Source organism: Calliphora vicina, chromosome 4, assembly GCF_958450345.1.
Source record: "Calliphora vicina chromosome 4, idCalVici1.1, whole genome shotgun sequence".
Lineage (NCBI taxonomy): Eukaryota > Metazoa > Arthropoda > Insecta > Diptera > Calliphoridae > Calliphora > Calliphora vicina.
The window spans coordinates 93764726-93833381 of record NC_088783.1 but is presented as its reverse complement, the minus strand read 5'-3'; the positions used below and the strand labels follow the sequence as shown (position 1 = coordinate 93833381).

At 32.5% G+C, this 68656-nt stretch overlaps 1 protein-coding gene across 1 annotated transcript; it reads left to right on the top strand.

Annotated features, from left to right (window-relative positions):
• Window positions 1-24538: 24538 nt before the first annotated feature.
• On the top strand, window positions 24539-50671 carry LOC135958575 (glucose-induced degradation protein 4 homolog). Its single transcript, XM_065509474.1, has 4 exons — window positions 24539-24553; window positions 25462-25638; window positions 25703-25870; window positions 50277-50671. The coding sequence occupies exons 1-4, from the start codon at window positions 24539-24541 to the stop codon at window positions 50571-50573; spliced, it is 657 nt and encodes a 218-aa protein (XP_065365546.1). The 3' UTR covers window positions 50574-50671.
• Window positions 50672-68656: the final 17985 nt, after the last annotated feature.

Below are 68656 nucleotides of genomic sequence, written 5' to 3'. Positions count from 1 at the left end.
AGGCATTCCTTCAGTTAAAGGAATTGTTGTGTACAGCCCCAATTTTGGCATATCCCATCCCAGGGGCGAAGTTTGTGCTAGACAGCGATGCGAGTGTATACGGAATAGGCGGTGTGCTTTCGCAGGTGATCAACGGGACGGAAAAGGTCATAGGCTACTACAGCCGAATACTTTCCAAGCCTGAGAGAAATTACTGCGTAACGCGACGTGAACTCCTGGCAGTATTGGAGTGTGTGAAGCATTTCCACAAGTATTTGTATGGTCAGCACTTCCAACTGAGAACCGATCATTCTGCCCTCAGGTGGTTGTTGCAATTTAAACAACCTGAAGGGCAACTGGCTCGTTGGATTGAGCGGCTTCAGAGCTATGACTTTAGCATCGAGCACCGGAAGGGTTTGAAACACGGCAATGCGGACGCGCTCTCAAGACGGCCTTGCAACGTGGAATGCAAGCATTGCGAAAAAGCCGAGAGAAAGGAATGTGTCATTGACGTTCGACTAATGCATATAGAGTCCAGTGCAGATTGGTCTGTATCGCAGAGAAATGACCCCATACTGTCAAAAATAATATCGGCAAAAGAAGAAGGCAGAAGGCCAGCCCGCAATGAAATATCGGCCGAAAGTCCTCTGATGAAATCATATTGGGCCCTATGGAATAGTCTACAATTGTTAAATGGCTGCTTATACCGCATATGGGAAAGTGCTGACGGTAAAACAGTGACAAATCTAATTGTTGTACCATCCTCTAAAATAAACGAAGTAATGAAAGAGTTTCATGATGGTACCAGTGGTGGTCATCTTGGTGTGACAAAAACCTTAGAGAAGCTAAAACAACGTTTTTAGCTTCAGGTGCGCTATTCGAGCGGATTGCGATGGATGTAGCAGGCCCTTTCCCTGTCAGTGATGCTGGAAACCGTTACGTTCTAGTGGTTATGGATTATTTCAGCAAATGGCCAGAGGTATATGCAATACCCAATCAGGAAGCTAAAACGGTTATAAGCGTATTTGTGAACAACTGGGTGTGTCGCTATGGTGTTCCACTGGAGTTGCACTCGGATCAGGGTAGAAATTTTGAATCCGCCGTATTCAAGGAAATGTGCGACTTATACGGAATAAGAAAAACCAGAACAACGCCACTGCATCCTCAATCTGATGGCATGGTCGAAAGATTCAATCGCACCCTGGAGGAATATTAAGAAAAGTGGTCAGTGCACACCAGAAGGACTGGCATGAACACATACCAAAATTTCTATTGGCATACAGGTCAGCTGTTCATGACTGAGAGGTTCAGTCATGAACACCTGCAAAAATTGTCTTCGGGACAGAACTCAAGTTGCCTGGTGATTTAGAATTCGGTATTAAGCCGTCAAACACTTACCAAGAGCAAGATGACCTTAACGAACTTCACGAATTCGTACGCAGACGAATAAAAATGACCAGCGACAAAATGAAAGCCAGATACGATCAAGCAGCGAATTCTCAGGATTTAATGAAGGCCAACTTGTACTGCTGTATAACCCACAACGCAAGAAAGGACTGTCTCCCAAACTACAAACCCATTGGGATGGACCATACAAGGTGATTAAGAAATTAAACGACGTGGTGTACAGAATACAGAAAGAAAAGAGCCTGAGATCTAAAATGAAGGTCGTACATCTAGAACGACTAGCTGCATATGGGAGAAGTGAATCTATGCCTATTCGGGACGAACAGGCTTAAGCGGGGGGCAGTGTTACGAAATTGTACTTGAATTCAAATATAACGATTTTAACGGCTGATTTCATTATCACTTGTGCACTTGTGGTGTTAAGTTGTGTTTACAAATTTACAAAGTGTTTTTCTTATTTTTATAAAAAACAGTTACATTTGCATTGTTTAAAACAATAACAAATTAATACAAAATTACTAAACGAGCGTGTTGTGATGAAGATGTTACTGCCTACCTAAGGCTGAGCAAAATGAGTAAAACAAATAAACCAACCTCTTCTCAGAGAGTTGGAAATCAAAATTATTATGCTCCCCTACAAACAATTGATGACGATGATGATGATATTGTTATCGATGATGTTGCTAAAGAAAAAATACCACCTCTAACCATATTGAAGTGTAAAATAGAGCAAGTACACGAATTGATGAGAATATTAAAAATAACCGATTATTCGATTCGAAAAATGTCTATTGGCTTGAAAGTTTTCTGCTCAAAGAAAACTGATTATGATATTTTTTGTAAATCTTTGAAACAAAATTGTGATTTTGAATTCTTTACGTATGCTAATAAAAATGAGAAACCGTTCAAAGCTGTACTTTTAGGATTGGATAAATGCGACCCAGCAGTAATTAAAAATGATCTCCTTGCTAAAGGCTTAAAATGTACAGATGTCAAAATTGTCACCAGAGAAAAAGAAAATAGAGGTGAAATTGTAATTTTTATTGTTTATTTTGAGAGGAAATCAATTTCATTGAAAGAATTGAGACAAAATTATTGCTCAATTAATTATATAAAAGTCAGGTGGGAGTACCAGAAACCAAACAGATCTAAAATAACACAATGCTACAATTGCCAGATGTTTGGCCTCGGTTCTAGCAGGTGCAACGTCAAAACCTACTGTGCAAATTGTGCCGGTAACCACAGGACTACGGAATGCAAATCAAATGTCATTCAATGCGCAAACTGTAAAGGTTCCCATAAGGCTATGTCACCAGAATGTCCAAACAGAGCAACATATATTGGAGTTAAGCAGCGCTCTCCGCCAAGAAGGGTTTCCAGACCTGTAAGTAATTATTTAAATAATAGTAGCACAGAATATACTACTAATTTCCCAAATACATTAAATCAGAATGTAACGACCAACCCAAATCCCTGGGGAAATACGTTACCATCAACCCAGAATAATAATGAAAATCTTTTTTCTCTGGAGGAATTAAAAACATTAACTGTTGAGCTCATTAACAATTTGAGCAAATGTAAGTCTCGAGCTGACCAATTTGAGGTAATAACTAGTCTCGCATTCAAATTTTTCTCACGATGAACAACAATGTATTGAAAATGGCTCTATGGAATGCTCGTGGTGTTCGTTTAAAAAAGGATGAACTTTTTCAGTTCATAAACAAAAACAATATTGATATCTGTCTTCTTTGTGAAACTTGGCTAAATGATAAAATATCTATTAGACACAACAACTTTAACTGCTACAGATATGACCGTAAACAAGGTAGAGGAGGCGGAGTAGCTTTGCTGATAAAGAAAAATATACCACATGAGTTATTACCACTTAAAAACACAAAACTAATTGAGCATATAGGAGTTAAAATCTTATTTGGAAATGAATTCTTACATCTATACTCATGTTATTTCCCTGGTGGTTTAAGGGTAAACTCTAATAGTAAACAAATGTTTATTTCTGACCTGCGTATGTTAACAAATGTAAACAGTAAATATATTATTGGAGGTGATCTAAATTGCAGAAATCGTTTTTGGGGATGTCATAAAAATAATTGTTGGGGTAATATCCTTTATGAAAAAATTCAACCAAATCATCTGGAAATCGTCTATCCCTTTGAAAGTACATATATACCAGCTGATCCAAGAAGGCGACCATCTACGTTAGACTTTTTCATAACAAATAACCCACAAATAATATCCACAATAAAGGTGATAAACGACCTAAGCTCCGACCACCTCCCAGTAGTGGGAAATATAAATTTGAGTCTTAATTTAATTGAAAATACAACATACAATTTTAATAAAGCAAATTGGACTAAATATGCTCGACACATAAATAGAAATCTACCTCTTCAACCAAACTTTACAGAAGTATTAAGTACTTCTGAAATTGTACCAAAAAGCAAAAAATTTATACCTGACAAGAAATTGCCAAACGATATAAAAATTTTAATCCAATACCGAAACATCTATAGAAGAAATTGGAAAAGATATAGGGATATAAATGATCACCAGCAAATGACTCGGCTAAACAAGGTTATCACAAATGAAATTATTAAATATAATAACAAATCATGGAATAGCATGCTTTCTACGTTAGATAAATATTCTGCGCCGTTCTGGAATATATCAAAAATATTAAAAAGAAAACACAAAAATATTCCTTTGCTTAAAGAAAATTCTAGAATATACAGTACACTAGAGGAAAAATGCAATATATTAGCAGACACGTTTTATTTAAACAACAATTTTTCAAACCATCTTAGTGATGACGAAACTATATTTGATGTTAATAATGCCGTAAATAGTATAAGACACACTGAAATAAATAACATATCCCAGAGTTATTATATATCTGCCGAAAATACTTCCAATTTTATTAAAATGTTGAAAAATAAAAAATCACCTGGTATAGATGAAATTAATAACAGATGTTTAAAAAATCTGCCAAAAAAAGGAATCAAATATATTACAAATATATTTAATGCATGCTTAAAGCTATGCTACTTTCCAAAACAATGGAAAAAGTCTAAAACAATAGCAATACCTAAACCAAACAAACCTGCTGAAGCTCCGGGGTCTTACAGACCTATTAGTCTATTACCAACAACCAGCAAAATATTGGAAAAGATAATTAAAGAGAAAATATTGAACTTTGTTGATTCACATAATATTTTTCCTACTAACCAATTTGGTTTTAGAAGACAACACAATACATCCCAACCATTACTTAAAATTAAAAAACTAGTTAAAAATGATTTCGAAAATGGAAAATCAACAGGAATGGTTCTTCTTGACATTAAATCAGCCTTTGACTCTGTATGGCATAATGGCCTTATATACAAGTTAAAATCGTTTAATTTCCCACACGAAATAATCAAAATCATATTAAGTTTTCTAACTGATAGATCTTTTCGTGTTTATATAGGAAAAACAAATTCACGTGAGGTTCATATAAATGCTGGATGCCCCCAAGGTTCCTGTTTATCGCCAGTTTTATATAACATTTACATAGCCGATATACCGTCGTTTCCCTATTGCACAACAACAATTTTTGCAGATGATACTTCTATCCTAAGCTCCGACTTATATGCTGTAAATATAAAACACAACCTGGAACTAGCCTTAGTTGAAATAAATAAATATTTTACAAAATGGAAAATTTTAATAAATCCGGAAAAAACAAAAGCCATATACTTTACGAGGAAACGTAAGCCCTGCTTTACACCCCAAAATCCATTGCAGTTCCAAAACCACAACATCAATTGGGAAGAAAATGTTAAGTATCTAGGTGTTATTCTTGATACAAAATTCAATTTTAAAAACCACATTTCGTATATTGTGGACAAAATTAACAGGGTCACACATATGTTATACCCATTAATAAACAGAAAATCCGATCTTTCAATTGAAAACAAAAAAATTTTAATTAAATCCATTTTCCACCCCATAATGTTTTATTGCACACCTGTCTGGTCTACGTCAGCAAATTGCCACAGGAAAAAGCTCCAAGTGGCACAAAACAAGCTTTTAAAAATGATTTTTAAACTTCCTTGGCACTATTCAACGCGTAGACTCCACACACTCGCTGATTTTCCTACCATCAATGTTAAATTGAATTATTTAACAGAAAACTTTATCAGAAGATGTGAACACTCAGAATTCCAGCACATAAACGAGCTAATCGCTTTATAAATTTTACCCTTTTTTAACCTAGTTTTAGTTCTTAGTATATAGAAATTGATTCAAAAAGGTTTTTTAAATTTTTTCCTCCAAAACAATTAACACATAAACTTATTATCAATATTACAACAAAACAAAATGTTTAAGTAGAAAAGGAATATATTTATTGCTAACCTCTTTAAGTAATAAGATAAAGTGTAAACAAATAAATATTAAAAATAAACACATAATAATAATAATAATAACGGCTGATTTAAAAGTAGAATAATGCTTTCAAGTAACAGTGCTGTAAAACTGTAACATATCTGTGGGCATTGTTAAATAAAAGCTTTCAGTTGATTTGATTGTAAGTTGGCAACGCTGTATTCGAGTTCGAATAATCAGTTAAAGAACATTGTAGAAAGTACACCACAGATGGCGTATGATCTAGAATATTCGAACTTTGACAGTTAAAGAGCTTTCTAGATGGTAATGCAGTGTTATAAATAGTGGCAGAGGTTGCAGTCGTTAGTGAGTTTATCAGAGACGCTTTTTTTTTTTTTTTTTATTTATTTTTTTTTTTTTTTTTTTTTTTTTATTTTTTTTTTTTATTTAATACAATTTATTAACCAAGCCCATTGGGCCAAATATGGCTTACAAACTACTCACTAACAAATGCTACTACATAAATTTGCAATCGCTTAAAATAATTTAGATATTAAACACTAAACTAGATAATAAATTAAACATGAAAATTAAAAAAAAATAATAATAATAAATTAAATAAGATATGATATAAATTACGTTCAAAATAGGAATATTTATAATATTAGTTATCTTCAATTTCATGATCATTAAGATACAAATATTCTACAAGCTTGTTTTTAAAGTTATTATCTGATAAATTAAATCTTCTTAAGGATTTGGGTAGAATGTTCCAAATCCGTGTAGTTCGAACTTGATATGATCTCTCATAAATTGAACTGTTAATTCGAGGATAAATTATTTGTGGATTCCTTAAAGATTTCGAAAATTCAAAAAATCTTACCAAGTACTCAGGGGTATCCGCAACAATAATCTTATAAAACTGCAAAAGTAGTCTAATCTCTATAAATCTACTAAATTTACACCCCAAAAAGTTAATTACATAATCAGAAACATGTGATCTAATTCTAAGATTATAAACAAATCGTATAATTCTATTGAATAGAAGATTATACCTACGCATCAAAACACCACAAAACCCAGTAAAAACTTCAGCACAATACAACATGTTAGACATCAATAATGCATGAGCAACATTCTTTCTAACATATAAAGGTAAGTAAAGATTCAAAGAATATAATCTCCGAAGTTTATAATTTATTCTGTTACATAACCAATCAACATGTTTTTCAAAACTAAGATGACAATCAATATACACACCAAGACATTTGATACACTCCACAAACTCAATACCTACATTGTCAATCATAATAGACAGATTAACATCTATCCTAGGTGACTTAAAAATCATCGCCTTGGTTTTATCAGGATTAACACAAAGTCCACAATTTGACATCCAGTCAGAAATGTAAGATAATACAGTATTAATAACACATTCTAGGACATCCATAAACTGATATTCCCCAGGAAATAATAACTGAATATCATCAGCAAAAACAAACAACTGACAAGAAAATCCCTCAACAACAAGCATAAGATCATTCATATACAATAAAAATAACAACGGACCAATCACAGAACCTTGCGGTACACCACTTGTGACCAAGGAGTTTATAGAACGATGCTCACCACATTGAACAAACTGACTTCTATTTGAAATAAACAGCTTTTCGAATAAACATCATCTAAGTGCCTTAAAGTGTGTTGTGTTTTCAAAGTAAATTCGTGTACATTATAAATTGTGTCTGTAAATTCTGAGAATTTATAAACGTGTATAAAAAACATTGAGTAGCTATTTAATTCTGTTGTTGTTGTACATTTTAAAGAAATAAAGAGTTGTTACAATTTTTAAACTACTAAACGGCTTTTATTTGCAATCAAAAGTATCCGGTTTATTTAAAGGAAATAAACCAGCGTTTTGAAAAGGTTAAAACGTAACAATATGTAGCCATTTGGCCAATAACAAATTATATTACAAGTATTCTTATTATCTATGAGAACTTCCATACATCCTGACGACTCCTACAAATATATGTTCAATTAAAAAAAATGAGATAAGATTTTAATAACCCTAATTATCAGTATAAAGTCAAATATCATTCAAATTAAAAAAAACAATAAGTTTACGCTTAAAAGTAACAACTGCCATTGTAAAAAAGCGCATATTTCTAGGCAATAAATTCCATATACGCGCAGCTTGTACAACAAATGATTGTTCATATATTGAGTTATGTATACAAGATATAATAATTTGGGGATTTCTAAGAGATCTTGAAAATGACAATTGTTGTACAATATGCGACGGTTTTTGAAATTTTAGAATTTTATAAAGATAAATTAACAATCGAAATTTAAGGTAATCATCAAAATTTAGATTCAAATAATTTTTTAGATGTGTGGAAACATGAGCCCTAAACCTAAGTCCATAAACAAATCTTACAATTTTGTGAACAATCAATTTTGTCTTCTTTTTATTCGTCATATTACAACCCAAATAAACCTCAACACCATAATTAACTTGTGACATAAGCAAGGAATATGCAACAGTCCGCTTGACTTGTAAAGGTAGTTACAGATTCAGGTGATATAGCCTACGTAATGTCAGACAGACTCTAGTACAGACGTTATCAATATGTGGTCCAAATGATAACCTGTCATCAATTATAACCCCTAGACAGCGCAACCTAATAACAATCTCAACAGAAGAAGCCACATAAATTCAAAATAAAATCAAATAAATCATTTCTATTCGGTTTAAAAACAAGAGCTTTGGTTTTATTCGGATTAATTTTAAGACAATTTAATACCATCCAGTCATCCAGGTAAGACAAATCATAATTAATAGAAGCCTGTAGAGCATCTGCAAATTGGCTTTCCCCTGACCATAAAATTTGTATGTCATCAGCAAAAGCATAAGGTTTACAATTACTATAACCTAGCGATTCAAATAAATCATTCAGAAATAATGTAAATTACAGAATTAATTAAAAAAAATTACAGAACCCTGTGGAACACCAGACCTTACACATTTTAAGTCAGAAGATAAGCCATTGACAGATACAAATTGCTTACGGTCACATAGATAAGACCAAATTAGTCTACAAGCCGATCTTGAAAAATTATATCTACTACCAAGTTTATTAACCAATAAAGAGTGTCTCACTTGATCAAATGCTTTAGTCAGATCAGCAGATACTAAAACACTGACCTTTCCCTCATTCCAAGATTCCCTAATAGATTCTGTTAATTCTGTCAGGAGAAAGCATGTATTACGACCATGACGAAACCCATATTGACATTCACTAAGTAACTTCCTGTCATCAATCAATTTCGTGATTTGTTCCTTAATTAAATTCTCAACAACCTTAGATAGTGTAGATAAAATACTAATTGGCCTCATGTTCTCAATTGTCAGTTCACCATTATTTTTGGGAATAGGAATGATTTTTGATGTTTTCCAAACATTAGGATATTTTGATGAAGTAAAAATATTGTTAATAAAATATAGAAGATGCTTACTTATGTATGGGAAAATAATTTTCAAAAATTTAATGGACAAAAAATCAGATCCAACTGAAGCTGATTTTATTCTAAAAAAAGCATTATATAAGTCAGTTTCAGTAACATTGGAAAAACTAAAGTCATGAGAATTATTAGTAAACTGTGTAAAATCAGGTTCATTATCAATCACATTCAATTGATTACCAATAAAATGTTCATTGATACTGTTGACATCAAAATCTGAATTCACAGAGCGTTCATTTAACGCACCAGCATTACGCAAAACCTTCCACATCTGCCTGGTATTACTCAAATTAAAAATTCGTTTGCCATAATTTACTTTAAATTTCCTAATTTCTGCCTTAGTCCGATTACGAAGTCTTTTATAAGTTTCCCATCTTAAATCACTCTTGTCATTAAAATAGTTTTTTAAAGCCATATCCCTTAACGATCTTAAGTAATTAATTTCATTAGAAAATTTAAACTATTTGCATCTCATAATATGCGAATTTTTCCTTAAAGGCACATGACTTAATAGATCATTAAGAAGGGAATTAAAGAAATCAAGCTGTTCATTAATATCATTAGTACCATATAACTCGGTAAAATCCACATGAAGTAAATGTTCTTCAATAGAAGCAATGTCAGCGTGCTTATAGTCCCTAAAATAGGTAGTATCAAACATATATATTACAGGAGTGTGAAATGAAGCACATATCAATGAGTGATGAGAAATGAAGGGTAGCTGAAATTGAGCTGAGGTACCAACAGACATATTTTGACTAACAAGAAAGTAATCAATAAGAGAAGTTGATTGATGATAAGAGTCATAATGGGTGGGAATTGAATTATGCCAACATTTAAGACCATATCTTGAGCAAAGTATGTGAATATCTTCAGACTTAGATAAATTAAAAAGATCATTGTTAAAGTCACCTACTAAAATAATGTTATCATGACGACTTTTTACGACTTTCCGACTATTTTCGACTTTTTCATAAACGATCACCAAATGTTGACTTTTTAAGTACCTATTTAAGTTATTCACAATTGGTTACTTTCAGCACAATTAGCACTTAATCATGGGTGAAGTTGTAACTAAATGCCAACTACTAATACATTCAAAAAAACAGCTGATTGATTTCATTTTAATACATCTATACAAAAAGAAAATAATCTAGAGATGTGCTTTATTTTTTTCAACAATATTCTATCGAAAAATTTAATTTGACATGCCCTTATTTTAATTGATTTACATACAAACTATAACTATAAATTTTGTATGTACTTTTTAGAGAACAAAAATATTTTTTAATAGCTTTATAAGACTTTTAATTAATTACAGTATATATCGATCAAAATATTAAGCTAAGCTAGTTATGAATTGTGAATAAGATCTACAACTATCTATGAACTATTTTTTAGTTTCTGTTTTACTAGTTCCGACTTTAGTTATGATTTATGAATATGCGCCATGGTTTCTACATTTATTGATGCGCCTTTTGTAAAGTTTAGCAATAAAAATTAAATTTATCAAGGCGATAATAATAACAATAATGTTGTATGAATTTTGTGTAGAAAAAAGCTTTATTTTATAAACATTTATTTTTTTACATATATTAGCATACACTATAGGGTTCTATAGCTGAAACAAAAAGTCGACCTTTCGACCTTTTCCGTTTTTTAAAAATTCGACTTTTGGTAGTTTATGAAAAGTCGACTTTTCGAACTTTCGACTTTTTAGTTAACAGACTTTTTTCGACTATTTTCGACTTTCCGACTGTTGGTGAACAACTATTTCATTTTATTAAGTTATTTTTATTACTTATTACCAGGGAAACCAAAATATGCAAATGCTTATTTTTTTGGTGAGTCTAATGAGCACATCGATAAGATATTTACACGTTTCAGAACTATTTAAGAATTTTGGCATCGATTTGTTAGTGCATATTTTTGCATATTTTACCCTTAAATTCATTTTTTTTGCATATATTTGTTTTAAGAACATATTTATGTCATATTTTGCGTTTTTAGAGCATATTTTACTGTTTAATAGCATATTTTGACTTTATCAAAAACAAATTTTGTCTTACTTCTCTTTCGCTGTTGTGTTACAGGTTTTTGCTTCGTTTATTTGAATTTAAAATTGTAAAATAGATTGCTTTTTTATACCCTTCAGCTTCGTGAGAAGGGTATATATAAGTTTGTCATTCCGTTTGTAATTTCTACATTTTTCATTTCCGACCCTATAAAGTATATATATTCTGGATCCTTATAGATAGCGGAGTCGATTAAGCCATGTCTGTCTGTCTGTCTGTCTGTCTGTCTGTCTGTCTGTCTGTCTGTCTGTCTGTCTGTCTGTCTGTCTGTCTGTCTGTCTGTCTGTCTGTCTGTCTGTCTGTCTGTCTGTCTGTCTGTCTGTCTGTCCGTCCGTCTGTCTGTTGAAATCAATTTTCTGAAGGCCCCAGATATCTCCGGGATCCAAATCTTCAACAATTCTGTCAGACATACTTTCGAGAATTTTGCTATTTAAAATCAGCAAAATCCGTCCATAAATAACGGAGATATGAGCAAAAATCCGAGACAACCTCTGAAAATTTCATCAAAAAACACAATGTATTGCATGCTTTGACAAAAAAGCAACAAAACGTATGGTTGGATGTGCAGCTTTTCGTATTTTGTTTTTTTTTGTGTTTTGTTTCTTTTGGCGTTGTTGTTGTTTTTTATACAACTAAACTTTTGTTTGGTTGTGTGTTGGTTTTTTTGACAAAAAATCAACAAATCGTATGTTTGAATGTGCATGCTTTGCGTATTTTGTTTTTTTTTGGCGTTGTTGTTGTTTTTTTTTTCAATTAAACGTATGTCTTGCGTATTTTGTTTTTGTTTTTTCTTTCGGTGTTCTGTTTCGTTTGCCGTTGTTGTTGTTTTTTGTGTTCTTGATAAATTTAGGATGCTGTACGCTGAAAGTGGGCAATGTACATACATAACTATATACTAATTATAAAAAATAATGCATCCACAACAAAGGTGAAGGGTATATAAGATTCGGCATAGCCGAATATAGCACTCTTACTTGTTTTAATATAAAATAAGCACTATTTTAATAATAGCGCCATCTAAATATCAAATTTTAGTTCTAATTCAAACTTAACCCTTCTAAGTGTTAACCCATTTCGCTCCGCTGTTCGATTTTTTGAACAGTAAAAATAAAATTTTTCAAAAAATGTTTACAGCCATGGACATTAAATTAGCACAAAATGCCAGTATATTTTGATTGTGATTTTTTTAAATTTGTTTTCCTAATTAGACCAATTGTTTTGGTCTGCACTGTTGCATAACATCATCTAGCTTTTGTTTATTAAAACATTTTACCGTTATCATTCCATATTTTTTGTTTTGATTGCTGATTTGTGTCATTAGCTGAATTCCAGTTGGACAGCAAATTAGCACAAAGTGCATAAAAGTGTTGTATGTAAAGTTTTGATCGCGTAATTTTTTCTTACGTTAAATTCTTTTAATTTTGTGTCATTTAACTTAATTTTTGCAAAAAATGGGACGTGGAAAAGATTGCACACCAGAGGAGAAACGCATTATCGTCAACATGTGGAATGATGGGAAAAAGATGGCTGAAATCGCCGAAATTTTGCATCGCTCGCGAAAAATGGTTTATAACGTAATCATTTCCTTGAAATCAAACGTAAATAATGCAACAGAAAACAAAAAACAAAAGCCACGTGTCAAGAAAACAACCGAAGTCGTGGACCGTGCTATTGTCCGGAAGTCAAAGAAGGACCCTTTCATGTCGTCACGTGATATTGCCAATGAAATTAACCTTCAATTTGGGTTAAATTTATCAGACAGGCTCATACGACGACGTCTTAATGACGCAAAGCTCTTTGGATGCTCAAGCCGGAAGAAGCCACTTCTATCAAAAAAAATATAGCCAAGCGTTTATTGTTTGCTCGCACTCACAAGAATAAAGACCTCTCATTGTGGAAAAAAATACTTTGGAGTGATGAAACAAAGGTGAATAGTATGGGACCGGATGGTAGAGTGTTTGTTCATCGACCAAAACGCCAGGCATTAAATCCACGCTACACTCAGAAGACCATAAAGCATGGGGGAGGAAGCATCATGGTGTGAGGATCATTTTCATGGCACGGTGTGGGCCCAATTGTTAAAATTAATGGAAAAATGGACCGTTATCAGTATTTGGACATTCTAAAGAACAAAATGGAACCATATGCTTTTGAAAACATGCCAGTTTCATTCACATTCATGCACGACAATGACCCCAAACACACGTCGAAGCTAGTAAAGGATTGGTTTTCAAAAGAACGTATTCCCGTTTTAGACTGGCCGGCGCAAAGTCCCGACTTGAACCCAATTGAAAACCTCTGGAACGATGTGAAATGTGCAATTGCTCATCAAAAGTACAAAAACTTGGATGATCTGTGGACTGGAATACGGAATGCTTGGTACTCGATTCCCAAAGAACGTTGCCAGAATTTGATTCAAAGCATGTCCCGTAGATGCTACGCGGTGATTGAAAATAAAGGCTACTCTACTAAATATTGATCATTTAAACGAAAAACATTAATATTTTTACTATTTATTAAAATATACTATTTCTATTCCAGAAATTTTAATTTGTGCTATTTTACTGTCCACCTAAAATCTATCGTATGATATGTTGCAGGCCTTAATGAGCAGACGATTGGCAATTTCGTTTATGTTTTTTTTTTTAAAGAAGAATATTCATTTTAAGTTTTTATGTTAAAATTTTTTCGTTGCTATATCTAAAATACAATAAAAAATATGATTGTTTTTATGACAAAGTTATGTGCTAATTTAATGTCCATGGCTGTATATGTGAAAACGGTGGAATTTCTGAAAAATTTTGGTATGACGGCTGAAATTTTTTTTCGGCTTGAACATAGCCTCCGTTTATGATAAAAGTTCCTTAGTAATTTCATAAAATTTTCAAAATTTCACTTTTTTAAAATTTGATTACTCTAGTCGGCTGACAACCGGCTAGCCGCCGAACTTTTTTGGAGTCAGCCGCCGCAGGTCTCTGCTTGCATAAGTTATATCAAGGCGTATTTAAATACAGGCGAATTCACTTATTTTTTATATATAGAGTTTGACCAAGGTGCATTTAATAAGGTGCCATCGGCAGCACAGCTGATTATAGAAATAGCTCGCACAAATGTCAAACTACATATATAAAAAATATTCGCCCGTACGTCCGTATGTCAAACTCTATATATAAAAAATAAGTGAATTCGCCTGTATTTATTTCAATTCGCCACTGCTGTCACCTTGTTAAATACGCCTTGAGTTTGACATACGGGCGAATATTTTTTATATATGTAGTTTGACATTTGTGCGAGCTATTTCTATAATCAGCTGTGCTGCCGATGGCACCTTATTAAATGCACCTTGGTCGTTCTCATGCACCTTGGTCGCAATTGTTGAGAATGTCGTACTCCAAGGCGTATTTACAAGGTGACAGCGGTGGCGAATTGAAATAAATACAGGCGAATTCCCTTATTTTTATATATAGAGTTTGACATACGGGCGAATATTTTTTATATATGTAGTTTGACATTTGTGCGTGCTATTTCTACAATCAGCTGTGCTGCCGATGGCACCTTATTAAATGCACCTTGGTCGTACTCCACAAAGTAAATTAATAAAGTAGACTCAGTAGAACAGCTGACTATTTTTTTTTACTTTGGTCTGAACTGTCAATTCACTTGTGGTTGTTGGGGCGAAAAATACAACAAGCCCAAAAGCAAAAACAACAACAGGCAACTTTGATAGCTCAGACCTTAAACCAAAAACAAAATTGCTTGTGGTTTTTGTAAATGTTGTATTTGTTGTAGTACTGTCGCTACTTTATTAATTTACTTTGATATGGAGTTGTTGTATTTTTGGGCTTGTTGTATTTTTCGCCACAACAACCACAAGTGAATTGACAGTTCAGACCAAAGGAAAAAAAATAGTCAGCTGTTCTACTGAGTCTACTTTATTAATTTACTTTGCTCCATATATAAAAATTTAATTCGCTCGTATTTGCGTGAATTCGCCACCTGGTATAAATTCGCCTTGAGTTCAAATTTATGCCAGCAGCTCTGTTCGGTGCATATTCTTACCTCATAAAACCTTTTATTGTGCTTTGACCAAAATGACTGGTTCCATTCTTCAACTTCTATTCGTTTTGTTCTTAGCAGCATAGCAAGGCAACTTTCATTTTCTGTAATGCAACGAACGTATGGACGTAAATTTGATTCCTTATCTGGGGGTCCTATGTAATCATATTTAATCAAATGAGGATCGGGCTTGTCATGAAAACTTTCCAATTTTTGTTCTGATTTAGAAGAAAATTGTCTTATATACTGAAACACAAAATATGTTATTATAATTTATGTACTAAAAAGTACCATAACTTACATTAAAGCAGTTAATATTCCAGTATTTATTCCTTAACATTTTAATTAATTATATAGTTAGACCAGAGAACTAGAGATGTCAAAGTATTAAGTATTTGGGTACCCAGTACTCAATACTGCATATTTTTTCAGGTACTCAATCATAGCTGGCAGATTTGACGATTTTCGGTTTCAAAAATAGCAAACTAGCGATTTGACGATTTCTTTCTCGAAATTGACGATTTTCTGCATTATGAAAATATGACGCCCGTGAACAAAACAACCTGGAGAAAACAAACCGGAAACAGCTAATTGTTTTTTGTTGCTGTAGATGTTTTTATTTGTTTTGGAGTGGTGAATATAAAAAATAAAATTTGTTATTGTAATACTTTGTTAAAATGTCAAAATGAAGTTTGTTACATATGAACAAACCGCAACATAACCTTAAAATAAACTAATCATAAAAAAATTTTAATAACTTTGATATATACAGAAAAAAAATTTGCCAAATTTATGCAAGACGATGGGCATCATATCGGGAAACAGAAATGATAAGTGGACACTCATAGCAATCGAATGGCATACTAACTTCTTTTAGAAAAACTTAAACGTAGGGGGCAGGCCCATTCAAACTTTGATGCCATGAAAAAATGTTTTAAATTGGAAAAAATATTGCTACAATTATATAAGGCCTTGGGCATCATATCTGGGAACGGGAACGATAAGTGGACACCCATAGGAATCGAATGGCATACTAAGAATGTATGGAAAAACTTGAACGTAGGGAGTACGCCCATTCAAACTTTTATGTCATAACCATTTTTCATGAAAAATTTTAAATTAGGAAAAAAATTGCCACAATTATACAAGGCGTTGGGCATCATATCTGGGAACGGGCACGATAAGTGGACACCCGTAGGAATCTAATGGCATACAGAGAATGTTTGGAAAAACTTGATCTTGGGGGGTAGGTCCATTCAAACATTGATGTCATGAAAAAATTTTTCATGAAAAATTTAAAATTAGAAAATATATTGCCACAATTATACAAGGCATTGGGCATCATATCTGGGAACGGGCACGATAAGTGGACACCCGTAGGAATCTAATGGCATACAGAGAATGTTTGGAAAAACTTGAACTTGGGGGGTAGGTCCATTCAAACTTTGATGTCATAAACATTTTTCATGAAAAATTTAAAATTTGAAAATATATTGCCACAATTATACAAGGCGTTGGGCATCATATCTGGGAACAGGCACGATAAGTGGACACCCGTAGGAATCTAATGGCATACAGAGAATGTTTCGAAAAACTTGAACTTGGGGGGTAGGTCCATTCAAACATTGATGTCATAAACATTTTTCATAAAAAAATTTTAATTAGAAAATAAATTGCCACAATTATACAAGGCATTGGGCATCATATCTGGGAACGGGCACGATAAGTGGACACCCGTAGGAATCTAATGGCATACAGAGAATGTTTGGAAAAACTTGAACGTGGGGGGTAGGTCCATTCAAACTTTGATGTCATAAACAAATTTTTCATGAAAAATTTAAAATTAAAAAAAAAATTGCCACAATTATACAAGGCGTTGGGCATCATATCTGGGAACGGGCACGATAAGTGGACACCCGTAGGAATCTAATGGCATACAGAGAATGTTTGGAAAAACTTGAACTTGGGGGGTAGGTCCATTCAAACATTGATGTCATAAACATTTTTCATAAAAAATTTTAAATTAGAAAATAAATTGCCACAATTATACAAGGCGTTGGGCATCATATCTGGGAACAGGCACGATAAGTGGACACCCGTAGGAATCTAATGGCATACAGAGAATGTTTGGAAAAACTTGAACTTGGGGGGTAGGTCCATTCAAACTTTGATGTCATAAACATTTTTCATAAAAAATTTTAAATTAGAAAATAAATTGCCACAATTATACAAGGCATTGGGCATCATATCTGGGAACGGGCACGATAAGTGGACAACCGTAAGAATCTAATGGCATACAGATAATGCTTGGAAAAACTTGAACTTGGGGGGTAGGTCCATTCAAACATTGATGTCATAAACATTTTTCATAAAAAATTTTAAATTAGAAAATAAATTGCCACAAATATACAAGGCGTTGGGCATCATATCTGGGAACAGGCACGATAAGTGGACACCCGTAGGAATCTAATGGCATACAGAGAATGTTTGGAAAAACTTGAACTTGGGGGGTAGGTCCATTCAAACTTTGATGTCATAAACATTTTTCATAAAAAATTTTAAATTAGAAAATAAATTGCCACAATTATACAAGGCGTTGGGCATCATATCTGGGAACGGGCACGATAAGTGGACACCCGTAAGAATCTAATGGCATACAGAGAATGCTTGGAAAAACTTGAACTTGGGGGGTAGGTCCATTCAAACATTGATGTCATAAACATTTTTCATAAACAATTTTAAATTAGAAAATAAATTGCCACAATTATACAAGGCATTGGGCATCATATCTGGGAACGGGCACGATAAGTGGACACCCGTAGGAATCTAATGGCATACAGAGAATATTTGGAAAAACTTGAACTTGGGGGGTAGGTCCATTCAAACTTTGATGTCATAAACATTTTTCATAAAAAATTTAAAATTAAAAAAAAAATTGCCACAATTATACAAGGCGTTGGGCATCATATCTGGGAACGGGCACGATAAGTGGACACCCGTGGGAATGTAATGGCATACAGAGAATGTTTGGAAAAACTTGAACTGGGGGGGTAGGTCCATTCAAACATTGATGTCATGAAAAAAATTTTCATGAAAAATTTAAAATTAGAAAACAAATTGCCACAATTATACAAGGCGTTGGGCATCATATCTGGGAACGGGCATGATAAGTGGACACTCATAGGAATACAAAGAATGTTTGGAAAAACTTGAACGTAGGGAGTAGGCCCATTCAAACTTTGATGTCATAAACATTTTTCATAAAAAATTTTATATTACAAAAAAAATTGCCACAATTATACAAGGCGTTGGGCATCACATCTGGGAACGGGCACGATAAGTGGTCACTCATAGGAATCTAATGGCATACAAAGAATGTTTGGAAAAACTTGAACGTATGGAGTAGGCCCATTCAAACTTTGATGTCATAAACATTTTTCATAAAAAATTTTAAATTACAAAAAAAATTTGCCACAATTATACAAGGCGTTGGGCATCATATCTGGGTACGGGCACGATAAGTGGACACTTGTAGGAATCGAATGGCATAATAACTTCTGTTGCATTCATTTATTAATTTGATTAATTCATTTACTAAAATTCAATCTTTTAAGAAAAATGATCAATGTGTGTTTTACAAGACAACCGTGAACAAAACAACCTGGAAAAAACAAACCGGAAACAGCTGATTGTTTTTTGTTGCTGTAGATGTTTTTATTTGTTTTGGTGTGGTGAATATAAAAAATAAAATTTGTTATTGTAATACTTTGTTAAAATGTCAAAATAAAGTTTGTTACATATGATCAAACCGCAACATAACCTTAAAATAAAATAATCATAAAACAAAATTTAATAACTTTGATATATACAGAAAAAAAATTGCCAAATTTATGCAAGACGATGGGCATCATATCGGGAAACAGAAATGATAAGTGGACACTCATAGCAATCGAATGGCATACTAACTTCTTTTAGAAAAACTTAAACGTAGGGGGCAGGCCCATTCAAACTTTAATGCCATGGAAAAATGTTTTAAATTGGAAAAAATATTGCTACAATTATATAAGGCCTTGGGCATCATATCGGGAACGATAAGTGGACACCCATAGGAATCGAATGGCATACTAAGAATGTGTGGAAAAACTTGAACGTAGGGAGTACGCCCATTCAAACTTTTATGTCATAACCATTTTTCATGAAAAATTTTAAATTAGAAAAAAATTGCCACAATTACACAAGGCGTTGGGCATCATATCTGGGAACGGGCACGATAAGTGGACACCCGTAGGAATCTAATGGCATACAGAGAATGTTTGGAAAAACTTGAACTTGGGGGGTAGGTCCATTCAAACATTGATGTCATGAAAAAATTTTCATGAAAAATTTAAAATTAGAAAATATATTGCCTCAATTATACAAGGCGTTGGGCATCATATCTGGGAACGGGCACGATAAGTGGACACCCGTAGGAATCTAATGGCATACAGAGAATGTTTGGAAAAACTTGAACTTGGGGGGTAGGTCCATTCAAACATTGATGTCATGAACAAATTTTTCATGAAAAATTTAAAATTAGAAAATATATTGCCATAATTATACAAAGCATTAGGCATCATATCTGGGAACGGGCACGATAAGCGGACACTCATAGGAATCTAATGGCATACAAAGAATGTTTGGAAAAACTTGAACCTGGGGGGTAGGTCCATTCAAACTTTGATGTCATAAACATTTTTCATAAAAAATTTAAAATTAGAAAAAAAATTGCCACAATTATACAAGGCGTTGGGCATCATATCTGGGAACGGGCACGATAAGCGGACACTCATAGGAATCTAATGGCATATAAGGAATGTTTGTAAAAACTTGAACTTGGGGGTTAGGTCCATTCAAACTTTGATGTCGTAAACATTTTTCATAAAAAATTTTAAATTAGAAAATAAATTGCCACAATTATACAAGGCGTTGGGCATCATATCTGGGAACGGGCACGATAAGTGGACACTTTTAGGAATCGAATGGTATAATAACTTCTATTGCATTCATTTATTAATTTGATTAATTCATGTATTAAAATTCAATATTTTAAGAAAAATTATCAATGTGTGTTTTACAAGAAACATGAAGATAGAGATGTACAATCAAGTAAGTATTCAGATTAATAGTAATCATATGGAAGTACTTGGTACATTATACATATCAAATGCTTTTGGAATAACGTAAACGTAGGGGGATGGCAAAATTGGTACAATTGTACTTTTTTTTTGGTACAATTTGATCTTAATAAGAACAATGACTCATTTGATACAATTTGAAAATAAAATTTTTAAATTATACTTATCAGTTTTTGAAATGAAGAAGAAATAGCGGCATTTGAATAGTCTTGTCACACTCGTAATTTTAAGTGTTTTTCAAACCAAAAAGTATATAAACAAGTTTAAGCCAATATTATTGCCATTTTTCTGCTGTGGCTAAAAAATGTTAGATGGGTGACAAAAATTCGATAATTTTAACTACGATGCTGTATTATCAACAGAATGTCCAAATTTATTAATTGCCACTGTTCATTGTAACATTAAAAAAATCCCGAAATTTCACTGAAATTTCAAAAAAAAAATTCTCTTCACACTCATTCTTTTGGTTCTAGCAACAGATATTCAGTTAATAATACAGCATCGTAGTTAAAATTATCGAATTTTTGTCACCCATCTAACATTTTTTATCCACAGCAGAAAAATGGCAATAATATTGGCTTAAACTTGTTTATATACTTTTTGGTTTGAAAATCACTTAAAATTACGAGTGTGACAAGACTAGTCAAATGCCGCTATTTCTTCTTTATTTCAAAAACTGATAAGTATAATTTTAAAAATTTTATTTTCAAATGAGTCATTGGTGCACTGATGGCTTAAACTTGTTTATATAATTTTTGGTTTGAAAAACACTTAAAATTACGAGTGTGACAAGACTAGTCAAATGCCGCTATTTTTTCTTTATTTCAAAAACTGATAAGTATAATTTTAAAAATTTTATTTCCAAATTGTATCAAATGAGTCATTGGTGCACCATTGTTCTTTTTAAGATCAAATTGTACCAAAAAAAAGTACAATTGTACAAATTTTGCCATCCCCCTACGTTTACGTTTTTCCAAAAGCATTTGATATGTATAATGTACCAAGTACTTACATATGATTACTATTAATCTGAATACTTACTTGATTGTACATCTCTATCTTCATGTTTCTTGTAAAACACACATTGATAATTTTTCTTAAAATATTGAATTTTAATACATGAATTAATCAAATTAATAAATGAATGTAACAGAAGTTTCGATTCCTACAAGTGTACACTTATCGCTTCCGTTCCCAGATGTGATGCCCAACGCCTTGTATAATTGTGGCAATTTTTTTTCTAATTTTAAATTTTTTATGAAAAATGTTTATGACATCAAAGTTTGAATGGACCTACCCCCCAGGTTCAAGTTTTTCCAAACATTTTTTGTATGCCATTAGATTCCTATGAGTGTCCACTTATCGTGCCCGTTCCCAGATATGATGCCCAACGCTTGTATAATTGTGGCAATATATTTTCTAATTTTAAATTTTTTATGAAAAATGTTTATGACATCAATGTTTGAATGGACCTACCCCCCAAGTTCAAGTTTTTCCAAACATTCTCTGTATGCCATTAGATTCCTACGGGTGTCCACTTATCGTGCCCGTTCCCAGATATGATGCCCAACGCCTTGTATAATTGTGGCAATATATTTTCTAATTTTAAATTTTTCATGAAAAATTTTTTCATGACATCAATGTTTGAATGGACCTACCCCCCAAGTTCAAGTTTTTCCAAACATTCTCTGTATGCCATTAGATTCCTACGGGTGTCCACTTATCGTGCCCGTTCCTAGATATGATGCCCAACGCCTTGTATAATTGTGGCAATTTTTTTTCTAATTTAAAATTTTTCATGAAATAAAAGTTTGAATGGGCGTACTCCCTACGTTCAAGTTTTTCCAAACATTCTTAGTATGCCATTCGATTCCACTTATCGTGCCCGTTCCTAGATATGATGCCCAACGCCTTGTATAATTGTGGCAATTTTTTTTCTAATTTAAAATTTTTTATGAAATATGTTTATGACATCTAAGTTTGAATGGACCTACCCCCCACGTTCAAGTTTTTGCAAGCATTATTTGTATGCCATTAGATTCCTATGAGTGTCCGCTTATCGTGCCCGTTCCCAGATATGATGCCCAACGCCTTGTATTGTGGCAATTTTTTTTTTAATTTAAAATTTTTTATGAAAAATGTTTATGACATCAAAGTTTGAATGGACCTACCCCCCAAATTCAAGTTTTTCCAAACATTATCTTGTATAATTGGGGCAATTTATTTTCTAATTTAAAATTTTTTATGAAAAATGTTTATGACATCAATGTTTGAATGGACCTACCCCCAAGTTCAAGTTTTTCCAAACATTCTCTGCATGCCATTAGATTCCTACGGGTGTCCACTTATCGTGCCCGTTCCCAGATATGATGCCCAACGCCTTGTATAATTGTGGCAATTTGTTTTTTAATTTTAAATTTTTCATGAAAAATTTGTTTATGACATCAAAGTTTGAATGGACCTATTAGATTCCTATGAGTGTCCGCTTATCGTACCAGTTCCCAGATATGATGCCCAACGCCTTGTATAATTGTGGCAATATATTTTCTAATTTTAAATTTTTCATGAAAAATTTTTTCATGACATCAATGTTTGAATGGACCTACCCCCCAAGTTCAAGTTTTTCCAAACATTCTCTGTATGCCATTAGATTCCTACGGGTGTCCACTTATCGTGCCCGTTCCTAGATATGATGCCCAACGCCTTGTATAATTGTGGCAATTTTTTTCTAATTTAAAATTTTTCATGAAATAAAAGTTTGAATGGGCGTACTCCCTACGTTCAAGTTTTTCCAAACATTCTTAGTATGCCATTCGATTCCTATGGGTGTTCACTTATCGTTCCCATTCCCAGATATGATGCCCAAGGCCTTATATAATTGTAGCAATATTTTTTCCAATTTAAAACATTTTTTCATGGCATCAAAGTTTGAATGGGCCTGCCCCCTACGTTTAATTTTTTCTAAAAGAAGTTAGTATGCCATTCGATTGCTATGAGTGTCCACTTATCATTTCTGTTTCCCGATATGATGCCCATCGTCTTGCATAAATTTGGCAATTTTTTTTCTGTATATATCAAAGTTATTCAAATTTTTTTTTATGATTATTTTATTTTAAGGTTATGTTGCGGTTTGTTCATTTGTAACAAACCTCATTTTGACATTTTAACAAAGTATTACAATAACAAATTTTATTTTTTATATTCACCACACCAAAACAAATAAAAACATCTACAGCAACAAAATACAATCTGCTGTTTCCAGTTTGTTTTGTTCACGGGCGTAAAAGAACTTAAAAATTCGACTCAGTCGATAAAATAAGCCGCCGATGAGCCGGTAGTATCGGCGGCGGCGCGGCTTGTGAAAATTTACGGCTGCTCATCTAGCCGCCGGTCACGCCGCTACGGCTTGCTACTCTGGCCGCAGTTGGAAGAAAATAGTCCAGCCGCCGCCGAAAATTTTAGGTCGGCTTGTTTCTCTGATTCGCAGTGGTTTTGATTTTGTTAATTAAAGTTTTCCAAAATTTCGTCTCAGAAATCAATAAGACAATTAAGGCAGGATCCCAGTCCTCCTTTTTTGTCAAATTTTAAGCAAGATGGTTTGGCGATACATACTTTATACAACGGGTCCAAGTTTCATGGATTTCAAAAGTCGCAGGGAAATTCTTATGACGTTGAAGTAATTTTACAGGTATTAAGTTTAAATTTTTGTGAATCTAAATATAGTTCATATGTAAATTTGTGTTATTATTTAGCATATTGATTTGGAAAGTTCTTTTTTGTGTGGCTTTTTAAAAATAAGTGGATTAACTTTTGAATTTCCTACGTTAACAACATTCTTCGATGGAGAAATAATATCACAGAAATATCCATTTCTAACAAGAAAATGGGATGCAGACGAAGAAACGGATAAAGCACATTGGGTAACTAATAATTAAAAAAATGTATGTGTGTGAAGTTAGCTCCGTCAGTTAGCTCCGTTTTTTAACATTACCTATGTTAATGTGTAAACTAACATACTTCGTACTCAAAGACTGTTAGGTTAACAGAGCTGCATTAATATCAGCTCATTTAACATTTTATGATATAAAATCAAAATAAAATGGTTTTACCGATCATTCAGTTTAAATATATAATAACAATTTTTTTAAAAATTAGATAAAAAAAAAATTAAATATTTATTTATGAACTATCGTTGATTTCTTTGCTTTTAGCGTATTTTTATACCAGATACATGAGAGACACATGGACATGAAAAAAAATTAAAAAATTCTAAATTTTGGTAAAACTAGTCATAAAGGGTGGAAAGGCTTGATTTCAGAAATGTACAGTTTACATTCAGAATTTTTTTCATATTAATTTAAAAATAGTGAAATTTCACATTTTGTTAAAAGGGCAGATGGAAATTTGGAAAAAATGGTTAAATTTTGGAATTGTGCTCGATCTTGCCCTAATACGGTGGAATGCCATTACTTCAGAGAGTTCAGAACTGTTTAGCATATATTTAGAATTTATTTCAGATCGGAGTAATTACACTTTTAAAATAGTGAAATTTCACAATTTGTTAAAAGGGGCACATTGAAATTTTGAAAAAATTGTTAAATTTTTAAATTGTGCTCGATCTAGTCCTAATGGAGTGGAAAGCCATCACTTCAGAGAATTCAGAACTGTTTAGCTTATATTCAGAATTTATTTCAGATCGGAGATATATAATTTTCCATATAGTGAAATTTCACATTTTGTTAAAAGGGGCACATTGAAATTTTGAAAAAATGGTTAAATTTTGAAATTGTGCTCGATCTTGCCCTAATTTTAGGTCGGCTTGTTTCTCTGATTCGCAGTGGTTTTGATTTTGTTAATTAAAGTTTTCCAAAATTTCGTCTCAGAAATCAATAAGACAATTAAGGCAGGATCCCAGTCCTCCTTTTTTGTCAAATTTTAAGCAAGATGGTTTGGCGATACATACTTTATACAACGGGTCCAAGTTTCATGGATTTCAAAAGTCGCAGGGAAATTCTTATGACGTTGAAGTAATTTTACAGGTATTAAGTTTAAATTTTTGTGAATCTAAATATAGTTCATATGTAAATTTGTGTTATTATTTAGCATATTGATTTGGAAAGTTCTTTTTTGTGTGGCTTTTTAAAAATAAGTGGATTAACTTTTGAATTTCCTACGTTAACAACATTCTTCGATGGAGAAATAATATCACAGAAATATCCATTTCTAACAAGAAAATGGGATGCAGACGAAGAAACGGATAAAGCACATTGGGTAACTAATAATTAAAAAAATGTATGTGTGTGAAGTTAGCTCCGTCAGTTAGCTCCGTTTTTTAACATTACCTATGTTAATGTGTAAACTAACATACTTCGTACTCAAAGACTGTTAGGTTAACAGAGCTGCATTAATATCAGCTCATTTAACATTTTATGATATAAAATCAAAATAAAATGGTTTTACCGATCATTCAGTTTAAATATATAATAACAATTTTTTTAAAAATTAGATAAAAAAAAAATTAAATATTTATTTATGAACTATCGTTGATTTCTTTGCTTTTAGCGTATTTTTATACCAGATACATGAGAGACACATGGACATGAAAAAAAATTAAAAAATTCTAAATTTTGGTAAAACTAGTCATAAAGGGTGGAAAGGCTTGATTTCAGAAATGTACAGTTTACATTCAGAATTTTTTTCATATTAATTTAAAAATAGTGAAATTTCACATTTTGTTAAAAGGGCAGATGGAAATTTGGAAAAAATGGTTAAATTTTGGAATTGTGCTCGATCTTGCCCTAATACGGTGGAATGCCATTACTTCAGAGAGTTCAGAACTGTTTAGCATATATTTAGAATTTATTTCAGATCGGAGTAATTACACTTTTAAAATAGTGAAATTTCACAATTTGTTAAAAGGGGCACATTGAAATTTTGAAAAAATGGTTAAATTTTTAAATTGTGCTCGATCTAGTCCTAATGGAGTGGAAAGCCATCACTTCAGAGAATTCAGAACTGTTTAGCTTATATTCAGAATTTATTTCAGATCGGAGATATATAATTTTCCATATAGTGAAATTTCACATTTTGTTAAAAGGGGCACATTGAAATTTTGAAAAAATGGTTAAATTTTGAAATTGTGCTCGATCTTGCCCTAATGGGTTGGAAAGCCATCACTTCAGAGAGTTCAGAACTGTTTAGTTTATATTCAGAATTTATTTCAGATCGGAGTAATTTGACTTTTCAAATAGTGAAATTTCACATTTTGTTAAAAGGGGCACATTGAAATTTTGAAAAAATGGTTAAATTTTGATATTGTGCTCGATCTTGCCCTAATGGAGTGGAAAGCCATCACTTCAGAGAGTTCAGAACTGTTTAGTTTATATTCAGAATTTATTTCAGATCGGAGTAATTTGACTTTTCAAATAGTGAAATTTCACATTTTGTTAAAAGGGGCACATTGAAATTTTGAAAAAATGGTTAAATTTTGAAATTGTGCTCGATCTAGTCCTAATGGATTGGAAAGCCATTACTTCAGAGAGTTCAGAACTGTTCACCGTATATTCAGAATTTATTTCAGATCGGAGATATATAATTTTCCATATAGTGAAATTTTACATTTTTTTTAAAAGGGGCACATGGAAATTTGGAAAAAATGGTTAAATTTTGGAATTGTGCTCGATCTAGTCCTAATGGGTTGGAAAGCCATTACTTCAGAGAGTTCAGAACTGTATAGTCTATATTCAGAATTTATTTCAGATCGGAGATATATAATTTTCCAAATAGTGAAATTTCACATTTTTTAAAAGGGGCACATGGAAATTTGGAAAAAATGGTTAAATTTTGGAATTGTGCTCGATCTAGTCCTAATGGGTTGGAAAGCCATCACTTCAGAGAGTTCAGAACTGTTTAGTTTATATTCAGAATTTATTTCAGATCGGAGTAATTTGACTTTTCAAATAGTGAAATTTCACATTTTGTTAAAAGGGGCACATTGAAATTTTGAAAAAATGGTTAAATTTTTAAATTGTGCTCGATATAGTCCTAATGGATTGGAAAGCCATTGCTTCAGAGAGTTCAGAACTGTTCACCGTATATTCAGAATTTATTTCAGATCGGAGATATATAATTTTCCATATAGTGAAATTTTACATTTTTTTTAAAAGGGGCACATGGAAATTTGGAAAAAATGGTTAAATTTTGATATTGTGCTCGATCTAGTCCTAATGGGTTGGAAAGCCATCACTTCAGATAGTCCAGAACTGTTCACCTTATATTCAGAATATATTTCAGATAAGAGTAATTTGACTTTTTATATAGTGAAATTTCACATTTTGTTAAAAGGGGCACATTGAAATTTTGAAAAAATTGTTAAATTTTGAAATTGTGCTCGATCTTGCCCTAATGGAGTGGAAAGCCATCACTTCAGAGAGTTCAGAACTGTTTAGTTTATATTCAGAATTTATTTCAGATCGGAGATATATAATTTTCCATATAGTGAAATTTCAAATTTTTTTTAAAAGGCGCGCATGGAAATTTGGAAAAAATGGTTAAATTTTGGAATTGTGCTCGATCTAGTCCTAATGAGTTGGAAAGCCATTACTTCAGAGAGTTCAGAACTGTTCACCGTATATTCAGAATTTATTTCAGAAGTAATGGCTTTCTCTGAAGTAATGGCTTTCCAACCCATTAGGACTAGATCGAGCACAATTCCAAAATTCAACCATTTTTTCCAAATTTCAATGTGCCCCTTGTAACAAAATGTGAAATTTCACTATTTGAAAAGTCAAATTACTCCGATCTGAAATAAATTCTGAATATAAACTAAACAGTTCTGAACTCTCTGAAGTGATGGCTTTCCAACCCATTAGGGCAAGATCGAGCACAATTTCAAAATTTAACAATTTTTTCAAAATTTCAATGTGCCCCTTTTGACAAAATGTGAAACTTCACTATTTGAAAAGACAAATTACTCCGATCTGAAATAAATTCTGAATATAAGCTATACAGTTCTGAACTCTCTGAAGCAATGGCTTTCCAACCCATTAGGACTAGATCGAGCACAATTCCAAAATTTAACCATTTTTTCCAAATTTCCATGTGCCCCTTTTAAAAAAATGTGAAATTTCACTATATGGAAAATTATATATCTCCGATCTGAAATAAATTCTGAATATACGGTGAACAGTTCTGAACTCTCTGAAGCAATGGCTTTCCAACCCATTAGGACTAGATCGAGCACAATTTCAAAATTTAACCATTTTTTCCAAATTTCAATGTGCCCCTTTTAACAAAATGTGAAATTTCACTATTTGAAAAGTCAAATTACTCCGATCTGAAATAAATTCTGAATATAAACTAAACAGTTCTGAACTCTCTGAAGTGATGGCTTTCCAACCCATTAGGGCAAGATCGAGCACAATTTCAAAATTTAACCATTTTTTCAAAATTTCAATGTGCCCCTTTTAACAAAATGTGAAATTTCACTATTTGAAAAGTCAAATTACTCCGATCTGAAATAAATTCTGAATATAAACTAAACAGTTCTGAACTCTCCGAAGTAATGGCTTTCCAACCCATTAGGACTAGATCGAGCACAATTCCAAAATTTAACCATTTTTTCCAAATTTCCATGTGCCCCTTTTAAAAAATGTGAAATTTCACTATTTGGAAAATTATATATCTCCGATCTGAAATAAATTCTGAATATAGACTATACAGTTCTGAACTCTCTGAAGCAATGGCTTTCCAACTCATTAGGACTAGATCGAGCACAATTCCAAAATTTAACCATTTTTCCAAATTTCCATGTACCCCTTTTAAAAAAAATGTGAAATTTCACTATATGGAAAATTATATATCTCCGATCTGAAATAAATTCTGAATATACGGTGAACAGTTCTGAACTCTCTGAAGCAATGGCTTTCCAATCCATTAGGACTATATCGAGCACAATTTAAAAATTTAACCATTTTTTCAAAATTTCAATGTGCCCCTTTTAACAAAATGTGAAATTTCACTATTTGAAAAGTCAAATTACTCCGATCTGAAATAAATTCTGAATATAAACTAAACAGTTCTGAACTCTCTGAAGTAATGGCTTTCCAACCCATTAGGGCAAGATCGAGCACAATTTAAAAATTTAACCATTTTTTCAAAATTTCAATGTGCCCCTTTTAACAAAATGTGAAACTTCACTATTTGAAAAGACAAATTACTCCGATCTGAAATAAATTCTGAATATAAGCTATACAGTTCTGAACTCTCTGAAGCAATGGCTTTCCAACCCATTAGGACTAGATCGAGCACAATTCCAAAATTTAACCATTTTTTCCAAATTTCCATGTGCCCCTTTTAAAAAAATGTGAAATTACACTATTTTAAAAGTGTAATTACTCCGATCTGAAATAAATTCTAAATATATGCTAAACAGTTCTGAACTCTCTGAAGTAATGGCATTCCACCGTATTAGGGCAAGATCGAGCACAATTCCAAAATTTAACCATTTTTTCCAAATTTCCATCTGCCCCTTTTAAAAAAAATGTGAAATTTCACTATATGGAAAATTATATATCTCCGATCTGAAATAAATTCTGAATATACGGTGAACAGTTCTGAACTCTCTGAAGCAATGGCTTTCCAATCCATTAGGACTATATCGAGCACAATTTCAAAATTTAACCATTTTTTCAAAATTTCAATGTGCCCCTTTTAACAAAATTTGAAATTTCACTATTTGAAAAGTCAAATTACTCCGATCTGAAATAAATTCTGAATATAAACTAAACAGTTCTCAACTCTCTGAAGTGATGGCTTTCCAACCCATTAGGGCAAGATCGAGCACAATTTCAAAATTTAACCATTTTTTCAAAATTTCAATGTGCCCCTTTTAACAAAATGTGAAACTTCACTATTTGAAAAGACAAATTACTCCGATCTGAAATAAATTCTGAATATAAGCTATACAGTTCTGAACTCTCTGAAGCAATGGCTTTCCAACCCATTAGGACTAGATCGAGCACAATTCCAAAATTTAACCATTTTTTCCAAATTTCCATGTGCCCCTTTTAAAAAAATGTGAAATTTCACTATATGGAAAATTATATATCTCCGATCTGAAATAAATTCTGAATATAAACTAAACAGTTCTGAACTCTCTGAAGTGATGGCTTTCCACTCCATTAGGGCAAGATCGAGCACAATATCAAAATTTAACCATTTTTTCAAAATTTCAATGTGCCCCTTTTAACAAAATGTGAAATTTCACTATTTGAAAAGTCAAATTACTCCGATCTGAAATAAATTCTGAATATAAACTAAACAGTTCTGAACTATCTGAAGTGTTGGCTTTCCAACTCATTAGGGCAAGATCGAGCACAATTTCAAAATTTAACCATTTTTTCAAAATTTCAATGTGCCCCTTTTAACAAAATGTGAAATTTCACTATTTGAAAAGTCAAATTACTCCGATCTGAAATAAATTCTGAATATAAGCTATACAGTTCTGAACTCTCTGAAGCAATGGCTTTCCAACCCATTAGGACTAGATCGAGCACAATTTCAAAATTTAACCATTTTTTCCAAATTTCCATGTGCCCCTTTTAAAAAAATGTGAAATTTCACTATTTGGAAAATTATATATCTCCGATCTGAAATAAATTCTGAATATACGGTTGACAGTTCTGAACTCTCTGACGCAATGACTTTCCTGCTCATTAGGACTAGATCGAGCACAATTTCAAAATTTAACCATTTTTTCAAAATTTCAATGTGCCCCTTTTAACAAAATGTGAAATTTCACTATTTGAAAAGTCAAATTACTCCGATCTGAAATAAATTCTGAATATAAACTAAACAGTTCTGAACTCTCTGAAGTGATGGCTTTCCAACCCATTAGGACTAGATCGAGCACAATTCCAAAATTTAACCATTTTTTCCAAATTTCCATGTGCCCCTTTTAAAAAATGTGAAATTTCACTATTTGGAAAATTATATATCTCCGATCTGAAATAAATTCTGAATATAGACTATACAGTTCTGAACTCTCTGAAGTAATGGCTTTCCAACCCATTAGGACTAGATCGAGCACAATTCCAAAATTTAACCATTTTTTCCAAATTTCCATGTGCCCCTTTTAAAAAAGATGTAAAATTTCACTATATGGAAAATTATATATCTCCGATCTGAAATAAATTCTGAATATACGGTGAACAGTTCTGAACTCTCTGAAGTAATGGCTTTCCAATCCATTAGGACTAGATCGAGCACAATTTCAAAATTTAACCATTTTTTCAAAATTTCAATGTGCCCCTTTTAACAAAATGTGAAATTTCACTATTTGAAAAGTCAAATTACTCCGATCTGAAATAAATTCTGAATATAAACTAAACAGTTCTGAACTCTCTGAAGTGATGGCTTTCCACTCCATTAGGGCAAGATCGAGCACAATATCAAAATTTAACCATTTTTTCAAAATTTCAATGTGCCCCTTTTAACAAAATGTGAAATTTCACTATTTGAAAAGTCAAATTACTCCGATCTGAAATAAATTCTGAATATAAACTAAACAGTTCTGAACTCTCTGAAGTGATGGCTTTCCAACCCATTAGGGCAAGATCGAGCACAATTTCAAAATTTAACCATTTTTTCAAAATTTCAATGTGCCCCTTTTAACAAAATGTGAAATTTCACTATATGGAAAATTATATATCTCCGATCTGAAATAAATTCTGAATATAAGCTAAACAGTTCTGAATTCTCTGAAGTGATGGCTTTCCACTCCATTAGGACTAGATCGAGCACAATTTAAAAATTTAACCATTTTTTCAAAATTTCCCCCCTTTTAACAAATTGTGAAATTTCACTATTTTAAAAGTGTAATTACTCCGATCTGAAATAAATTCTAAATATATGCTAAACAGTTCTGAACTCTCTGAAGTAATGGCATTCCACCGTATTAGGGCAAGATCGAGCACAATTCCAAAATTTAACCATTTTTTCCAAATTTCCATCTGCCCTTTTAACAAAATGTGAAATTTCACTATTTTTAAATTAATATGAAAAAAATTCTGAATGTAAACTGTACATTTCTGAAATCAAGCCTTTCCACCCTTTATGACTAGTTTTACCAAAATTTAGAATTTTTTAATTTTTTTTCATGTCCATGTGTCTCTCATGTATCTGGTATAAAAATACGCTAAAAGCAAAGAAATCAACGATAGTTCATAAATAAATATTTAATTTTTTTTTTATCTAATTTTTAAAAAAATTGTTATTATATATTTAAACTGAATGATCGGTAAAACCATTTTATTTTGATTTTATATCATAAAATGTTAAATGAGCTGATATTAATGCAGCTCTGTTAACCTAACAGTCTTTGAGTACGAAGTATGTTAGTTTACACATTAACATAGGTAATGTTAAAAAACGGAGCTAACTGACGGAGCTAACTTCACACACATAAAACTCAAAATATCTAAATTCGATAATAACTTGGCTAATATGTGTTTAACAGGAAAAAATCTCGATCTGTGATTACTCATATTTCTTAACAAAAATCGATTTTTTATATAAAAACTCAAAATATCTAAATTCGCTAATAACTTGGCCAATACGAAAAAGACCTCGATCTGTGATCACACATATTTCTTAACAAAAATCGATTTTTTACATAAAAACTCAAAATATCTAAATTCGCTAATAACTTGGCCAATACGAAAAAGACCTCGATCTGTGGTCACTCATATTTCTTAACAAAATTCAATTTTTTATATAAAAACTCAAAATATATAAATACGCTAATAACTTGGCCAATAAGCGATAATCAAGAAAAGGAGCTCGATCTGTTATTACTCATATATCTGACCAAAATTCGATTTTTTATATAAAAACTCAAAATATCTAAATATCAGATAAGTGAGAAACACAATTTTTAGTTTAATTTAGGTTTAAACGAAGAATGTAGATTATCTTTATCCCAGAAACTAGAGCTCTGAGTCTAATTGAATTTCGGAATAAGACCTAAAATGGAGTGTAGGTCGTAAATAACATTGCATAGTAATTAATCTATTATTCTTCTATATAAATAAAAATCAAATGTCGTTCGTTGGTAATTGCATCAGTAGAGAACGGCCCTACCGATTTAGATAATTTTTTTTTTTAAATGTTGGTCATAGCCCAACTTTGGTTTTTACGGAATGAAAAATTAACCACGCTCGATTTATCTAAAATTGGAAAACGGCTACATCGATTTGGCTAATTTTTTGTTTAAATGATCAAGCAATCCTATTTAAGTTTTTACTGAAAGAAAAATTGAACATGCTAAAACCGCAGGACGCCTAAACCGATTTAACTATTTTTTTTTAATGTTCGCAATACATAGTCCGCAAAAGTTTTTACATAAATAAAAATTGTCCACGTCTACTAATGCGCCCACTTATTAAATACATCTGCAAAATACATGGTATGTGATCAATCATATTTCAGACCAAAATTCGATTACTTATATAAAAACTAACAATAGCTTAAATCGATAATAACTTGGCCAATAAGCGTTTAATCAAGAAAAAGATCTCGATCTGTGATCACTCATATTTCTGACCAAAAATCGATTTTTTTTATAAAAACTCAAAATATCTAAATTCGCTAATAACTTGGCTAATATGTGTTTAACAGGAAAAAATCTCGATTTGTGATCACTCATATTTCTTAACAAAAATCGATTTTTTATATAAAAACTCAAAATATCTAAATTCGCTAATAACTTGGCCAATACGAAAAAGACCTCGATCTGTGATCACACATATGTATTTCTTAACAAAAATCGATTTTTTATATAAAAACTCAAAATATCTAAATTCGATAATAACTTGGCTAATATGTGTTTAACAGGAAAAAATCTCGATCTGTGATTACTCATATTTCTTAACAAAAATCGATTTTTTATATAAAAACTCAAAATATCTAAATTCGCTAATAACTTGGCCAATACGAAAAAGACCTCGATCTGTGGTCACTCATATTTCTTAACAAAATTCAATTTTTTATATAAAAACTCAAAATATCTAAATTCGCTAATAACTTGGCCAATAAGCGATAATCAAGAAAAGGAGCTCGATCTGTGATTACTCATATATCTGACCAAAATTCAATTTTTTATATAAAAACTCAAAATATCTAAATTCGTTAATAACTTGGCCAATGATACATGTATTCTGTTGTTGCAAGACTTAGGTTTTTGACAACAAACTTAGGTTCTTTGTCTCTCAGTAGCAAGGTTGCCAATTTGGCCATTTTTCGGCTAGATCTAGCGATTTTATTTTCATTTAGCCATAAAAAAAATATCTAGATTTAATATAGCCGGAAGATTTAGCTATTTTATTTTGTCCTAGCCTTTTTTATTTTAAACTTTTCTTGAAATTTTTTAAAAAATATACCAATATTTTTAATCAAATGACAAAGAAATAGTCTTTAAAAAAAATCTTACGTAGTGGATTTGATGAGAACAGGCTGCGAAATTGTTTACAAAGCAAACACATCAGTTATATTCAAAAATCAATTTTGCATTTATTTAATGGATCCGATTTTGTTTATAAGTGCCCAGACATTAGTTTAATTGATCAAAAAGAAACCAATTTATATTGATATTACAATTTTTTAATCTGCTATGAAATGTAATATTTTATATACTAGTAAAGTCGATCTCACTAAATAAAAAGACAATATTTATGAATTTTTATTCAGTCATTTTGGGTTTTAGCCATTTCTAGCCATTTTTAATTCTAAATCTAGCCATTTTCTGAGCTGAAGAGATGGCAACCTTGCTCAGTAGCGCTTCTATGTATATTTAATTCTATGCCCTATATGAATAAAATTATCATTCAATAATACGTCTTTTTTCCTTTTTAACCATTTTTACCCTTTTCAAACCGCTTCTCACAAATTCACAAATCGAACACAAGCATTTTTTTACTTGGACAGGACAACGTCTGTCGGGTCAGCTAGAAGGGAATAAAAATATGAAAATATCTCTTTAGTTTTTCCGTACCTGCGATTTAAATTTTGAAATTTTCGAGAAAAACCAATTATATGGGAATTTTTTGGCGAATGTGCTCTATGTCCTTACTGTTATGATTTTTAAGTAAAACCTACTCAGATTATTATAGCCCAAATAATTCTAAATAGACTCTGAAAGATTTATTAAAATTGGAAAATGTTAAACCTTAAATCGTGAAGGTCAAAGGTCAAATTTTTCAATATTTGGAATTTCTAATTTAAAGATAGCAGAATGTTATTTATTTTTGGGTCGATTTTCATGAAACTTAAGAGAAATATAACATGAAGTCTAGTATTTATAATAATAGAACAAAAATTAAAATTAACCCTTAAATGGCACTTGGGGTTAAAATTACACCAAACTTTTAAAATCATAAAAAACCTTGTCAATTTCAACAACAACTATACAATCGAAGATGGTAAATCCGACTGCTGTCCGCTTTCACATGGATTCTCCCAGCAATGAAATAAGGCTATAATTTTTGTTTTCATTATTTCCATACTGTTCAGCACTAACACTATTTAATGATACACCCTTTAACATGAAACAGTCTTTAACCGTCCGGCGGGTGAGAAGGTCCCTGGGGACCTTTTTCATTTTCAAACTGAAATTACTCCTATTTTTTTTTATTTATTTATTTAGTAGTTTTTAAATACTTTATCTTATAACTATATAACATTTGATTCAAATTATTTTAATTTTTAAAGGCTCTGATATACATTATTTTTCACAAAAAATACACAATTTCATTGACGGCTGTCGTGGGAATGATATATAAAAGTTAATGTATTTAGTTGGAGTCTTTGTCTGATGTTTAGCCATTTTAGTGTTTCTAACATAAATTGAATTGGTGTAAACCTATTGCATTTAATTATAGTTCTCATAACTTTATTTTGTAGTTTCTGCAGTCTCTCTATTTGTGTATTTGTGCAGCATGTGTATAAGATTGTTGAACCGAATTCAAAATGTGGTTTGATTATTGTATTATATATATTTATAGCAGTTATTGTCTATATTTTGCTTCTTATTTAAGTGAGTGAAGATAAATATGTCGAGTTAAATATGTTTCGACATAAAACTTTACGTTATTAAATATTTCCAAATATGTTTCGTCGTAACGCCTTACGTCATTACATATTTTTATATTCGTTTTTAGAGGTTGTGACATATTTGCAAATTTGGGACATATTCACAAATATGTTTTGCTTTTTGTGACATATTTGCCATACTTACATTCACTCATATTTAAAAACTATTTAATGCGTATTTTTTAAAAACAACTAGTGATTGAATTAATACAGATGACAAGATGGGACATACCTCATTTTAAAGGGAAATGATCCAACATTTGTCACCCTCATAGCTCTTTTTCTAAAATTTCGTCTGACTATTTTTAAAATTTTTATGAAAATTTTAATTTTTCTCTGTTGATCCTTGGAACAATTTTGGACAATTGTGGACAAACTAAGATAGATGACAGGATGGGACATACCTCATTTTAAAGGTAAATGACCCAGCATTTGTTACCATCATAGCTCTTTTTCCAAAATTTCGTCTGACTATTTTTAAAATTTTTATGAATATTTTAATTTTTTACTGTTGATCCTTGGAACAATTTTCGACAATTGTGGACAAACTGTGTCATTTACCTTTAAAATGAGGTATGTCCCATCCTATTATCTGTCTTAGTTTGTCCACAATTGTCGAAAATTCTTCCGAGGATCAACAGTGAAAAATGTTAATTTTCATAAAAATTTTAAAAATAGTCAGACGAAATTTTGAAAAAAATGAGGTATATCCCATCTTGTCATCTGTCTTAATTCGATCACAAGTTGTTTTTAAAAAATACGCATTAAATAGTTTTTAAATGTGAGTGAATGTAAGTATGGCAAATATGTCACAAAAAGCAAAACATATTTGTGAATATGTCACAACCTCTAAAAACGAATTTATAATTATGTAATGACTTAAGGCGTTACGACGAAACATATTTGGAAATATTTTGTAACGTAAAGTTTTACGTCGAAACATATTTAACTCGTCATATTTATCATCACTCACTTCATTAAGAGAACATAACATAACACAACAAAAATTAAAATTGTTTTTTCATGAACATGAGTGACGAATGAATATTTGGCACTCTGCAAAGATTTGGATCCCGAAGATATCTGGTCTTCAGAAAATTGATTTCAACAAACAGACGGACATGGCTTAATCGACTCCGCTATCTATAAGGATTCAGAATATATATACTTTATAGGGTCGGAAAATCATATTGTAGAAATTACAAACGGAATGACAAACTTATATATACCCTTCTCACGAAGGTGAAGGGTATAAAAACAAGAAAAACACTTTTAAGTAAATAAAAATATCACTTTTAAATAAAAGAAAAACACGGGTAATAAGGGAAAGAAAACTGTTAGTAAATATATGAAAAAAATCCACACAATATGAGAGTTTTTTCTTTTATTTTTGGACTTAATCACACGCAAAAAAAAGAAATTAAAACAAGGCATTAAAAGAAAGTGAGGTGAGGAAAAAAATGTACTGAGTTGAGAAAAAAATCGTTTGTGTTTTGCCGACGGCAAACCACGTTGGCGTGTAATTTTGCTAATTTAGCTGGACTATAAGTTTATTCTACAAAAATTATCTACTCAACATGCCCTTTCAGAATTATAGGGTCGCTATACTGTTCCAATCAAAAATCATTTGAGCAAAATTAACGTGTTTCGGAATAAAACGTGTACTGCAAAGTATTAACAAAATTTGCCAAATATTGTGTAGAAGTGTAATAAATGCTTCGGAAATTTCACAGACGAACAACAATATTAAATTAATAAAACGCAGAATCTACCAACTAGATACTTATATCAGGAGGACTTTACTTGCATCCGACTACACTTCTTTTATTAACGAACAGAAAAATAGAACAAGACATATCACTACGAATGTAAAGGGGAGACAAATGAAGAAAATGGATACACTGAAGGAAAAACATTTTAATTCATTAGGTCTGATTTATAATGAGGACTGGTTTGAGAACAAAACGGAATTAAATATTCCCATCGAAATCAAATGGATGTTGTCATTAGGGAAGAAATTTGCTCTACCGGTAAATCAAACCAATTTCTCTCCAATACGTGTAATAGCTGATATTGAACAATGCATACAGGCAACTGATGAGGATATGGACAGAGATATTGCCAGAACGAAATTTGCCAACAGAATATGCTCTTTTAAGAGAAATACCCAGAACACGGAAAGGGAACAGTTCATACTGACGATTTTTGAGAAAACTAAGAGTTTTTTGAAAAAACATGACGATATTATAGTTACACAGGCAGATAAAGGAAATAAAACAGTAATGATGTACAGACAAGAATACATGGAGAAGATGGAGCAGCTACTAGAAGACAAGAATACGTACAAATTAATCAGATCGTACACAACAATCAATTTGCAGAGGAAAAATAATAACATAAGGATATGAACATACGAATTAAATATATAGCTAAATATGTTGACGACATCTTAGCAATCATTAATCCTAATGACATGGATGTGATTATGTCAACATTAAACAATTACCATCCGAAAATAAAATTTACAGCAGAAACTGAAGTTGATAACAATATAGCTTATCTGGATACTAGACTACACCGTGAGAACGATCAAATTTATTTTGATTGGTACGCCAGGGAAACAGCATCTGGCAGAATCATGAATTTCTATAGCACTCAGCCTAAAAATCAAATTATCAACACGGCTAGGAATCTAATTACTAGAGTACTTACCATCAGTGATGAAAAATACCATAAAAAGAACATCACAACCATTTACAAAATTCTGGAAAAAAATAGTTTTCCTAAAAATCTAATATGAACACTAATAACAGACACAAAAACGAAAATTAGATATGACAACAGAAACATCATGACAAATTCTGATACCGAACAGAAAAAATTTTACAGTGTACAATATGTACCAAACCTAACTGACAACAAAGACATAAAAACAACAATTAAATCACGGAACATATGTTTTGCATATAAACCCAATAAGACAATAAGTGCAATATTTTCTAAAACGAAAACACCGATTGACAAAGAACAACAAAGCAATGTTGTGTATGAAATTCAAGACAACAAAAATTGTGAACTCATATATATAGGTACAACAAGGAGAAGCTTGGAGACAAGAATGGGAGAACATAAAATGAGGGGAAAAGAGACAACTGCACTTGCACAACATATTTTAGAAACGGAACACTCAGCTGATTTTGAAAGTGTCAAAATATTGGACAAAGAGGGCATGGAGAGGAAAAGATATACGATTGAAAGCTTGAGGATACAACAAAAAATTGACAAAACGATGAACCTAAAAGAAGACACGGCAAATATAAATATGAGTTACAGGGTTGCTATTAATTAAACGAACTGTGATATTAAACTAAGTTGTACAATTGTGGTTATATGTATGTATTTTATGTTTAATATTATATGTTTAATGATAAATGTAACAATAATTTAATGTAAAGAAAATATCTACAGAAAATTGTAAGTGTTCTAAATGTTTGTTTTGAAAATATTGTTTTAATTTTAAGTTTTATTATTTAAATAGACGATCCCTTGAAAAAGTAGACATAACATCTACGAAACGTCGGGAAAATTGTAATAAAAATATGATTTTTTATTTACATTAAGGAAGTTCAGGCCCAATTAGCTTAAGAAACTCAACAACTTGTTCCCCCGCTCTTCAATTATATAATGCAAATAATATGCAATCAATATCACCGAAAAGTGATTGTATAGAATATAGCACAAAAGAGAATACAAAAAATTCCAATATAAAGAACAATACGCCTGTGTTAAACACAACAACAACATCAGAGTTAAACATGTATACACAAGCTTTAAATAAACCACAGAAAACAAATTCTAGTGAGAGCGCAAGTGTAATTAACACTAATAAAACCGTAAGTAGTAACAATGGTGCATCGAAGGGTGCCATTCCAAAGGATGTAAGAAATATAACCACAACAAAACCAGCAGTATTACCAGGTATGCTTAGATACATAAGTATTAATAAAAGAATTTTAAGTCCACAAAAAAAGGAGACACCTTTTAAAAAGCAGAAACTAACTACAAGTCCCTTGAATAATAATCGTTTCGCGCTTTTGAGTGAAGATGACAATATTAAGTCTGTTAAAAATGGTAATTCTAATCAGAAACCATTAAAGCCACCACCAATCTTCCTTCGGGAACCTAGTTCTAATAATTTGGTAAAAATATTAATTGATCTTGTTGGAAAAAATAATTTCCACATCGTCCCAATAAGAAAGGGTGGTGTGCATGAAACGAAAATAGTCATATACACTGAGAAGGATTATAGAAACATCTCTCAATACTTAAACGACGGCAAGAAGAATTTCTACACATATCAGCTGAAAAGTAGTAAGGGCCTTATAGTGGTCATAAAGGGTATAGAGTCCAGTGTAGAACCTAACGAAATCAAGGAGGCCCTGAAAGAATTGGGCTATAAAACGAAAGTAGTAATAAATATATTTAACAGAGACAAAAATCCTCAACCAATGTTTAGAGTAGAGTTAGATCCAGATGATAAAAAACTAAAAGGGAATGAAACTCTCCCAATATACTCTCTTCGTTATTTACTGAATCGTAGAATAACTATTGAGCAACCTCTCAAGCGAACGGGTCAGTGTGGTAACTATCAAGAGTCTGAACATACGAGAAATTATTGTACTCTACGCACTGTATGTGTTGCATGCGGAGACTTGCATTCTTCATCACAATGTGATATTCAAAAGGGTCTCAAAAAGAAATGTGGAAACTGTGGTGGCGACCATACGGCGAATTATCGGGGATGCCCAGTTTACAAAGAATTATTAAAAAGATTGAGAGAGAGGCGTCAACCAAATAGAGATGACTTTTTTGTTCCACCTGCGGGTAACATAGATTTTCCTACACCAGTAAATTCAGTGGCCCGTAATAATGAAAATAAGAACTCTACGACAATGAATGGAAATTTCACACAATTAAACACGGCTAAATCTGGAACCAACTCTTACGCTGGTGTTTTGAAGTCAGAAAATAAGCAGCCTAATATACCCCAAAATACGGGAGGGTTAGAAAACCTGTTACAAGCGCTTACACAAAATATTACCTCTCTTAATGAAAACATGACTAACATAAAGTCAACCATGCAAAACACAATACAAGAGCTTTTGAGAGCGCAGAACCAAATGCTTCAAATCCTCCTATCAAAAAATGAGTTTCTTGAAAGTTTGTTTTTGGAATGCAAATGGTTTGAACCATCATAAATCTGAGGTTTATAATTTTATGATGAGTAAAGACGTCGATGTGATGTTAATTTATGAGACACACCTTACAAATAGATACAACTTTAATATTCCAGGATTTTCATTCCATAACACAAATCATCCCGACGGAAAAGCTCATGGTGGTACTGGTATCTTGATTAAAAGCCGTTTAAAACATTATGCCCTAGATGAATTTTCAAAAGAATATATGCAAGCAACTTCCATACGACTGGAATGTTCATTTGGAAATCTTACAGTGAGTTCCATATATTGCCCCCCACGATTTTCGATGACTAAGGACAAATTTGAAGAATTCTTTGAAACTCTAGGAGATCGTTTCCTGGCATGTGGTGATTACAATGCGAAACACACATACTGGGGTTCACGGCTAATTAACCCTAGAGGAAGACAGCTCTACAAAGCCCTAGTTGACAGTAAGAATTGCCTGGATGTCATATCCCCTGGCCAACCAACATACTGGCCTACTGATCCTAGGAAAATTCCTGACCTTATAGACTTTGCCATATCCAGAAATGTAGATCGAAATTCAATATCTACGGAAATATGTTTTGATTTATCTTCCGACCATTCACCCGTAATAGTCACCTATTATGGGAAAAATATACCGAAATCTCCTGAAAATATTCCGTTTTACAAAACAAATTGGCTTAAATAGAAAAAGTTTATCTTATTTATAGATTTTTGGTAATTATTCGAACTTTTTATATATATAATTTGAAAGTAAATTTTTTAATTAGGCTTAAGTTCATTTTTATTATAATTTATTTGTAATAATTCAAAGAATATCACTGAATACTAAAATTTTAGACAATTGGCAAATTGGAATGCATTTTCTACCCTGCCAAGGGCGTCATCAACAATCTTTATTGTCAAGGTCTATTTGTAAATATCATCTATTTAACTTACTATTATTAGGAATTAGAATATGGGAAGCCTAATTCATACTTATATTATTTGTAAATTAGACGAAATTTCAAATATTTTTATTATATATGTGTATTCTTATTATTACAAATTTATCATTTTATTAGTGTTGCTGTAGTCAACCTTTGGTTAACAATTTAGCTATGAATGTTTTTGTGTTTTTTCTTTCTTTCTCCTTGGTGTTGATTCATTGAATCAAACTGGAGATTGAAAATTGATTTTAGTCTTTTATTGTGCCATGTGTATATTTTATTTATAGATTTTTGGTAATTATTTGAACTTTTTATATATATAATTTGAAAGTAAATTTTTTAATTAGGCTTAAGTTAATTTTTATTATAATTTATTTGTAATAATTCAAAGAATATCACTGAATACTAAAATTTTAGACAATTGGCAAATTGGAATGCATTTTCTACCCTGCCAAGGGCGTCATCAACAATCTTTATTGTCAACACTAATAAAATGATAAATTTGTAATAATAAGAATACACATATATAATAAAAATATTTGAAATTTCGTCAAAAATGCATATTTCCAATTCAGATATTGAACGATTGCTTCTCGAAAAGAGAAAGCTTAGAAGAGAATGGCAACAAAATAGATCACCTGCTGCAAAGCAGAGGCTGTCCATCGCTACTAGAAGACTGAAGAGAGCCCTTTGTTTAGAAGAGGATCGCAGAAACGAAAGATACATTGAGAGTTTGACGAATACTAAACATACGAACTTTTCTCTTTGGAAAGCCACACGTAACATCGAACCACTGGTAGAGGGAAAAACTCCGTTGAGAAAATCTGACGGTAATTGGGAAAGAAATGATAAGGACAAAGCATTAATTTTTGCCGAGCACCTACGTAATGTATTTAAGCCAAATCCACCCAACAATGATTTTGTACTGGAAAATACTCCTGTTCACGAGACAGCGGATCTCCAGGATATGACAAAATTACGCCATCCATGATTAAAAACCTACCGAATATAGCTATAATGGTGCTATCTGTATTGTTTTCTGCGATCATTAGACTAGGTGTTTTCCCAACTAATTGGAAAATTGCTCAGATCATAATGATACCTAAACCAGGAAAAGACTTAACAATGCCGTCTTCATACAGACCTATAAGTCTACTGCCATGCATATCAAAGTTATTTGAGAAAGTATTGCAATGTAAAATTATTCCATACTTAAATAACCAAAATATTATCCCAGTTCATCAATTTGGTTTTCGTGAACAACATGGAACCATTGAACAAGTTAATCGATTGACTGGAGAGATCAGAAAATCTTTTGAAAATAAAAAATACTGCTGTGCTATCTTTTTGGACATCGCCCAGGCCTTTGACAAGGTGTGGCATAAGGGGTTAATTCACAAAATTAAGTGTCTACTGCCACCAAGTACACATCGATTGCTGGAGTCATACATATCAGACCGAGTTTTTAGAGTGAAATATTGCGATTATGTAACAGGAAATTATGAAATTAAAGCTGGTGTTCCACAGGGAAGTGTTCTCGGACCAACACTTTATTTGATATATACTTCTGACTTGCCCGTGTGTGATAGACTTACCATATCAACATTCGCTGATGATACGGCAATACTTAGCTCACATGCAGATCCGCAGGTAGCTTCTACGAAATTGGCCAATTATCTGAGACTCGTGGAGATATGGTTGAATAACTGGAGAATACGAGTAAATGAACTCAAAAGTAAACACATCACATTTACTCTCAGAAGGGGTGATTGTCCACATATCACACTAAATAACATAAACATTCCACAGACAGATACTGTTACATACCTTGGTATTCACTTGGATAGACGACTTACTTGGCGTCGTCATATAGAAGCCAAGAGACTTCACATGAAGTTAAGAGCCTCTAGCCTTCACTGGTTACTCAATCACCAATCAAAATTAAGCCTTGACTATAAAGTCATCCTGTATAAATATGTTTTAAAACCAATCTGAACATATGGAATCCAATTGTGGGGAACGGCCAGTAATTCCAGTATTGAACTTATACAGAGGGCACAATCGAGAATTCTTAGGATAATGACAGGTGCACCTTGGTACATAAGAAATGAGAACATCCATAGAGACCTACAAGTACCGTTAGTTAAAGATGAATTCAAGAATGTCCGTGAGAAATATATCATGAAATTGTGGAACCACCCGAACCCGCATGCAAGACATTTCACACAGACCAAACAAGATCAAGGCTTCGTAGAGCCGATCTACCACCCCGCTAAGATGTGGCCCATATGAACATCAACGCTCCCGTCAGAGAGCATTTAGTTTTAATTTTAGTTATAAGATTTTATTACTTATTGTCAGGCCTAAGTAAGGCAGATTCGATAAATAAACAAACGTTAAAAAAAAAAAATATAAATACTGAACTTCGGCTTTTATTTAGTCGGAAAATTAGTTAAAATTTCAAGTTTTTTGATGTGTTTAATTTTCTCACACGGTACCCGATATTTGGGAGCGTAATTTAAAAAATAGAGAGTATTCTATTTTAAAATTACGTTGTTAACTTAGTTTTTTATTAAACAAAAAGTAATATGATAAAATAATGTCTTCATTTCATGAAAATAATGGATTTTTAATAATTAGATGGAAATCTATCTACATATATATAAAAATGGATGTTTGTATGTGGGTATGTATGTATGTTCCGAATGAACTCAAAAACGGCTGATCCGATTTTGATGAAATTTTCAGGAATCTTCGGAATAACCTAGCGGGTAACACTGTAAAGTCAGATTTTTAATTTTCGGTCTGTGGGCGGAGGAGCGTGGCAAAATCAATTTTTTACATTTTACCGCTAATGCCAGCTATATATATAAAAAACGGCTGGACCGATTTTGATGCAATTTTCAGGGAATCTTCATAAAAGCCCAGATGTTATCACTGTAAAGACAGATGTATGTATGTTCCGAATGAACTCAAAAACGGCTGATCCGATTTTGATGAAATTTTCAGGGAATCTTCAGAATAGCCTATTTTTACATTTTACCGCTAATGCCAGCTATATATATTAAAAACGGCTGGACCGATTTTGATGCAATTTTCAGGGAATCTTCAGAAAAGCCCAGCGGTTATCACTGTAAAGACAGATTTCTGATATTCGGTGTGTAGGCGGAGGGGTGTGTAAAAATCCAATTTGGGCGGAGGGGCGTGGCAAAATCAAATTTTTACATTTTACCGCTAATGCCATCTATATATATAAAAAACGGCTGGACCTGTTTTGATGCAATTTTCAGGGAATCTTCAGAAAAGCCCAACGGTTATCACTGTAAAGACAGATTTCTGATATTCGGTGTGTAGGCGGAGGGGTGTGTAAAAATCCAATTTTTACATTATACCGCTAATGCCTATCTATCTATATATATAAAAATGGATGTTTGTATGTATGTATTAGAGTGACAGCCAATTTTTTTTTAGATTTCAAAGAGTGCCGGGTGGAATATTGTGACACTAGGCCTATATGTTAAGTGCTGAAAATTTGAGCCAAATCGGGCAACGATTTCTGGACGCGCATCGAGGTCAAATTTCAGATATATGCAAAATTATACTATTTATATGGAATAAATAGGTGAAACTCCTTAACTTTCTGCATTGTTTTCTATAAATATGTAGATTTATTTATACTAATGAATTTACATTAAAATTTTTTTTTTGGAAATTAACCCTGTATCTCCTTTGGGTCAAAATTACCCAAAAACTGTATTATCGCCAAAATTAAAGAAAAATGCAAATTTTTCAGTTTTTGAAAAAATTTTGCTACTAAATAAATAATTTTGCAATTGAATGCAAAAGAATCGAAATATGTACTTAATTATCGTTGTAATGAGATATAAATGACAAAATTTGCCTAAAAAATTTTAAAGTTATTACAAATTCGCCAGACCATTAACGTGTTTCAGGCCACTTGAACATAAAATTTAGGAAAAAAATTAACATATTTCGAGAAAAATTAAAATAAAAGCTAATTTTTATTTAAAATATATCCGTATTTACTTGTGTACGAGTTTTTGTGTTCGAAGGATATCGTTAACCTATTCGCAGGTATGGCCAAAAAAAAAATTTTTTTAACGGCCGTTTCGAATCTCCATTTTCAAATTTTTAAAAATTTTGTTAAAGAAATTTCCGAGTTTTTTGATCATCACATTGGGATTTATTGAGATCAATATAGGGAATAAAAATATGAAAAAATTATGTCAATACCTCTTACAGTTTTTCCGTACCTGCGATTTAAATTTTGCGATTTTCAAGAAAAACTGATTTTTTGTCCATATTTAGGCGAATGAGCCCAATTTCCTTAATGTTATCAATTTTAAGTAAAACCTATTCATAATATTATAGTCCTTGCAATTTTAAATATAGTCTGAAAGTTTTACTAAAATCGGAAAACGATAACCTTAAATCGTGAAGGTCAAATGTCAAATTTTTCAATATTTTGAATTTCTAAAGAAAAGATAGCGAAATGTTATATATTTTTGGGCAGATCTAACATTTACTACAACAGTGCAAAAATGGATTTAATCCTTTAACAGCACTTTGGGTCAAAATGGCTGTGTTTTTCGTGATTTTAAAAGTTGAGGGTAATTTGGACGCCAAGTGCTGCTAAGGGTTAATTTCCATTGTTGTGTTGTTATTTTAAATTCTGGACTTTACGCTATACTTTCCTCAAGTTTCATTAAAATCGGCCCAAAAATATATAACATTTCGCTATCTTTTCTTTAGAAATTCAAAATATTGAAAAATTTGACCTTTGACCTTCACGATTTTAAGGTTATCGTTTTCCGATTTTAGTAAAACTTTCAGACCATAATTAAAATTACCAGGATTATAATATTATGAATAAGTTTTACTTAAAATTTATAACAGTAAGGAAATTGGGCTCATTCGCCTAAATATGGGCAAAAAATTAGTTTTTCTTGAAAATCGCAAAATTTAAATCGCAGGTACGGAAAAACTGTAAGAGGTATTGACATAATTTTTTCATATTTTTATTCCCTATTTTGATCTCAATAAATCCCAATGTGATGATCAAAAAATTCTGAAATTTGTTTAAGAAAATTTTTAAAAATTTGAAAATGGAGATTTGAAACAGCCGTTAAAAACAAATAATTTTTTTGGCCATACCTGTGAATAGGTTAACGGTATCCTACGAAGACAAAAACATATACACAAGTAAATACGGATATATTTTAGATAAAAATTAACTAATATTTTAATTTTTCTCGAAATATGTTAATTTTTTTCCTAAATTTTTTGTTCAAGTGGCTTGAAACACGTTAATGGTCTGGTGAATTTGTAATAACTTTAACATTTTTTAACCAAATTTTGTCATTTATTTCTCATTACAGCGATAATTACGTACACATTTCGATTCTTTTGCATTCAATTGCAAAATTATTTATTTAGTAGCAAAATTTTTAAAATATCTGAAAAATTTTCATTTTTTCCGAATTTTGGCGATAATACAGTTTTTGGGTCATTTTGACCCAAAGGAGATGCAGGGTTAACTTCGAAAAAAAATTTTAATGTAATATTCGTTAATATAAATAAATCTATACATTTCTAGAAAACAATGCAGAAATTTAACGAGTTTCACCTATTTACTCCATATAAATAGTAAAATTTTGCATATATCTGAACTTTGACCACGATGCGCGTACAGAAATCGTTGCCCGATTTGGCTCAAATTTTCAGCACTTAACTTTTAGGCCTAGTGTCACAATATTCCACCCGGCACTCTTCAAAATTTTAACAAAAAAATTTTTCCATACAACTGATTGTCACTCTAGTGCAGCGAAATGCAAACTCACACCACTACAGTTTTTAGATATTGTAGTTGTATGAGTTGAGAATTATTCTCTGGCAAAAACAAAAAGCTGAAATAATGAAATAAACAAGCATAAAAGCGTAACACAACCTGCTTATATCAATGCTCATGCGAGACTGACTGTTTTTATACAATGTGTGTGCTTGCGTACATATGAAAATAAAAACAAGAGAGCTCATTGCATTTCGCTGGTCTAGACCAGTGATGTTCAAAAATAAAAATGAAGATGTATTGGTGAGAGAGCTACCCAGCAAACATAATGTCAAACATTTAAAATAAGAACAAAATAATGAAAGTTTAGATTTAGAATTTTTGTCACATATAACCAATTTATTTAATGAATGTAATTTAAATTTTAAGGAAAAGAAAAAATATGCATTATACGGCCTAAATTCTATTTAATTTTGTATTTATTTTTGACTTTGTTATTATGTGTTCAATTGCAATTGAAACGCTTGTGTTTGCTATGCTTCGTCCAAAAACAACCAACAACAATGCTTAGTAAATGTCTGAAAAAAATGACGATAGTCCGTCGCATGTGTTTTCATCGAGAGCTAAACGATGAATGAACAAAAGTTTTTAAAAGAGCGTAACAAATGTGTGTAAATTTTTCAAACAATTGTTGTATGGCGTGAACATTACTGGTCTAGACTCTAGAGCAGCGAAATGCAAACTCACACCACTACAGTTTTTAGATATTGTAGTTGTATGAGTTGAGAATTATTCTCTGGCAAAAACAAAAACAAATAGCTGAAATAAACATGGTGTAATGATATACAAGGTGACAAACAGCTGATTATTTTTTGCTCGAGTTTGTTTACAACTTTAATCTCGTCAAAATTTTTTTTTGCTGTAGTTTGTATACATTATGTCAGTTGTTTTTGACACTATAAAAGTTATTTGTTTTTGTATTGTGGTATTTGTTGCCGTAACGCATACACCTTATAATCATTACGCCATGGAAATAAACAAGCATAAAAGCGTAACACAACCTGCTTATATCAATGCTCATGCGAGACTGACTGTTTTTATACAATGTGTGTGCTTGCGTACATATGAAAATAAAAACAAGAGAGCTCATTTGAGAGCTCATTGCATTTCGCTGCTCTAGTGTGTATGTTCCGAATGAACTCAAAAACGGCTTGACCTTTTCAGGGAATCTTCAGAATAGCATAGCGGGTAGCAGTGTATAGTCAGATTTTTGATTTTCTGTCTGTGATAAACAATTTTGTTTACTCTTGCATATTAGGTGCATAAATAAGAAACCAGCCGAAATGCCACTACATGTATTAACATTGAAGGTTGGAGCACCGACTTTGTCCGACACTGTATATTAAAATCGAGAGCGAGATGCAATATAAAACAGATGTTTTCTAAGGGCCAGCAACGCGGACCGGGTTCAGCTAGTACTTAATAATAATTTACACATTTTTCTTTTGCATATATTAATTTCTAAATGCATTATTTTCCATTTTCAGAGCAAATTTAAAGCATTTGAAGAATACCAAGAAACGTTTAACTCGGATGCTTTTGATTATAGCAAATTGGCTAAGAGCGACTATATATTCATGCGGTGGAAGGAGCATTTTCTTGTGCCGGATCATACAATACGTGACATAAATGGAGCATCATTCGCTGGATTTTACTATATATGTTTTACTAAATCTACAGGGAAAGTAGAAGGATACTACTACCATAGATCTTCAGAATTATACCAATCCATTGACCTTAATCATGTTTTGGAAAAATGTATTCAGATATATGAATTTAGATAAATATATGTATTTGCCTAATTTACAACCAGTAATGTTTCGATGCTGTGTATTTTTAAATTATTATGCAACTGGAATAAATCGAGAAATGAATAGATAAACACAGAGTTTTATCAAGGGGTTTTAACGTATTACCAAATCCAAAATTTTACACATATTTGTATTAAAATTATATTCTTACGGTCTCATTCATAATTACTTAAAACCAGAGACATAACTGTTATAAGAAATATCTAAAAAAATTTAGCCATAACTGTTATATTGTAGAAATAATTTTTTGTTTCTTTAAATAATAGTTATTCTCAATGAAAATAAGTTTTTCCTTTCAATAAGTGTTATTCATAATAAATATTTTTTTTCGTTGCTCATAAGTGGTTCAAATCTTATATCTAATAATTATTATTTAATTAGTCCAGCCAGTGCCGGACGAAAAAATTTTGTATTCATGGTTGTTTTGGTTAAATTGGCATTCTTCCTTCTAGATTAGGTCTGCTGTGTCCCTCCTTCTTAATCGAGTGTGGCCACGGTTATCTAATATGTTGCGGGCCAGCGAGTTTGGATGAACTTCAAGTTTTTTTTTAATATTTTTGTACATTTTTCGAGATTTCAGTTTTTACAATGGGCACGTTTAGATCTTTGTGTATATTCGCGTTTTTAATATACCAGGGGGCAACTGTGATCATTCTTAGAAACTTGTTTTGGCGTCTTCGGATTTTTTCTACATTTGACGCTGAGGCCGTGCCCCATAACTGTATGCCATAACACCATATCGGTTTTATGATCATGTTATAAAGTAGAAGTTTACAATCTAAACTAAGCGTGGAGTTTCTGCCAATAAGCCAATTAATTTGAATTGATTTCAATTTCATTTGAGTCAACTTTGCATCTATATGACTTTTCCATGTAAGGCGACGATCGAGATGTATTCCGAGGTATTTAACTTCCGATTGTTGAATTATTGTTTGGTTATTGATATGAATAGGGGGGCATGATTCTCTACGCAATGTAAATGTTATGTGTGTACATTTTTGCTCGTTGACTTTAATTTTCCATTGTTTTAACCATTTTTCTAATTCAAATATGTGGTTTTGTAAGTAACGAGACGCTTCTTGAGGGTTTTCATGAATGCTTAAAATAGCAGTATCATCAGTAAATGTTGATGTATGAGTGCTATTGTTAATTTTGACTCAATTTGTATATTAATCCAGCATGCCATACCTTATCAAACGCTTGAGAGATGTCGATGAAGAGTGCAGAACAGTATTTCTTTTCTTCAACCGCTTTTCTCACCACATTTACAAGTCTATGGGTTTGTTCGATAGTACTGTGTTTTCTTCTAAATCCAAATTGATGATTCGGAATACAATTGCTTTCAGTTAACATTCATAAGTATCTTCTCAAATAGCTTTGATATATTAGACAATAGGCTGATGGGTCTGTATGATTCTACTTTTGTGTGATCTTTTCCCGGCTTGGGTATCATGGTAACCAGTGAAACCTTACATTCTGGAGGATAATATTCAAGTCGTAATATAGCATTAAAAATAAAAAGAATTATTTTTATTGCTATCCGGGGTAGCTCCATAAGCATCTTGTAGCTGATCTTGTCCATACCAGGCGCTTTCTTGGGATTTAAATCAACAATAGCATTTTCGATCTCTCGAATCTCAAAACGGGTGGCAACTCAATTGCTTCGTTTGATGTGTTCGGTGTAAATACTTTTTTTAAATCATTAACAAACAGATTCCCTTTTTCAGTATCATTTCTTGCCCAACCGCCACTTGAATTTCGCAAGGGGGACTTACATATATCGGGTCTTTTAAGACTTTGTTGCTCGCCATAATGAGTAATCCGATTGCGGGGTTGCGTCCAGGCTTTCTAAATATTTATTCAATGATTCCATTTTTCGAAATTCCAGGAGCTTTGTAAGTCTTTTTATACAATCTTTAAGATTCGATTTTAGTTGGGGTTATCTGTGCAATTGCCACTCTCTTCGAAATCTTCCTTTTTCATTTAAGAGCCGTTCGACATCTGCAGAATTAATTCTATTATATCTGATTTGTCGGGGGGTTTGGGTAGCATGTTGAGCAGCCAGTTTGAGATTTTTATCGAAATTGATAAGAGAGTGATCGATGTTTTCTGGTGTTCTTAGCGGTATGTTTTCCGAGCAATGTGTACTGAGGTATTTTTTATATTTGAGCCAATTTATTCTTGTGCCTGCCATCGCTAAATTACCAGTCGGGGATACAATTTCTAGGGGGCTCAATAAAGTAATAATAGTGGGTGAGTGATCTGAAGCTAGTTCCAGCGAGGATTCAATTTGAATCATTTCTCTAGGGATATTTTTCATCACGCTAAAATCAATAACATCCGGTATTTTTCGTGGGTCAGTAGGCCAGTAAGTAGGTTGGCCGCTCGAAAGCACATGTAAACCCATTTTAGAAATTGAGTCGAACAAAACACGACCTTTAGGGGTAATGATCCCCAGAATGTGTGCTTAGCATTATAATCGCCAGCAGCGTATTTTGTTGACTGAGAAAAGGTGCAACTTGGCGGACAATGCTTTTGCTAAAACATTGATTGTGAAACAAAATTCTTCATAATTAAAAAACACACAATAAAAAACATCAATCTCATACCGAGCTTATTTTTTGCGACCTTAAAGGTTAAATTCGATGTATGTACTAATAAAATGCAACCAAGGCACAGTGGTTTCCCTTATATGAACAAGCGGTCAATAATCAATATCTCCAAAACTAAAAAAGCTAGGGTCTTCAGAATTTGTCACCTCATAGCATGCCCGAAGAACTTAAAGTTTGCAAATTTTTAAGAAAAAATATTAACAACTGTAACCACAGTAGCCCTTTGATCTTTCAAGGGTCAATTGGCTTTTAGATTTGTTTTACGAATTTTTGAAATAAAATATTTCAGTATGAAAATTCGTTCGTTTTAAACAATTCAAGTAAATTTTTATTCTATTTTAATTCATTTGAATTATACACTGAAAAAAAAACTAAATTAAAAAGTTATACAAAGTTATATAATGCAATATGAGGTATTACTAAGTAATATAAGGTAGTAAGGTAAAATAAGACATAAATATTAATCAAATTTAAAACTCCTTACTTAAACTACTTGTTTTCTTTGTTGGTAAGTTTGTCCTCCAGAAATAAATGGATCTGAACTTAAAACAGGCTATTTAAAAGTTCTTTATTTGTAGCATTGCACGAAATTTTTCGGGTATGTTGCAATCTAAACTGTTTTATATGCTTATTTTTCGCTTCAGTTGCTTCCTCCGATAATTCACATATTGACACTACTACATGCTTGCTTACCTCAGCTCCATGGATCAGATTTTTATGTACCGATGCAAAAATAAGACGGTGCACAGATGGATTTTGGTGTCAAAAAGTCAATTTTTCAAACACTTAATTTCAACAATCAAATGATGCAATTATGTAGAGAAATGTTTATAGATGAAATGTACACTTATAGTTTTAAGAAAAAATTTAATTTATTTTTAGAAAATTGAATTAAAGTCCATGCAAGGGTGTTAAGCAAACATTTACATATATTTTCACGCAATTCAGTGGTATAATTTTCCTAATAATACCATTTACCTTTAACATATTTGAAAAATATAACATTTCAAAATCAATAAAAAAAAAATTATGGGGAAACCATAAACCGTTAAGAAGATATGCCCAAATCTATAAGACTCTAATTATTATTGTATTTTTGATTTTCCATGGATTAAAAAAAATGTAGCCCCACCCAAGCTCTTTTTTTAATAAAATGAAAGGTGGGATTGTCTTGTTTCGATTAAAAAAAGAATAGTTTTCGGAAGTTTCCGGAACAGGAGGAAAACTTAAAATTTTTTGTCGAATAATAAACGAAATATTAAAAAAATTCTTATCTATTTATGAGTTTAGTGGGCGATGGGCGTGACCGATTTTATTGAATCTCTGCATGCGTTCTTCTTTTGTTTTAGCGTTCAGCTGCGCTTTCCAAATGAATATTTGCTCATGCTTTCAATTTTATTTTTAAAAAGTCCCGTTAGATTTCAAGTAAAAACCGGTTTGCCATTAAAAAGATTGGATATTTAAGAGTCAATTTTTTTGCATTTTGTCTAAATATTTTGTGATCGTTTTATTTATTTTTGGCCTATGGGCGGAACCACTGTGCAAGGTGGCGAAAGAAACTTCTTTTGAGTTATGAGCAACGTAAAAAATATATTCTTTAGAATAACTCTTATTAGGCAACTTAAAAACATACAAATTGAAAAAAAAAGTTATGAGCAACGTAAAAAAATAAAAATTTTTATGCGTTGTACGAGTTTGGGAGTTATCAAAATATGCCCACATTTTGATACCATATAATTTGTGCATAACTCCAATAATTTTCGAGATTTTAGATGTCAACAATTACAAAAATTTGTTTTTGAATATATCTCAGTTATTAGGCGTTTTATGAGTTTGGGAGTTATTACAGAATATTTAAAGAACACAAATCCATTCATTTTGTTAACAAATAATTTGAATGTCAAAAATCATAAAAACAATCAGTTTTAGGCATATAATCCTTATATTTTATTTAAAAAATAATCATAAAATCATTAAATAGATTTATTTATAAAACAAAAAAGTCGACGTTACGACTTTTTCTAATTTATAAAAAGTATTTTTTTCGTCTTTTTATACTGTTTTACAAAGTATTCCAAGTAGTCCAACTCTCAATTTTTTTCAAATTACTCTCTCACATATACGGGTACCGTGTGAGCTCAGAGAAATGTAAACAAATGAAATGTCTTGAAATTTTAACTTTAATTTTTGATAAAATATCGTTCTATTACACATTATTACTTTAACACATATAATTTTATATTTTTTTAAACACTTTTAGCACACTTTCATTGTTAAAAACTTTCTATTTTGCACAAGAAAAAAATATTTTTGGAAATTCTGACTTGTAATTTTTTGTTATTGTAGAATTCAAACTATAGGACAGAGTTACAATTTTTGGTATTAAAAATTCATACAAATTCAAATTTAGAACATATAAAACTCTGTTACTTTTGTTACTCACACATGTTTAGAGTTAGGTACTTTTTTACTAGCACATGTATAGAGTTAGGTACTGTTGTCAAAGAGTTGGACTACTTGTTATACTTTGCTGTTTTATTGTAAAAGACATATGGTTACCTAATTTCGTAATGAAAACACACATTTTTTAATTTTCAACATATAGTTTGTGCGTACCTCCAACGGTTTTCGAGATATTAGATGTCAAAAATCAGATTTTTTAATGTATCTCGGTTATTTTTTAATATATATCGGTTATTATGCATTGCATGAGTTTAGGAGTTATTACAGATTTTTTAAAGATACAAATGCCTACATTTTGGTAGCATGTATGTATGTATGTACCTCCAACGGTTTTCGAGATATTAAATGTCAGAAATTGCAAAACTCAGATTTTACATACAAGATTTTTAGAGAATAATAATCCCTACATTTTGGTTACACATAATGTGTGCGTACTTCCAATGGTTTTCGAGATATTGGATATCAAAAATCAACAATTTTTTATAATATCTCGGTTATTAGGCGTCCTATGAGTTTAGGAGTTATAACCAAATTTTTAGGCAATAAAAATTCCTTCATTTTGGTTGCATATAATTTGTTAGTATCTCCAAAGGCGAATTTATACAAGATGGTGTCAGTAATAGTGTTGACACCATTTTGTTGTTGTTGTAGAATCGACACCACCTTGTTTAAATTTGCCATAAACAAAAAAGGCGGGTAAAAGACGAAATAGTACAAGGTGGTGTCTGTTTACTTTTATTGTTGTTGCTGCAGAATGCACACTAGAGTGACAATCAGTTGTATGGAAAAAATTTTTTGTTAAAATTTTGAAGAGTGCCGGGTGGAATATTGTGACACTAGGCCTAAATGTTATGTGCTGAAAATTTGAGCCAAATCGGGCAACGATTTCTGGACGCGCATCGAGGTCAAAGTTCAGATATATGCAAAATTTTACTGTTAATATGGAATAAATAGGTGAAACTCGTTAACTTTCTGAATTGTTTTCTAGAAATGTGTAGATTTATTTATATTAATGAATATTACATTAAAAAAAAATTTTGGAAATTAACCCTGTATCTCCTTTGGTTCAAAATGACCCAAAAACTGTATTATCGCCAAAATTAGAGAAAAATGCAAATTTTTCAGTTTTTGAAAAAATTTTGCTACTAAATAAATACTTTTGCAATTGAATGCAAAATAATCGAAATATGTACGTAATTATCGTTGTAATGAGATATAAATGACAAAATTTGATTAAAAAATTTTAAAGTTATTACAAATTCGCCAGACCATTAACGTGTTTCAGGCCACTTGAACAAAAAATTTAGGAAAAAAATTAAGATATTTCGAGAAAAATTAAAATAAAAGCTCATTTTTACTTAAAATATGTCCATATTTACTTGTATATGAGTTTTTGTCTTCGTAGGATACCGTTAACCTATTCGCAGGTATGGCCAAAAAAAATAATTTTTTTAACGGCTGTTTCAAAACTCCATTTTCAAATTTTTAAAAATTTTGTTAAACAAATTTCAGATTTTTTCGATCATCACATTGGGGTTTATTGAGATCAAAATAGGGAATAAAAATATGAAAAAATTATGTCAATACCTTTTACAGTTTTTCCGTACCTGCGATTTAAATTTTGTGTTTTTCAAGAAAAACTAATTTTTTGTCCATATTTAGGCGAATGAGTCCAATTTCCTTACTGTTATAAATTTTAAGTAAAACCTATCCATAATATTATAGTCCTTGTATTTTTAAATATGTTCTGAAAGTTTTACTAAAATCGGAAAACGATAACCTTTGAATCGTGAAGGTCAAAGGTCAAATTTTTCAATATTTGAAATTTCTAATGAAAAGATAGCGAAATGTTATATATTTTTGGGCCGATTTTAATGCAACTTAAGGAAAATATAACATAAAGTCCAGAATTTAAAATAAAAGCACAAAAATGGAAATTAACCCTTAGCAGCACTTGGGGTCCAAATTACCCTCAACTTTTAAAATCACGAAAAACACAACCATTTTGACCCCAAGTCCTCTTAAAGGTTAAAATCCGTTTCTGCACTGTTGTTGTAAATGCTAGACACCAATATATATTTTCCTCAAGTTTCATGAAAATCGGCCCAAAAATATATAACATTTCGCTATCTTTTCATTAGAAATTCCAAATATTGAAAAATTTGACCTTTGACCTTCACGATTCAAAGGTTATCGTTTTCCGATTTTGGTAAAACTTTCAGAACATATTTAAAATTACAAGGACTATAATATTATGAATAGGTTTTACTTAAAATTTATAACAGTAAGGAAATTGGACTCATATGGACAAAATATGGACAAAAAATTCGTTTTTCTCGAAAATCGCAAAATTTATATCGCAGGTACGGAAAAACTATAAGAGGTATTGACATACTTTTTCCAAATTTTTATTCCCTATTATGTTGTCAATAAATCCCCATGTGATGATACAAAAATTCTCAAATTTGTTTAACAAAATTTTTAAAAATTTTAAAATGGAGTTTTGAAACAGCCGTTAAAAAAATTATTTTTTTTGGCCATACCTGCGAATAGGTTAACGGTATCCTACGAAGACAAAAACTCATATACAAGTAAATATGGACATATTTTAAGTAAAAGTTAGCTTTTATTTTAATTTTTCTCGAAATATCTTAATTTTTTTCCTAAATTTTTTGTTCAAGTGGTCTGAAACACGTTAATGGTCTGGCGAATTTGTAATAACTTTAAAATTTTTTAATCAAATTTTGTCATTTATATCTCATTACAACGATAATTACGTACATATTGCGATTCTTTTGCATTCAATTGCAAAAGTATTTATTTAGTAGCAACATTTTTTCAAAAACTGAAAAATTTGCATTTTTCTCTAATTTTGGCGATAATACAGTTTTTGGGTCATTTTGAACCAAAGGAGATACAGGGTTAATTTCCAAAATTTTTTTTTAATGTAATATTCATTAATATAAATAAATCTACACATTTCTAGAAAACAATTCAGAAAGTTAACGAGTTTCACCTATTTATTCCATATTAACAGTAAAATTTTGCATATATCAGTACTTTGACCTCGATGCGCGTCCAGAAATCGTTGCCCGATTTGGCTCAAATTTTCAGCACTTAACATTTAGGCCTAGTGTCACAATATTCCACCCGGCACTCTTTGAAATCTAAAAAAAAAAAATCGGCTGTCACTCTAATGCACACCATCTTTCATTGGTTGCCAAATATCATAATTATAAGTTTTTTGCATATATCTCGGTTATTATGCGTCCTATGAGTTTAGGTGTTTAGTGGTTAAATGAGTTAGTTAGAATAAATTAAACTCAAACACTAAATATTTTAATTTTTTATAAAAACTTAATTTATTAACAATGACAATTCAATTCAAAATTTTTACAAGAATGAAAAACAAATTTAAAAACTAATGAAAATATTAAACTTGAAATTCAATGAATATGTGATTATAAAAATATTTTATAAACAAAGTAATATTATGTAAAGTAAATATTTATAATTTTTATTTTTAAATGTTAGAATATAAATACGCCACAGTACCCCCGCCCTAGTGACAACGACAAGGTAACTCGACGACCTGAACGAAGTTTGATTCCATCATTTGATTCATTATTTTGGACATTTTGTTTGGGAGTTATTTTGGGTACTATATTTGATTCTTCTCTTGATTCTTCTTGGAAAATAAATGCTGGTTTAAGGCGGTCAATAGATATTACCTTTTCTTTTCCAGCTACTTGCAATTTGAAAATTTTTTCATTACGGCTAATCACCTTATAGGGACCATCATATGGAAGTTGCAATGGTTTCCTAACTGCATCATGCCTAATAAAAACGTGAGTGCAGTTCTTTAATGCATTTGGTACGAAGTAACTACTTGCACCATGATGAAAAGTAGGGGAAGCTTTAAGCATTTGCATTTGTTCACAAAATTGTTTTACCCAATCGTTATTAGTTCTTGATCCTTCGTAAGTTTCAAAAAATTCACCAGGAAGACGTAAATTTGTCCCATATAACATTTCTGAAGGAGAAAATCCAATATCTTTAATCACTGTCGATCGTAAACCCATTAGGACTAATGGTAAATTATCAACCCAGTTTTGAGTTTCGTAACATTTCAAAGCTGCTTTTAAAGAACGATACCATCTTTCAAAGAGTCCATTTGCTTGAGGGTGATAGGGCGTTGAATGAAAAGTTTTAATTCCGAGAACTTTACAAAATTCTCGAAATAATGAGCTTTCAAATTGGCTGCCTTGGTCAGTAGTAATTTGAGCGGGAATGCCATATCGGGATATTCAACCATGTAGTAAAGCATTGGCAACAGACTCTGCTGTTATGTCTTCCAGTGTTATGGATTCTGTCCATCTAGTAAATCTATCAATACAAGTCAGAACATACCTGTAACTTTTACATAAGGTATTTCTAGACGGCAATACTGAGTATTAATATATGTCAAAAACTCAAGTATCATAATACAATTTCATCGTCTAAACAAAATTTGTATTAGATTTTCAAAAAATACAAATGATTTTTTTGATTTACGGTCGGTATTGAAAATTTGTTTAAAACAATTCAAAAACTTTTTATTTTCATATGTATCGGGTATGTATTTATAAAAACAAATAAGGCAAATAAAAATGTCAAGAAAATATAAAATAAAAATAAAGTTTTCAGAAAAATATCAATCAACAAAGAAATAAAATATTTGTAATACTATCGTGTAAACAATAAATGTTTTTTCGAAACGATTTTTTGAAATACCGACTGATTTCAATAATATTTTAAATTTGAAAAGTGTTAATACTCAGTATTGCCGTCTATAAATACCTATAGTGGTAGTGGTCCAACGATGTCAATACTTATATGTTTAAGGCGTTGACTAGGTACTTCAAAATTACCAAGGGGACTTTTTACATGACGTTGCACTTTTGATGACTGGCACGGAATACAATATTTAGACCAATTGCGTACATCTTTTGAAATTGATGGCCATACAAAACGACTTTTGACAAGTTCCAATGACTTATTTATTCCAGGGTGTGAAAGATTATGTAAATATTCGAAAAGTGGCTTTCGAAAAGTAGGAGTTATGTAAGGTCGAATATTTGTTGATGATACATCACAGTAGATTTCAAAGTCAGTATCAGGCAATTTCATCTGTTTTAAAGATAAACTTTGAGGAGAATTTAACAATGTTTGCAATTCTTCATCAGACTGTTGTTCTTTTGCTAGTAATTCAAAGTTTAAAGGTGATGGCATCGAAACAACATTGAGGCGTGATAATGCATCAGCCACTACATTTTCATTTCCAGGTATATACCTAATGTCGACAGTGTGCTGACCAATAAAGTCCAATTGCCTCAGTTGACGTGGAGAAGCTTTTTCTGGTTTTTGCTTAAATGCATAGATCAAAGGCTTGTGGTCTGTGTATATTGAGAATTCTCGCCCTTCTAAGAAGTATTGAAAATGTTTCAAAGCAGAATATGCGGCTAAAAGCTCTCGGTCATATGCACAATATTTAGTTTGTGTTTTATTTAAACTTTTTGAATAAAATGCAATTGGTTTCCACTCACCTTCAATTTGTTGGTAAGTTGGCAACGCTGTATTCGAGTTCGAATAATCAGTTAAAGAACATTGTAGAAAGTACACCACAGATGGCGTATGATCTAGAATATTCGAACTTTGACAGTTAAAGAGCTTTCTAGATGGTAATGCAGTGTTATAAATAGTGGCAGAGGTTGCAGTCGTTAGTGAGTTGATCAGAGACGCTTTTCGAAGAAACATCATCTAAGTGCCTTAAAGTGTGTTGTGTTTGTTTGAAGTAAATTCGTGTACATTATAAATTGTGTCTGTAATTCTGAGAATTTATAAACCTGTATAAGAAAATATTGAGTGGCTATTTAATTCTGTTGTTGTTGTACATTTTAAAGAAATAAAGAGTTGTTACAATTTTCAAACTACTAAACGGCTTTTATTTGCAATCAAAAGTATCCGGTTTATTTAAAGGAAATAAACCAGCGTTTTGAAAAGGTTAAAACGTAACAATTGGTGTCAGAAGTGGGATTGCAAATTAATAAGCATGAAGTTTGAGGAACTAAAAGTTGAACAACTCAAGAAAGAATTGAGTAAGTTGGAGCTACCAACAGCAGGTAACAAGGCAGAATTGCAGAAGAGGCTGAGAGACGAATTCAAGCGGCGTGATATTGATATTGGAACTTACGAGTTTGAGTATAAAGAAGAATTGGAAGTTTCTACCCGTGCAACAACAAGCAGCATGGATTTAAGCACTATGTTTGCTGCTATGATGGAAAAATTCAAAGAAACAAATGAGAAATTTGCTGAAGTTCAAGAAAATTCAAGAGTCAACAATGAGAAGCTGTTAGCTGAAGTTAAAGCAGAAGTTCAAGAAACTTCTAAAGTAGACAACGAGAAACTTCTAGCTGACGTTCAAGAAACTTCTAGAGTCAACAACGAGAAACTTCTTGCCGACAATGAGAAACTTCGTGCTGAGGTTAAAGCTGAAGTCAAAGAAACTATCAAACACTTAGCTGAAATATAAGCGAAACTTCAAGAATCCTCTAGAGCTACAGATGAAAAAATTCAGGAAATGTCTGAGGTTATTAACAGCAGAGTGGATGTCGTTGACAAAAAGGTGTCCGAATTAGAGAGCGGCCTAGAAAAACAATCCCAAGATGTTGATAATAAATTTCTCGATCTGGAAATGAAAATTAATAATCTTCAATGCCAAGACGGACCGGTGCGAATTATTTCAGAAACATCGAGTAGAATAAAGGCTCCTAGTTTTGATGGCAGCACACCATTTAATGTTTTCAAGTTCCAGTTTGATACAGTTGCCAAGAGAAATGTATGGAGTAATGAAGAAAGAGCTATAGAATTGATTTTGGCCTTGAAAGGGAACGCAGCAATAGTTCTTGAAAGCGTACCAGTAAGTAACGTAAGTATGGTGGAGAACACATGAAAGAAATATACCGAATGGAATTGCGTGGTAGAGTACAAAAACCTAATGAGACGCTACAAGACTTTGCGGCAGAAATCGAACGTTTGATGCAGCTTACATATCCAGACGAAAACCATCCGTTATTGGACCATTTCAAGATTGAGGCATTTGTGAATGGGCTTCGTGACCCTGATGTAAAACATGCGGTTTATGCCACACGGAAGTCAACATTTGCGGAAACCGTTTCATTCGCGTTGGCACAAGAAACAGCAAAATTAATGTCTAAGCCGCAAATATGCAAGGTACGGAATATCGAGGTTATAGCTGAAAATGAGAGAAATATAGTCAGTGAAATAAAAGAGGCAGTTTTAGAGGCTTTAAATGAGAAGCAAGGTAAAGCTAAAATCAAATGCTATAACTGCGGAAAAGCTGGTCATATTCAGCGAAACTGCAAAGCATCGAAAAAACGAGCCAGATCTGTTTCGCCAAGAAACGAGAAGCAGGCGAATCGTAGTTCATCACAAGAGTCACCTTTAAACTAAAACGAGCTAGCGCTATGGGGCAAGAACTAGCTCCCACAATCTCCATATCCGTAATTCAGCAGAAAAATAGCAACCTTACTGCTTGTGGGTACATAAACGGTCAGAAGCACGTTTTTACTATAGACACTGGGGCATCACAGTCTATCGTCAAGCCCGATTTAGTCAAAAACACAATTGAACCCTTACGTGGGGTAAGTCTGCGCACAGCTACTGGGGAGCCAGCCACTGTCTATGGTAAAGTAAATGTGAAAGTAGCCATTGCCAATGTTAGCGTCAATCATGTATTTATTGTTGCCGATATTGTGGACGAAGTAATCATTGGTGCTAATTTCATGATTAGTCATGGCATTACTTTGGATATGGGACAAAAGGTTATGATTTGGCGAAATGTGGAAATACCCCTTGACGTCGGATATGAAAATAGGACTCAAGTAAGAAAGCTAGTTAGCGTTGAGCATCTGAGACTACCACCACAGTCAGAAACTTTAGTATGGGCCTGTATGGAGGGAGATTGTGAAGACAACAGTTTGTGGGTGGTAGAACCAGCAGAAATAAAAAGTGATCTTATAACAGCAAAAGCCCTCGTTAAACCCTGCAACAACAAAATAGTTCCTGTAAGAGTGCTTAACCTGTCCAGCTCTGAAAAAGTAGTTAAGCCAAAATCCGAAATAGGTCGATGCACTTCAGCAGAGGCAGTAATCAATTGCGAGAAAAACCCGGAACATGCCAATAAATCCACCAAGGAACACGAGCTACTAGCGGAATATGTGGGGAAATGGGTAGGAGGATTAGCGCCGCCCGATAGAAATAAGGCCAAACAGCTTCTGAAGAAACATACCTCGGTCTTCGCCTTAAAAAGTCAAAGCCAAGGTAGAACGGCAATTGTAAAGCATCAAATAAATACTGGCGAAGCGAGGCCCATAAAGCAGGCGCCCAGAAGTATTCCTCTAGCAAAACGAAGTGAGGTGAATGAGTTGGTTAACGAAATGGAGCGGGATGGAGTAATCGAACCATCTTCAAGTCCTTGGAGCTCGCCTGTTGTGTTAGTTAAAAAGAAAGACGGCAGCACTAGGTTTTGCGTCGATTATAGAAAGCTGAACGACGTTACCAAAAAAGACAGCTACCCGCTACCAAGAATTGACGACACCCTGGACACATTAGCTGGAACAAAATGGTTCTCCACATTGGACTTGCAAAGTGGTTATTGGCAGGTAGAGATTGCAGAAAAAGACAAAGAGAAAACTGCGTTTAGTGCTAGTGATGGATTATGGCAGTTTAATGTGATACCCTTTGGACTCTGCAATGCTCCAGCCACATTCGAGCGTTTAATGGAACATGTGTTGAAAGGACTTCACTGGAAGACATGTTTGGTGTACCTCGATGACATAATTGTCATGGGGAAGTCTTTCGATGAACACTTGAAAAACCTTGAAGAAGTCCTTAAACGAATAGCAGCGGCTGGACTAAAACTTAGCGTAAAGAAATGTGCATTGTTCCAGAAAGAAGTTAAGTATTTAGGGTATCGCGTAACAGCAGACGGCATATCAACAGATGAGGATAAAATACGAGCCGTAAAGGACTGGCCTCGATTTTGCCAGTGTTGCCGCAAGTCTACATGAGCTAACGCAGAAGTCGCGAGCGTTCCTGTGGAGTGAATCTCAAGAACAGGCATTCCTTCAGTTAAAGGAATTGTTGTGTACAGCCCCAATTTTGGCATATCCCATCCCAGGGGCGAAGTTTGTGCTAGACAGCGATGCGAGTGGATACGGAATAGGCGGTGTGCTTTCACAGGTGATCAACGGGACGGAAAAGGTCATAGGCTACTACAGCCGAATACTTTCCAAGCCTGAGAGAAATTACTGCGTAACGCGACGTGAACTCCTGGCAGTATTGGGGTGTGTGAAGCATTTCCACAAGTATTTGTATGGTCTGAGAACCGATCATTCTGCCCTCAGGTGGTTGTTGCAATTTAAACAACCTGAAGGGCTGACTTTAGCATCAAGCACTGGAAGGGTTTGAAACACGGCAATGCGGACGCGCTCTCAAGACGGCCTTGCAACGTGGAATGCAAGCATTGCGCAAAAGCCGAGAGAAAGGAATGTGTCATTGACGTTCGACTAATGCATATAGAGTACAGTGCAGATTGGTCTGTATCGCAGAGAAATGACCCCATACTGTCAAAAATAATATCGGCAAAAGAAGAAGGCAGAAGGCCAGCCCGCAATGAAATATCGGCCGAAAGTCCACTGATGAAATCATATTGGGCCCTATGGAATAGTCTACAATTGTTAAATGGCTGCTTATAACGCATATGGGAAAGTGCTGACGGTAAAACAGTGACAAATCTAATTGTTGTACCATCCTCTAAAATAAACGAAGTAATGAAAGAGTTTCATGACGGTACCAGTGGTGGTCATCTTGGTGTGACAAAAACCTTAGAGAAGCTAAAACAACGTTTTTATTGGGTGGGTTGTCAGCAAGCAGTAGCCGATTGGGTAGCCAATTGTCCACAATGCATAGCAGCGAATTGCCCAGTAAGAAGAAGTCGTGGACAACTTCAGCAGTATAACTCAGGTGCGCCATTCGAGCGGATTGCGATGGATGTAGCAGGCCCTTTCCCTGTCAGTGATGCTGGAAACCGTTACGTTCTAGTGGTTATGGATTATTTCAGCAAATGGCCAGAGGTATATGCAATACCCAATCAGGAAGCTAAAACGGTTATAAGCGTATTTGTGAACAACTGGGTGTGTCGCTATGGTGTTCCACTGGAGTTGCACTCGGATCAGGGTAGAAATTTTGAATCCGCCGTATTCAAGGAAATGTGCGACTTATACGGAATAAGAAAAACCAGAACAACGCCACTGCATCCTCAATCTGATGGCATGGTCGAAAGATTCAATCGCACCCTGGAGGAATATTTAAAAAAAGTGGTCAGTGCACACCAGAAGGACTGGGATGAACACATACCAAAATTTCTATTGGCATACAGGTCAGCTGTTCATGACTCAACCTCTCGAACACCTGCAAAAATTGTCTTCGGGACAGAACTCAAGTTGCCTGGTGATTTAGAATTCGGTATTAAGCCCTCATCAAATAATGAAAACACTTCCCAAGAGCAAGATGACCTTAACGAACTTCACGAATTCGTACGCAGACGAATAAAAATGACCACCGACAAAATGAAAGCCAGATACAATCGAGCAGCGAATTCTGAGGGATTTAATGAAGGCCAACTTGTACTGCTGTATAACCCACAACGCAAGAAAGGACTGTCTCCCAAACTATAAACCCATTGGGACGTGGTGTACAGAATACAGAAAGAAAAGAGCCTGAGATCTAAAATGAAGGTCGTACATCTAGAACGACTAGCTGCATATGGGAGAAGTGAATCTATGCCTATTCGGGACGAACAGGCTTATGCATTAAACACATTCAAGACAACAGGCTACACGACTACACGAACACAAATTCTGCTGGTTACAGTTGTAGTCGTGTGGCAGCTACTGAATTATTTTAAAGACGACAGCTACAAAGTAAACAGCTGATTTATAATTCAGTGGTGCCACTTTAATAAAAAATAACCGTACAAAATTCCAAAGTAATTAAGATTGAAACAATTATTTTGAGTAAAAATATATATATGGTTATAATTAATTATGTACCTGTTATTAATTTATTTCAATATGGTTATCAGAAACTTCTCTTAATTAAGTAAAAATATATTTTTAAGCACTAATTTGATTTACATTTTTTTATTATATTAGCAATACTATTTCTGTTTTGTAGTTGACAAAAATAGAAATTAGCCTAATTCGGCTACATCGGCATGAGTAGTCGTGTGGCCGTGTAGCTGTGCTGTCGTTAAAATAATCGTCTCCATATAAACGTGTGCATTTTATTTTTGACAGATTGAAGTTGGTAGCCTGCTGTCTTGAATGTGTTTAATGCATTAAGTGGGGGGCAGTGTTACGAAATTGTACTTGAATTCAAATATAACGATTTTAACGGCTGAAAGTAGCATAATGCTATCAAGTAACACTGCTGTAAAACTGTAACATATCTGTGGGCATTGTTAAATAAAAGCTTTCAGTTGATTTGATTGTAAGTTGGCAACGCTGTATTCGAGTTCGAATAATCAGTTAAAGAACATTGTAGAAAGTACACCACAGATGGCGTATGATCTAGAATATTCGAACTTTGACAGTTAAAGAGCTTTCTAGATGGTAATGCAGTGTTATAAATAGTGGCAGAGGTTGCAGTCGTTAGTGAGTTGATCAGAGACGCTTTTCGAAGAAACATCATCTAAGTGCCTTAAAGTGTGTTGTGTTTGTTTGAAGTAAATTCGTGTACATTATAAATTGTGTCTGTAATTCTGAGAATTTATAAACGTGTATAAGAAAACATTGAGTGGCTATTTAATTCTGTTGTTGTACATTTTAAAGAAATAAAGAGTTGTTACAATTTTCAAACTACTAAACGGCTTTTATTTGCAATCAAAAGTATCCGGTTTATTTAAAGGAAATAAACCAGCGTTTTGAAAAGGTTAAAACATAACAATATTTTCGAATACTTTTTTGACAATTTGCAATTTCTCAGGTGATAATCTGCGCGCTTTAGCAAACACAGGAGGTCCTTTTGTTTGAATATGATGTGTGACAGAATGTTTGACATCTTTTGTGAATGATGACAGTTCTGTCAAATCAGAAAATTCTCGAAGCAGTATTGAAAAATATGAGTTTTCTTGGATTGATTTGATAGTCAAAGGATTAGTTTCTGTATATAAAGATCCTTTGCTTTGTGAATGTGAAAAATTATCAATTAGTCGATTGTGTTTTATGTCTACCAATAATCCAAAATGGCTTAAAAAATCGGCACTAATTATTGGCTTTTCAACGTCAGCCACAATAAAAGTCCACCGAAAATTTATCTTTAAGCCCAAATTCAAAGTAAGACATCTTGTTCCAAAAGTTTAGATTGTTGATTTATTTGCTGCAAATAATTTTAATGGTGCAGGACTTTGTTGAAGTTGAGAAGAAGTGACGGGAAATACAGAGACGTCGGCGCCAGTATCGACAAGAAATTTAAATTTTGAAATATGATCTTGAAGAAAAAGGCGACAAAGTTCTCGGCTAGCCTCGTCTGTCACCGTGGACGAGGAGCCTAGTGGTTTTCCGGAGAATGTGCGGTGGAGAATGTACATGGCTTGGTTGCTTTTTCTCCAAATTTAAAATGATACCAGCAGTAGGGTTTTGCTTTCTTACCTTGTGATGGTTCTCTTGTGCGTGAATGTTTACTGCTAGCACGGCTCTTTGCACGACTTCGACTTTGAGATAAAGCTGCAACTTGTAAGTGCATCAATTTTCTTTTCTATAGCACTATTTGTCAATGTAGATGATGTGGATACGGCATTTACTTCCCAAGATTCTGACGTGTCTGCGATTTTGTCTGCCATAAGTGCTAATTTATTTA

Coding starts and splice junctions, on each gene's coding strand:
- LOC135958575 (XM_065509474.1), top strand. Junction 25,639..25,702: donor ACGTTGAAGTAATTTTACAG/GTATTAAGTTTA, acceptor GTTATTATTTAG/CATATTGATTTGGAAAGTTC. Junction 25,871..50,276: donor AAACGGATAAAGCACATTGG/GTAACTAATAAT, acceptor TTCCATTTTCAG/AGCAAATTTAAAGCATTTGA.